This window comes from Podarcis melisellensis, assembly GCF_964234715.1.
Source record: "Podarcis melisellensis genome assembly, chromosome: 3".
Taxonomy (NCBI): Eukaryota; Metazoa; Chordata; class Lepidosauria; order Squamata; family Lacertidae; genus Podarcis; species Podarcis melisellensis.
In genome coordinates this window covers 35,753,974-35,826,062 of record NC_138530.1, presented here as the reverse complement: position 1 = coordinate 35,826,062, position 72,089 = coordinate 35,753,974, and the positions used below count along the sequence as shown (strand labels likewise).

The following is a 72,089-nucleotide window of genomic DNA, read 5'->3' as shown; positions in this document are numbered from 1 at the left end:
CAATTGCGCGTGATCATCACACTGATGTGAGGGTGGAAGATGAAGATGTGAACAGGGAAGGAGGGAAGGCCAAATAAGTTCGTACAGTCCCACCACCGGGGTGGCAGCAAGTTTGAACATCACTGCTTAGGTTTTGGAGAGAACAGTGCTGCACATTTCAAAATGCATGCTTCTTTATTGATGGAGCTTTATCAACTAGCCAAGATTGCACATGCCTGGAAAGCAGCAATTCATTGCAACTCGGAGCGCCTGCAGGAGCTCTGTTGATGTATTTATTATATTTAGATCAATTTGAGACTGACTTTGAAGGCAAAGGGGCTCTTGAACTGGGGGCTCAGAGTCTGTCAGTGAGACCCAAGTGCTTTACTGTTTCCACCAGGCAGCTTGATGTCCTTATTTGGCACTCCCTGAGGCTCGTTGCTCTGCTTATATTGGAAAAAGCCATAATGTAGTGATCTAAGCACAAAATGAGGGCTCAAGAAAACATTTCATTTACAGTCTTTTCTCCTAAACAGAAAATGGCACTATCAGAGCTAGATTCGGCACCCACACCCATTTGTTGTTAGCATAGCCCTTTGTGGTCTGGAGCCCACAAACAGGCACCTGGGTCTGCAAGCCCCAGCCATTGTAATTACCCTAGAGAGGGAGCCATCTTATTTCCATATGTACAAACCTTTGTTGGGTAGAATTGATTTATAGAAGTAGCAGCCAAGAATGTAAGTCTCATGACAGGCCATGTAGTGCACTCAAAGAAAATATTATGAAAATGAGGTACACCAACTAAACTTGCCAAAATGTATAAAACAAAAGATAAGAAATGTTGGAAATGTAAAGAAAAAGCGTGAAATTTCTATCATATGTGGTGGACCTGTAGTAAGGTAAAGGCTTTCTGGGAAATGATATATAATGAGTTAAAGAAAATGTACAAGAATACATTTGTTTAAAAACCAGAAACATTTTTGCTAAGTGTAGTAGGTGATGAAATTCCAAAGAAAGACCAAAAATTGTTTATGTATGCAACTACGGCAGCAAGGACTTTGTTAGCCCCAAAATGGAAATACCAGGAATTACCAACGATTGAAGAGTGGCAGTTGAAGGTGATGGAATATGCAGAGTTGGCAAAGTTCTTGGAACTTTGAAGTGTCAGGCATAGCTCTAATGGCTTTAGCCCAAACGTAGCAGAGTTTTCCTGCACAGCGAAGAAGCTAGTTGCGGTGGAAATGACTAGTCAGCTGGACTCAGAATAACTATTTACAGGATTTATTAAAAGGAAAAATAAAACCAGCAGAGTTTCTGCATACAAAACAAAGCAAAATAAATCCTTTCTTTCTCTCTCTCTCTCTTAACCATACACAGCACTTCTAACACACCCACTCAACACAAACTGTGCTAGCATTCCTAGATAACAGAGTTGAGTGCTGGTCGTTAACCAATCAGAGTAAGTAGTTTCTAGGTCAAGCAGACCTTGGCTTTCTGCCAAGAGTAAATTGACATGGCCTTGAGTTAATTGTGTGAAGCCAGAATCTGTAAGTTTCCATGAGAATCAATTAACAGAAACTGAACACCCCCTCACAGATTCTGCTGGACAATTAACATCAAATAACACCTATGTAGGAGATTATTTTTCCAGCAAACCTAAACCCTTGCACATTTGCTTGTTCTTTATCTTTGCCAATGGTTTAGTTAATACATCTGCTACATTTTCTTCACTTGATACATAAGTACAGGTGATTATATTGTCTTGTACACAGCAACGCACATTTTGGTATTTTACAGAGATATGTTTAGAACGTGATTTGAAACCCTCTGTTTTACTTAAAGTTATACAAGCTTGATTATCAATGTAAACTTGTACTGGTTCTCCACAATTTACATTTAAATCTGCTAACAAATGCTTGAAATAAATCACCTCATTGCACAATTCACTCAATGCGGCGTACTCTGATTCCGTTGATGACACACTTACAACGTCTTGCTTGCGTGACCGCCAGCTGATTAAAGCTCCACCGACCATTATGACTAATCCTGTGACGGATTTTCTATCCGGCAAATTTCCCCAATCACTATCACAGTAGCAACTCAACGTTTCATCCTCCGAATAATTTAATTGTAACATATAGCCAATTGTCTGTTTGAGGTATCTCAGAACTTGTTTTACCCCTTTCCAGGCATTTAGTGTGGGTTTTGAGACCAATCTACTTAATATGCCTACTGCATAGCTAATATCAGGTCTGGACCACTGTGCTAGATACAATAAACTTCCAATTACAGAATGATATACATCAGGATGTTCAAATTCAGGACTCTCATCTATATGAAGTGTTTTTATGAAACCTGGATCCATAGGCACCACTGCCCCTTTGCAATCCTGCATCCTGTATGTAGTCAGTAGTTGTTTAACTTTGTTCTGCTGACTAATTAGGCAGCTGCCATCTTGGGCCCAGCACACTTCCAACCCTAGATATGTTCTAACCGGACCTAAGTATCATCATAATCTTTTCCAGGCCTCTGAGAGTATCCTTGAGCCACTAAACGAGCTTTGTATTTGTACTTTCCTGTCACCAGAGGTTTAAGTTTGTACACCCACCTGCAGCCTACAATCTTTGCCCCCTCAGGCGCTGCTACTGGTGTAAAGACCTTGTGCTCATTCAGAGAGGACATCTCTTCCTCCATTGCCTGTTTCCAGAGCTCTGCCTCCTCTTTTGGTAACTTTAACACCTCCTGAAACCTCTTGGGCTCTGCAATTACACTAAACACATTTGCAGTATCTGGAGAAAAACGCACCAGAGGCACTCCTTTGTTTTGTCTTTTAGATCTTCTGGGAGAAAATTTTTCTTCTGAACCACTTTCCTCCTCAGAACTACGACCTCTCTTTTGTTGCTTAGCAACTGGTCTCTGGCTAATTCCACTTTCTTGAGAGCTCTTATCTTGAACTTTCCTCCCCCTCAGACTCTGATTCTCTATGTTTACCTTCAGAGTCATGAAGCTCCTGGGAAGGTTCAAACCAAACCTCAGTATTGGCATGTAGTCTCTCCCAGCCACTATGTTCACAAAAACTGGCATTCCTGGAGATCACAATGCCATTTGTCCCTTCAGCAAAGCGGAAACCTTTTCCCAGCTCCTGATAACCCACAAACACTAACTGTTTGGTCTTAGGATCTCCCTTCTCATTTGTTTTGGAATTAATACCCAGGCTTTTGATCCAAACACATGCAAATGGTCAATTTTGGGTTTTTTCTGAAACAATTTAGAGTATGGAGTTGTACCTATTGTTTGATGAAAGAGCCTATTTTGGAGATAACACGCAGTGAGCATGCTCTCCCCCCAATAAGACATGGGCAAATCAGCATCATCAAGCATGGCAAACATCATATTTTGTAAAGATCTGTTTTTTCGCTCTGCAACGCCATTCTCCTCTGGGGAAAAAGCGTTCGTTTTTCTATGCCCAATGCCACGCTTTTGTAGCCAATCTCTAAAAGCATTTGACATAAATTCGCCACCTCTGTCCGTCTGAATCCTTCTGAGTTTAATGGACAGAAATCTTTCCACAGATGCCACCCAGCCTTTAAACTTAGTGAACACGTCACCCTTATTCTTCATGGGGAAAACCCAAGAGTAACGTGTGGCGTCATCCACAATTGTTAATGAAAAACGCAATCCACCCCTGCTTACAGCAAATGGACCAATTACGTCCATGTGAACCAGCTGTAGCGGTGACTCACTAACTCTGTCACTTATGGCGTAAGAGACTCTGTGGGTTTTAACCTTTTTACAAACATTACAATCAAGGTACTTGTTACAACTCTTTAAATCACCCCCATCAGCCAATTCAGACATTTTTAGTACACTTTTCCAGCAAGCATGCCCCATTTTCCTATGCAATAAGTGCACACAGTTGTCATGTATAGCTTTGTTATTCACTGCAGGCTGAGATTTACTGACTACTGCTGCAACTTGAGATCCTGCTTTAAGCCAAAACAAGCCTCCCTCTGACTTAGCAGTGCCTAAAATCTCACCAGCCTTCTTAATAATGCAACTGTCTCCTTCAAAATACACTTTAAACCCAGCTTTTAGCAAACAATCTACAGACATCAGATTGCTCCTTAATGAAGGCACATAAAGTACATTTTGCAGGCATTCACGAAGACAAGGAACAAAAACTGCACCCCCCGAAATCACTTCGGAAGTACTTCCGTCTGCCAGGGCCACCTGGCTGCGCTGTGCTGAGTTCTTGGAAACAAACAATTCATCTGAATTTATGATGTGCCGAGACGCTCCCGAATCGACCACCCAGACAGCTTGTTTCTCATCAGCAATCTTGACCTCGGGGGTCACCAGCTGAGCCGACTGTTTTCGTTTGAAGAATTTCTTTTTCCGCTGCTGCTGCTGCTGATCTCGTCTCTGCTCCTGCACCGGCCACTGAGACTTGACCAACTCCAGACATTGTCGTTTTAGATGCGCTGAAGACCCACATCGGAAACAACGCCTAACAGCAAACGCTGACTCCTCACCGGTACACTGCTTTTGCTTCACCTCTGGCACGGCATGAGAACTCCTTCCAAACCGCCCGCCTGTAGAAGCCTCTGCAGCAACCGACCTTTCTTGCCTCTTCTGCCATTCTTCAATCAAACGCCCAGTAACGTAACTGACTGATAAATCACGCTCTTGGATGCCTTCTAGAGACAAAACTAAATTATCCCAGCTTTCCGGGAGAGAGCTCAAAATAATAGCCACCTTCTCCTGCTGGTCTAATGCACAGTCTCTTTCCTGTAGCGCAGTAAACTTTGACTGTAAACTGTGTAGGTGTTCCTGCATTGTAACCCCAGGCTGTAACATTGCCTTGTACAATGCCTTGCGAATGAACAGCTTGGAAACCGCTGTCTCACGCACATGGAGTTCTTTAAGTGCTTGCCACACACCCCTAGCTGTCTTGATTCCCCTCACATACGGCAACTGGGAATCTTCCAGCCCCAAGACAATTGTGGCCCTTGCTCTTTGGTCTTTATCGAGGTCTTCATCATCAGGCTTCGCAGGAAACTTACTCACCACTTGCCAGAGACGATCCCGCTGCAGCACTGCCTGCATGCGTTCCGACCACAGCAAGTAATTGGAGTCATTCAGACGCTCAAAAGCCATCTGAACTGGTTGTGAGGCCATCTTGAGAGCGATGTCCCTGGAACCCGGAACCAGCTACTCACGACCACCGAGAGAGAAAACAGGAACCACAGCAACCCAGCACTAGCACGCTGCAGCTGTTGTCCTTGTGTCCACTGCGTCACCAGTTCACAGCAGTCAGGAACCAGCCAGTGTCCATCTGCTGCACCAACAGGAACAACAACTACTGGAACTACTGGAACCAACACCGTTGATGCTGACACCACCACAACTCAGGCTGGCAGCACAATACCCATAACCTCTTGGAACTTTGAAGTGTCAGGCATAGCTCTAATGGCTTTAGCCCAAACATAGCAGAGTTTTCCTGCACAGCGAAGAAGCTAGTTGCGGTGGAAATGACTAGTCAGCTGGACTCAGAATAACTATTTACAGGATTTATTAAAAGGAAAAATAAAACCAGCAGAGTTTCTGCATACAAAACAAAGCAAAATAAATCCTTTCTTTCTCTCTCTCTCTCTCTTAACCATACACAGCACTTCTAACACACCCACTCAACACAAACTGTGCTAGCATTCCTAGATAACAGAGTTGAGTGCTGGTCGTTAACCAATCAGAGTAAGTAGTTTCTAGGTCAAGCAGACCTTGGCTTTCTGCCAAGAGTAAATTGACATGGCCTTGAGTTAATTGTGTGAAGCCAGAATCTGTAAGTTTCCATGAGAATCAATTAACAGAAACTGAACAAAGGTTGACCGGGAAAATCCGAAGCCAGCGTGATCAAGCTTTCCAAAAAGACTGGGGTAAATTTATACAATATTTGAAAGACAATGGCAGACAATTAACAACACTAGCAGGAATGACTTAAGAAAACTTGTAAAGTTTTTTGATTGATACCTTTTTATATATTTATTTAAAATGGTGACAATGGAGGTACAGTAAATGAAATGTAAAGAGGAAGAAGTACAAATGCCATGACATAGAACAGAACTATGGTAATCATAAGGCGGGAGGGAGGGAAGCAATTACCAATGTGTGAAAATAAGGTTGTGCTTTAATTATATAAAATGGAAACTGAATAAAAATATTATATATAAAAAATTCTGATGACAGGCCAAGCCACATGTGGAGGAGAGGATTTCAACAAAATGTCAGGGGCATTTACTGGTAATTTTATAAACCTTTATTGCCATCTCTTAAGGATGGTTGACATGGTACACTGAACATAGGTACAAACTGCCTCTATACTTTTGCAGGTATCTGCATAAAAGTGCATGGACTTGTTGATTTCTACAGGTCAACTATTGGGTACATGGTTGCCAAAGGCATACCTAGGGGGAAAGAATCACCACCATTCTAAGGCATTTATGCTGCTGTTGCAGTGAGATCAAATGCAGAAGCTTCCCATCCTTCTTGCACCACAGCACAAAGGTGATTTTTCCAAGGGGTGTGTGTGTTAATACAGCTCCTTGCCAAGGGTGCAAGTGATCCTAGGTGCACTTCTGATAGGTGCACAGAATGTACACTCAATGAACATTGCATGTAAAAAGCTGTATTAGTGTACAGCCCAACTATTTGTGTACACAAGTACACATATTATATACTTGTTGAGTATAGCATGGAGACATTCCACATGACCCTGATCTGTATTCTGTCACCTTTGGAGATGCACTTGGCTGGGACGCAGGAGTGGGTCTTCTCAGTGGTGGCACCCAGATTTGGAAGGGAGTTCCACACCACAAAGGGATTCAAATGACCTTCTCTCTTTCAAACTTTAGGATAGGAAAGTGGCAAAGATTTTTTATTTCACTGTGCCTTGAACCTATTTTAACCTCCTTCTGGGGCAAGAGATTCATTGCACAATCAGAATGACTTCCATTCAAGCAGTGAAACTTGCCCTCCCTCTCTTCCTTCTGCATGCCTCCTCCAACCGGCTCTAGAGAGGTTTGTGGAAAATCCCATAATAGATCTTTTTTGGGGTGCAGGGGGTACAGAAGTGGAAGCAAGGGAGAGGAAAGTCCATTGCAAAGAAGTTCTGCTCACACAATGACTTTGATGGATACGACACAATGCATTTTTAGAACAGATCCATTTGCTTGATACCTCTCTTTTGCTACTTCTTTTGTGATTTAATACTTGCTTTTATTTTATTATTTTTATTGTACTTTTGCATTTTTAAGGTGGAAGTTGCTTTGTGGTTCTTTTTGAGTGCTGAAAGGCAGGGCAGAATAAAATGAATTTTAAAAGGAAGAAAATAAATATATAATTTTCCATTCTGAAGTTTATAATTTTCAGCCCTACTATGTAAGGAAAATTATCAAATTCCTCAGACTGTATCTAGACAAAGTTGAAAACAGGTACCATTAAATATATAGAGAGAGAGGGAGAGAGAAAGCTAGTAATATTTTAAGTCCAATTGATTTCAGCAGGATCCAATAACAGTAAAAACGTAGGCTGGGTCCAACCACCTGAACATTAACATTTTGTGAAGTGTTTCCATATGAATGAGAAAGGGATTTTCATTCATAGCTTTTTTATTTTAATGCTACTGTTTACATTGATTTAGAATGAAACAAATGTTAATTGATCCAAATTTATCATGCAATTCCATTTTCCAAATAGCTCCATTAATATTGCCCCATAACCTCTGGACAGTTGTGAGAAAAGAGAACTTTGAGCATATATGCAGAGTAAATTAGGGCTTAGCCAATTTTTGTCATCTGGCTGCAAAAATGAATACTAATAAGTCTTTCTTACCCGGTGCCATTAGTGAAACGTATTTGGCTGAGGTCACCAACATGAATTGGAAGTGCATCTTCCCCTCCCCTAGCCCCCAGGCTTCCTCATGTACATGAAAGAAACAGCTGCAAGCTGGTGAGGTTGGCAGAATGTTTTAACCATTGTGTACTAAGAGATGAAACTCCTGCTAACCTTGTAGTTTTGCATATGGGAAAGGATGGGACTTGTCTGGGATCATTTTTTGGGGGGGAGAAAAATAACAAACTGCAAATATTTCTGGATTGTTTCAATTAGTGAAGAGCCAGTTGACTACTGAAGCTGTGAAATTAGCTGGGCATGGAACTTTTAACAAAAAGCGCATTGTGGCCAGCCTGAAAAAGCAGGTATTATTCAGAGGTGGAACAGAGACCAGGCAAGAATCTCTGAACCCTAATGAAAGAAAAGCTCAACATTTACACTGTTGACTCCCCAAACCGGGACACATATCTTCTCATTCATGCTTCTGTGTGAGTCATGTGACCCGTGTAAGGTCACAGAGCCCAAAAGACATGCTTTTGGGGGGCTGTGCTCTCACAGTGCCCACAAACGTGGGTTTGGGGGTTTTGAGACCCCAAATAAGTGCTTTTTTCAGGACAAGATCTCTGCGGGAAACATGTAAGATCACAGTACCCTAAATGGTCGCTGTGCTCTCATGGGAAAATGCTTTTTATAGGGTATGTAGGGGGCACTGAGGAAGAGTTTGTGGAACCAAGGAGCCGTTGGCCATAAAAAGCTTGGGAACCACTGGAGTAAACCATACCAGAAGGAAAACTGGATGGTTTCCTTGCAGGCCCCTTAAGATACAGTCAACATACCACAAGTCTGTTTCTAATCTCAATTTGATGTTCTGGCTTGGGACTGGGGTATCTGAGGAAATGCCTGTTGCTACATTAGGCTGCTCCTATGCTGAGGTTGCCTACAAATGTTCTTTCCCCAGTTGCTCCATTGAGGCAGAGGCAGCTGGTAACTGGAGAAAATCCACTGTTGGATATGGCCTTCCCTTTGTGAAATTCAGGAGGCTTACCCGCCACCTTTCCTGCTATACCCCAGGCATCTTAAATCATTGATTTGGTATGATGGTTTTTGCTTTTTAAAAGATAAATTAAATTCCACTAGTGCTGGTACATCTCCATGTTATGACAAGCCAATAATCATCAGGCTGCACTTCTTCCTTCCAAGTACTTTTTTAAAAATTACCTAGTTAAGATAGTTGATTAAACAATTCAGTCTGTGGATATGGACCTTTCCAATCATCCACAGATTGTAGAACTGACTCTGGACTTTTTAAGACCAAAATATGTAACCATTGTTCTTTTTTTAAAAAAATTGTTTCTTGTTTCAACAGAATTTATGACACTCATTTCTTTCTGGAAGTCTGTAAGAAAAATATTGACTTAATATATTAAGGGGATTGTTGTTAAATATTTGTTTGCTGGTAATTGTGCTCAAATTGGGCAACAATTGAGTGTTTTGTAATTAGAACAACTTAATGAGTTGGCTTTTATGATCAATGTTTAATTTGCACGCAGTTGTTTTTCTGAAGTGTAAATTAAGTACCTCTTTCTGGGACCCTCTGCTTAAACCCATTAGCATCTTTTTATTACTTGGGCTTGGAAACAGTTTCCCTTTATTAAATGTGTTCTGCCAGCCACTTACTTTTCTGATTTGCAAAATCTCTTCCACTTTTCTTGTACCAAGTAAAAACGGTTGTGCTAACTTCATGAGAGGAATGCCAACCTGAACAGGGGTATGCTGCTTCTCAGTTTTGGTAGACCAACTCTTGGTTGGGATGCTTGGAATAAATTAGGATTTATACAAAGCCCCATCAGCATACAAGGAAGCCATATGTCACACTTTAGAAAGGGCTGTCCTCTATGTCATACTAATACTAACAACAACAGCTTTATATGTCACCTTATATCCAATAGACTCAATGTGGCTTGCACAGCAAATAATTTAATAATTAAATAATACAACAATAATAGCAGCTAAATGTGATCTTGTTAAATGTTGCCCACTTTACATTTCCCACCACAAAATTATCACAAGCAATCACCATAAAACAAAAAGCATCCAAAAACTATCCACTATCAACATTCAAACGCTTGGGTATACAAAAAATACTTTATTTTCTTTTTTAAAAAAATATTTATTATTTTCCATTTTACAATAATACATCCAAATTAACGAAACAAAAAAGAACATCAAATTGACTCTCCCCCATCTGTGGTTCCTTCCACTTGATGTCTATTTCTTCATACCCACAAAAAATCATTAATTATGTGTTTTCTCTAAAGATTTCTTTATATATTATTTACTGCTCATTTTACATTAACCCTGCTAACATTTTAAGTTGTTTACAATAACTTTTTAATAATCCTGCCCCCCGTCTTTATTAAACATTTTCTCCTCCTGGTTTCTTATTCTTCCCATTTGGCCATCTCTGCATACTCCATCAGTTTTAACTGTCAGTCCTCCTTGGTTGGAACTGCTTCTTTCCATTTCTGAACGTAAATCATTCTGGCAGCCATCACTGAAAACATGAATAGGTTTTTTTCCCTGGTCTTTGGGCATGTATTGACCTATTAATCCTAAAAGAAAAGCTTTTGGTTTTGTGGTAAAAGATACCTTCAACATTCCCCCCCCCCAGTTCATTATAAATCATTTCCCAGAAAGCTTTATAATGCTTTAAAACACTTCCTTTCCCTCAAAGAATTCTGGGCACTGTTGTTTGTTAAAAGTTGCCGGTAACTCTGTGATGGGAAAACTACAATACCCAGAATTCTTTGAGGGGAAACTGTGTTTTGAATGTGCTTTGAAGGTATAGTGTGTACACAGCCTTGGTCTGGTGCAGAAAGAAATTGGAATCACAGACACATCTCTGGGGAAAGTGTTCTAAAGATGAAGAACCACAGCAAAAAAGACCCTCCTTTCTATTTGAAGGGTTGTCCATAGTCCAAGTCTTGTTTAAAGGCAAAGAACCATAAGAACAGAGAACAGCCACAGTCGTGGTTTTTTGTTTTCCTTTGATTGATTTGTACAATCTATTGATTTTTTTTTTGCAGTTGTATTCTCATAAATTCACAAAATGTTTAAAAAAGAAGATGAAGTTGCCCACCAACAGTTAGCAGCTGGACAGCAGATTAAGCTGGCATATAGGTCACCGGGTCATATTCTCCTCACCCCATGGGGAATAAAAAGTAATTTATATTCAGATTGTTGTGCTTGTTTCCGAATCTGCATCACTACATATAAATCAGCAAAACCGTTTCCCTCTTTTTTTGATTATGTGGAAGTGTCCACTCTCATCTTGGCACAGTCTTGTCAATTAAATAGTTGTATTTTGTTATACAGCTTTAAAAACAATTAAAATAATTTACAAAAAATAATAATAATGGAGGGGGAGCAATGTTTATTTTGTCTTCCTTTAACAGGCACCTGAATTGCAGGTGAAGCTTTTCATAGCTTAGAGAGAAGTGTTATTATCAGCAAACATTTGCAGATCAAGCTGAACCACTTTTTGTGGGGCAGCACAATATAACAAGTTAGTGTACTTAGCAAGGAGGGTCTTGAAAAAGCAATCTCTTACACCTAGGCTGCAATTTGAACCAAGTGCCATAGTTACTAAGCTAAGAAATACCAAATCCATTAATAGGATAAGTACATGTTTCTGTGTTGTTATTATACCTGTTAATATAAGGAAATGTAACACTAGGCCTATTATTCAGATTGGCTTTATTAACAAATTGAACACCACCATAAATCTTTTTAAGATTAGTTCATAAAATGTTGGTTACCATGATGCAAAATAGGGCCAACTGATATAAGTGCAGCTGGTGGGTGTAGAGGAATAAGGGCAATAATTTGCCCTGAAATCTGTGGGTGAGATCCGCTATAGAAATAGAATATCCCACTGATGACTCTCATCCCTTCGTCCTCTGTCTGTAAAAAATCACAAGGCAGTTGAACCTTTAGATCTTCATGAGTTCTTAGCCAATCCCATTAACTTCCAAAAACCAGTTAAGAACAACTTTCTAAAGAACAGTTAAAAACTCCTACAATCACTACTCTCAAACCACCAGTTTCTGGGTTTCCAGGGACATAACCCTCAGCTATCAAACACCTGGGTAAACAGGTCAAACTAAAAAGGGTTGGGAGAAGCTCCAAACATACCTCTCCAAACCTGATGAATGACCATTATAATGCAGATTCTATTCCAAGCTAAGTTTAATGATAAATAACCTTAATAAAGGAGAGCAGGGAGGGCCTTGAAGCCAGGTATGAATTTAGGGGAGTGTGCCTCTCAGGGCGGTGCCCAGTGCAGGTGAACTGGGCACCGCCCTGAGAGGGTGCTTCCAACAGTGATGGAAGATGAGAGGCTGGGGGGGAGTTTGGTGGTGCTTCAGGATGCCACTGAAATTAAAAAACCCAAAGTCTGCCACTGCTGAAGCTGCCCATTGACAGTGAGCATCTGGACAGAAGACTGAACAGGCACTTGGGATACTTGGTCACTTCCCCCGCTATTGTGAAATGCACTGGCATCCCCCACTTACGTGCAATCGATTTCCGTTTGACCGCATATACATGTGGCACCAGGAAAATAAATAGATAGATAATTTCAAACCAGGAAATGGTGGGAAAGAACTGAAGAGTCCTCGTGGCTTATGAGGAGACCCTCCTCTCCCCTCCCAGAGCCTGAAGAGGACTTCAGTGAGGGCAGAGGAAGTCCCAAAGATAGTGGAGGCACAGCAGGGCATTGTTTAGGCTGCTCCGCCTCCCCGCCTAACAGCTGATGTGTGGGGTAGCACAGCAGGAATCGCTTTCTTGTGCAGCCTCCAGCCTCCAGCCAGCCCCAGAGCATCAACTCTAGTTGATGAGAGAGGTGGGGGGGGGACAACAGGTGTTTAGGGACTTTTAAGCAGGTGCTCCCCAATTATGCGATTTTCACTTGTGTGCATAGTGGCCCCATGTAAGTGAGAACACACACCTGTGCTCTATTTCTGTTATAGTCATTATTTCTAATTCTATGAACGTATACGTGTGCATTTTGTGCAAATTTGTGTTCTCGTCTCTCCTCTTTTGTGTGTGTGTGTGTGTGTGTGTGTGTGTGTGTGGTGTGTGAAGCAGCCATGCTACTCAATCTGTTGGGAACAAACCCAGAAGAGGAAGATCATGACACCCAAATGTAAAAGAAAAGAAGGAAGGCCAGTAGAATTATTCTCTCTCTCCTCCACACAACCGGAGTTGTAGGCTGTTAGCAGCCTCACTGGGGAACATTGTGGCCCATACATTATTAAATGTAATTACATTGTTACTTATAGATTCAATTAAACGACTTGTGTGGGGGGGAATTCTATAGCAATTCAGAGCACAGCACGTGCAACAATTACATTAACCTTTAATAATCATCCTTTCCCCACCACTCTGTGGTAACAACCGTATTAATTAGTTATGAAATGATTAAATGTGGAGTGCCTGAACATTGTCATCAATCTCGCCACATGGGTACCTTTGAAGGGGTGCCTGGCACTGTGCCACACCCTGAAAAAGCCATCCGGGAAGGTTCCCTCCCCTCCCCTCCCAGCAGCTGTGCTGCAGGACCTCTGAAGCTAGGAGGATAAATGAACTTAGGCGCTTGGAAGCCGAATGGGCAAAACCAAGCACAGCTAGCTCTTTACTGCCTTTTAGGACTCTAGAGTCCTGCAAATTCTTGTGACCAACAGTATGCTGCTTACTTGACTTGCTGAGATCAAACTTCCTTTTTCCTAACTGGTACGATATAATATCTCAATCATTCTTATTTTACATTGTTTTATAGAGTTCTTTGTATATATTGTTTGCTTAACTCTATCTATCTATCTATCTATCTATCTATCTATCTATCTATCTATCATCTATCTATCTATCATCTATCTATCTATCTATCATCTATGCATGCTGATCTGAGTGGCTTCAACCAAAAGAGTGCCAGACTAATGCTCTAGCTAACTAAAATAAGGAAACAATTCTTCTTGGCCTAGTGCTGACCAATCATTTCGCAGGGATTCTGGGGTTGTAGTGGACAGCTAGATGAAAAAAAATCAATCCAGTGGGCAGCTGCTGTGCTGGGGTGGTGAAAAAAGGTGAATTCAGTTTTGGGGATCATCAGGAAACAGATTGAAAATAAGTCTGCCAGTATTACAATAAAGGTAAAGGTACCCCTGCCCGTACGGGCCAGTCTTGACAGACTCTGGGGTTGTGCGCCCATCTCACTTAAGAGGCCAGGGGCCAGCGCTGTCCGGAGACACTTCCGGGTCACGTGGCCAGCGTGACATCGCTGCTCTGGCGAGCCAGAGCCGCACACGGAAACGCCGTTTACCTTCCCGCTGGTAAGCGGTCCCTATTTAACTACTTGCACCCGGAGGTGCTTTCGAACTGCTAGGTTGGCAGGCGCTAGGACCGAGCAGCGGGAGCGCACCCCGCCGCAGGGATTCGAACCGCCAACCTTTCGATCGGCAAGTCCTAGGCGCTGAGGCTTTAACCCACAGCGCCACCTGCGTCCCTAGTATTACAATACCTTTATATAAACTTATGGTGAGATCACACTAGGTATCCTGTGAAGGTCTCTGCATCTCAAAAGCTGGAAAAGGTGCGGGAAAGGACAATCACTAGGCTGGAGCAATTCCTCCATGAAGAACAGTTACAACAATGGGGGTTTTTAACTTGAAGAAAAAATTAGAAAGGTGGGCATGATGAAATGGTGTATACTGTGGCTGTCTTAATAATACTTAGCATTTGCATGTCACTTTCAAATGTTGCAAACATGTCACATACAATATCTAATTGTAATCCTTACCACAAACTTGCAAGCTGTAATCAGTACTATTATACTATCCCATACTGCAGATGCGGGGGGCTAAAGCTGAGGCCAAATGACTTTAAACAAAAAAATTTATATTGAAATTTTCTCTGACAAATAAGAAATACATAACAAACAAAACAGACATAACAAAACTCGACTGTGAACTAAAGGGAAAAAAGAGAAAAATATAGAAGCGGAAATCTGGAAGACTGAAAGAGGTAACTTATACATTTTTAATCTAAAGGCTGAAAGTGTTTAGGTATAATGCCCACAGCTTTTCCCCCTGCTAGAATTCACTGGAACTCAGTTCCAGCAAGTCTCAAGTGTGTGCCATTGCCATGATAACAGAACAAGGGAGGCATTTATGGTGAGTTCTGGCACCTCTTTCTCTAGCAATACCTGTCCATAATGGATGATGGAGATCTGGGGGGAGGACGGTTACCTGCCGTTTCAAAACAAATTCAACAAATGGAAGCCAAGCAACTCAGAATGGTGTGAATTCTTGAAAGAGGCAAGATTTAAAATTCCTGATTTGTAACTCTGACTCTTAGTTGTTACATGACACCAGCTTTCTTTTTGTTAACCAAAATGGAAGAACAGACTGTTTTATTTTCAGGGAAGTGACTCACAATTCATTTATTTGCTTTCTTTAAAAAACAAACAAACCCCAAAACCCCTGCAGCCTTGTTTTCTTGAGGATTAACAAAGAGAAGCAAAGAGCAATGCTAGCTGCAATGAACTTCCAGCAGCCAGGCTCTAAGCTGAACCAATGGCTTCATGTGTCTTTAATGCAGAACTTAATCAAAGCACCAAATATCTGCTTGTGGAACAGAGTCATATCACTATTTATTCCCAGAGGTAAACTGTACACAAAGCAAGAGCTCCATCCACACCAACATAAATCGCCCTCTTCAAACTCCTGTATTGCCATCCCATAAAGCTGCAATTGTTGTTGCAGAACTGCGGGAATGCAGCCAAGCGAGAGGCATTACTTTATACGCTAGCTTGATGTTGTTAACAGGGATATTGTAAATGCACAATGTCATATGTTTTCTTTCCCTTTTTTGTATATTTTATGTATTTTAATCTTTGCTTATAATGGACTTTTCAGCCTGGGTTATACATAACGAGCTTGCTCAGTGGAGGAGAGGATAAAACTACAGTGACAGCTCCGTGTTGAGGCAAAAAACAAAAGCAGCCTACATTGTCTTTCCATCTAACTGACTGAGGCATGATGCTGCATCCAAATGAGGGAAAAGGGCAACATGACAGAGAATTGTTTAGCTGTGCCATAGTTTCTTCGGCACATCAGTGCCAACTCAAACTGTGCACCTCATTTCCATCCTAGCAACACGATCCTTCGTTACATATGTTATCAGGTTGTTCTGATCACTGTGTCAGATGACATGTCAGTATTGTGGGAGGGAAAATATGTAAATCCCCATGACCCACATGTGTGGGGTAAATAACAAAGGAATTGGCTGGGTGCCTGGATTCAAAATGCGGAGCTAAACACACTCTCTAGCGGGAGAAAGCCCCCAGTTACAGAGTTTAAACACACAAAAGTCAAGCAGCAATATAGCATTAGGAATATAGCTTGTTAAACCCTTGTATCCCAATTAGTTTGCTTGCAAACAGTGCTCCTCTCTCTTTTACATCTTTTGCGATGAGCAGACCACACACTGTTAAGTAAGTTTAAAATGCCTTACTTACAAAATGCTCCAAAGGTCAGATTAGTGCATTTATCCAAGCAGCAGCAAGGAGAACATAGGCAGAATACTCTTGGGTATAAAATAAAGAAAGATAGCTTCAAAGACGTGCTCTAAGCTTGCAGCTTGTTTAGACACCTCTTCCTCAGAGAGGAGAGGGAATTAGGGTACAGGAAGAAGAAAGTTTCACTTTCTTCCTCATCAGAGAAGAAAGGACATGACCTATGTTGAGTCTAGGGACACAGCTCTATTGTCCTAACCCATGCATGTACTACCTAGCTGTATTTGAATGCAATCTCCCACAAGTATCTAGGTGCTGGCTCTTCAATATGCAACCCACAAACTGCATTTGAGTTGCTTCTTGGGGAAAGGCCATAGCTCTGTGGTAGAGCATCTGCTTTGCACACAGAAAGTCATATATTAAATCCCTGGCATCTCTAGATGGGACTGGGAATGAACTCTGTTTAAAATCTTGGAGACCTGCTGCCAGTCAGTGTAGATAATGCTCAGTTTGATTGACCACTGGAATAAAGCAGCTTCCTACATAGATACTGACTGGCCCCATGATGCCTTGTGTGTGTCAAACAAGTACATTCTGTTGCAGTAAATTCTGCAGCAGGGTTGATACACATATAAATGCAAAGAGTAGTGACCCCAACTGACATTTGCAATGACAGATTGTTTGGATTCCAATAAAGCAGATGCATGTGTGTGCTGCCTTATTTATAATTATTTGAGCATAACAGCAGGAAACATTAGCAACAAATGAAACAGAACATTCAGCCTCAAATGGTCTGACTCAGTTTAAAGCAGGGGTGGGGATCAGCCTCATGGACCAAATTTGACTGGAAGGAGGATCTAGCCACCTGTTGATCACATGATATCATATGACTGATAGGTGGGTTGTCCCACCCACTTGTCAACATGTCTTTCGGCATTTCCAAGCACTTGCTTTGAGAAGGCTGCATTTTATCGTGTGCCTCCTTTAGCGGTGGTAGCAGTCATGGGGGTGGCGGCGAGGTAACAAATGGGAGACTTCCTCCTCTTCTTCCTGCCCCCCACAATTCCCTTCCATCGCCAACATTGGGGATGGAAAGGAGAAACACAGGGAGGCTTTGAAAGCCCTTTACTATCCTGCCCATTTCTCCTGTGCAGCCCCTCTGTTTGAGAGTCACAAAGGGCTTTCAAAGCCTCACCACACAGTTCCCATCTGCATGTTGCAGTGGCCAGCATGTTGGACTAGGAGGACCAGGGAGACGGGTTCAGATGCTCACTGGGCTTCCTTGAGTCAGTCCTACCTCACCCTACCCTATCCTATCACACAGAATTGTTGTAAGAACAAAATAGGGGAATTGGGGGAATCCTGTGCATCACCCAGAGTTTCTTGACTTACAAAACTATATCTGATAATACAGGGGGGATTTTTATTGGAACCATTAGGGAGATTACCCTTCAGTCACTCCCTTCAGTGTTGGTTTGGGGATTAAACTCATCTGTAAGTGGTCTAAAATAATTTTACCCATTGTCATTCTCCCTGCAGCTATGCCATGGTGAGGAAGGAATGAGGAAGGGGGAACAAAGAGCCACAGTAGATGCTGCAGATTTCCAAGCGAGGGAGCAGAGCTCTGATCCCAAAATGCCCGCGTGACAACTAATTAACCTTTTCTGCATTTGACAGGAGGCTTCAACAGAAATGGAAAATGTGGGGCTTGATGTTATTCCCTCAACTTGTATAAATAATTCATAACCTCTAGCCCTGCAGTCAGTTGAACATCTCTGCTAATCACCCAGGCTTATGTGGACATTGCGTAGGGGGGGAAAAGCCCACCCCCAAACCCCACATTTAACAAAAAATTAAATGGAACAGATTTTCCAATGGAAAGAATATCTACAGGCAGCAGGTAGCCATGCTGAGTAATTAATATGACCTTTGCCTCTTGTTGAATCTATCAGTGGGGTTGTAAGTGTCCCACGTGGCCTACGGGATGGGAGGGTCTCCATCACAGGAGCTCATTGTTATTCTCCTGTATTCTATCAGTAGAGCACAAAATCCCTCTGCAGGACAGGTCAGGCTGAAAGGTTCCCGAATTTAAAGGCTTATGAGATGTAGCAAGGAGGGGGGGAAAGCTTATAATAATTCACTCCATAGGAGTTTGGTATTGGGACTTATTGCCATGCTGATCCCTGAGAATGAGAGATCATTAATGTCTTTTATGGGAGCAACTTCTTTGGATGGAGGCGTGGGCCACCTTTTGATTTACCCATCTCTCTGTTTAATGTTACCCATCAGGGCAGATGCAGTGCTTAACTGTTTTGAACTCCAGCCACTCAGCAGATAGGAGTCCCCACTGAAAATCATTTTTCTGCCCAATTACTGTCATCCAACACATTGCCACTCTGCTTCATTCATGTCATGCGCCTATAAGACAGTGTGGTAATTGAGAACTTCCAGTGCTAAAAGAAACTGATAGTGGGTTGCTCTAAAAAAAAGGAGATTAACTTACCTGCACAGCCATTAGCTATGCGGTCCTGGCTGCAGATGTACCTTCTGTGAATCATGTTCAATGGGTCCATGTTGCTGATGTAATTAGCAACTTTATTAGCTAGTAATTGCTAGGTCATTGGTCACTAAAGCATTTTCCTAAGTTTTATTGGCATTATCTACTTCCATGAGGACGCGGGTGGCGATGGGGACACGGGTGGTGCTGTGGGTTAAACCACACAGCCTAGGACTTGCCGATCAGAAGGTTGGCGGTTCGAATCCCCGTGACAGGGTGAGCTCCCGTTGCTCGGTCCCTGCTCCTGCCAACCTAGCAGTTCAAAAGCATGTCAAAGTGCAAGTAGATAAAAAGGTACCGCTCTGGCGGGAAGGTAAACGGTGTTTCTGTGTGCTGCTCTGGTTCACCAGAAGCGGCTTAGTCATGCTGGCCACATGACCCGGAAGCTGTACGCCGGCTCCCTCGGCCAATAAAGCGAGATGAGCGCTGCAACGACTGGTCCTAATGGTCAGGGTTCCCTTTACCTTACTTCTATGGTCACCCTTTTTTGCTCAACATGGTCTTGAAACCAGCTTATGTTTAAGGCCAGCCCTATCATTATGTTGAGTAAAGCAGCTGCTTTAGGTAGAAGATGCTGGGGCATGACACTGCAAAGGATGCTGGGTGTCATGAACTGGTTGGATGAAGGGGAGTGGTGGGAGGCACCATCTGGGGAACCCCCAAAGGAAACCCCAGAGGAAGAAGACTCAGAGCCAGGGGATTGGTGGTGGGACACTGAGGAGAGGTCAGAGGGAGAAAGCTGGGAGGAGGGGCTGAATGCTGAAGGGCAACAGGGTTTAATGAGCAGGAAGAGCTTGTGACAGGCAGCAGTTCAGACTCCAAGGCTGAAGGCTGCAGGGAGTCTCCTTCACCTGCTGCAATGAGCTTCCCACATCCCTGGTCTCCAAGAATTTGCAGAGTAATTAGAAAAGCAGAGCAGAGGTCAGAAGGTGAAGGTGCAGTCTGAGACTGTCTGGGAAACATCAGAGAGAGCAGGGGTCTTAGGGAGGTGTGGAAGGCAGAGACCTTCAGTCCTGGCAACTGCTCCATATAGGGGCAAGACCTACTGGGAAGGGTTGCTGAGACCACTAGGCTGAGTTGTACGTTTGTTTCCTTGAACAAAGAGTTAACGTCTCTGACAATGGAGATCTGATTGCTTTATTGCTGACCTGCATCTGGCTCCAGCTTTGACACTGGGGAGTTCACATGGGAAAAGTATGATAGCCTTAGCCGAGGCCATTTAGGCCAGGTATTCCTTAGTCTTTGGCTGGAAATGTGGAGGCGTATGGGTATGGAAACATGTGAAGCAAGGAGACATTGCATACCTGGGGAAGAAATGAAAAGAAACATGCCAGAAGCACGTTCCCCCACAAAAAGGAGAAAAATAATTTACAGTGACATTTAAAATGATATTGTTACTGCTGCCCTTCAATCTTTCTTAACACTTTGTAATATTAACTCATAAGATTTAAATGCAGGCTCTGAAAATTGACAGTATCAAGGGAAAATTGCAGAAATCCAATGAAAAAGGAGACAAGCGAGGGAGAGGGAGAGAGAAAAGAGAAAGGAAGACCCAGCTGAGCTGAGTATTTTACTGTATTATCAAGGCACTCAATTGCTCACATTAACCCAATCTATTGGATTTATTTTATTTTATTTTTTACATATTACTGAGTTTAGAGCAATATGTGATAAATATCCCAATTTCTCATGGTGGCAAAAAAGGAGAGATAAGTGCAGGAATGTAAGCAAATTTGATTAGAAGCAGAAATGGGAGTAGAAATTGCCACAATTTGCATGTTTGTCTGAGGTCAGGAATGGAAATCATGCAAGTGAATACGATCAGTTTTATCTATCAGTGGTTTGCTTGTTTTTAAGTCTACGAACTTGAGACAATTACAATATTTTCTGCATGGTCTTTAACGTTTCCCTTCCAGTGAGGTATATTGGAATTAATAGCACAATTAATTACATAATTAATTATGTTAGTTTCAGCCAGAGCAGAAAGGGAGACGAATAACGTAAGTTTTAGTGGAATCCAAACTGTAGCGGAACCTAAACAGCACTGATTGTGAGAAACAGAGGTTGGGAGGGAAATTGTTGCTTCCTTACATCCCTAGAAAGGTATTAGAATTGGTGGTTGATTACTGAAAAGTTATCAAAGCAATCGTATACCCTAGTTCCATAAATGCACCGTGATTCAAGGTTGTCACAGTGTCCTATCCCATTTTTGCCAGTCAGAAAAGAAGGGCAAAGCAGTCTGCTCTGAGATCCACAAAATGGAGCAAAAACAATGGCTACATGCACAACATTCATGCCAAGACTGCCGGTATTCAATAATCATGTGCCGGTGAGATGTTGCTGCAGAGATGTCATTAGAGATTTTATTTATTTTTTAAAAATATTCCTTGTCTAAGGAAAGCCCATCCAAAGCAGCTTACATCAAGAAAACCTACATTAAAAAAAAACAACAACAACAACAACCGTCACTACTACAAATCACCAACAGAAGCGTACCTAGCAATTGGTTAGGCCGGCCCCCACTGCAGATCTGCTGAGAGGCAGTTCCAAAGCCGTGAGGCCACCTGCTTCACAGACTTGGGTGTGTGGGGGCATACCAAGAGGGAGATGACATGGCAGTGATATAGACATGTTACAGAGAGAATGTAATTCCTCCATGTCAGCCTGTTATGAGAAGAGCCAATCTGCCCATGTGACAGGAAGATATCCCTACTATGTCAGATAACCCCACCCACACTCCAGGCACAATGATGCCAACAGCACCCTACACTAGCACCTGAGTTCCCCAGGCATCCCTGCATACAGGAGTTCTAATCCCCTCAACACAGAAAGGGAAGGGAGGAAAAGCAGTATAACACATGGCCTACAGAGCTCACTTCAAGGTAGCCCCATAGAGAGGACCAGTTCTGCTGCTCTAGGCAAGGGCTCAAGAATCCACGATGAGGGAGACAAAACCATTCGCTAGGCGGGAAATGGATGAACCAGGACAGGCAATAAGGGAGCTCACAGCTGTGTTTCCAAAGGAGCCATGTCCATTAGCTTGCTGCAGAAGGCGTGGGTTTGGGGAGCAGGTGGAGTACACTCACATCCCACCAGGGGAATGGGAGCAACAAAGGCTTACTCGTCTTTTGAACACCTGGCGAGTGACAGTTCTGTCAGAAGCAAGATCCAAGGGCTCGAAGTTGCACTGCCAGCTCCACAGACAAGATCCCTATCCTCTCTGCCATAGCAGAATTGCTGACGCTCCACAGTAGAACATCTGCTTTGCATGCAGAAAGGTCCCAGGTTCAATGCCTGGCGTCTCCAGGTGGGTCTGGGAGGGAACTCTGTCTGAAACCCTGGACAGCCATTGGCAGTCTGTGTAGGCAATATGGAGTTTGATGGACCCAATTATCTAACTCAGTATAAAGCTTCCTATTTTTCCTAATTCAAGTCAAGTAACCTTTATTGACATCACATAGGAACATTCAGAATACATTCAGAATAAATAGGCCAGTGTGATCTTGTCGCCACTTCAACAGCACAATCATTTGCCAAAGGAAAGAAGGGGCAAGCAGTTCGTTTCATCTCTGTGGATGTCCAGCAAGGGGGTTTCTGTGGGTTTCCAGCAAGGGCAGGATCCTGTATTGCTTCAAGCCCAACCACATATGCCAGGACAATACAGGTTGCAAAAGGGAAGGGGCCCTAGCACAGTGGAACAACACACTATTTACATCTTGGTGATCCCAGGTTGAAACAAAGGGCCTGATCTCCTACTGGGAAGGACTGGGAGGGGTTCCCACACCATGAGAGGGAGCCTGGTGCCTGAGCCAATAACATGCCAACAGCCATGCAAAAGAAAGGAAATGAAATGAAAGGAAGGCTGTGTATTTTGCAACCTCTATCTTATTTATCCAGGTAGCGCAGGCTGAAATATAAAGAGGATCAACAGATCAGCCGGAGTTCAAAGCTTTCCCTGAGGGGCAGTCAACAGGACTAGAATCTTAGACAACCCTCATGGTATAAGTGGTTTTAAAGGGCAGGGCCCTGCTTGCTGGCTGAGGGTCTTACAGTCTATTATTTATTTATACTGATAATTAATTCCCTTGCTGTGCAAACATTTATCAACGACTCCATTACCCCAGTCCTCTCTCTGCATACTTGGTGGGGTTAGGCACACTGACAGCTTCGTAACCACAGTCTAATTAAGGTAATTGTTGGCCCACATTTCTTATTCTGTTTCATGTATAATTATACTCCATGGGAAATCTGATGGGATTAGAAACAGACTTTTAATCTATTCCATGCAAATCAAAAACAACTCCCAAGAAAACAGTTTAATAGCAATATTTAACAGTGCACCAGTTACTTTACTCTGGAGACTTAGCAGGAGGAGTGCTACCCACAGACCCTTTCAGCCAAAGAGAGATGAGAAAAAAGGCTCCCTCAGAAGCAACCCCCTTGTCTTTTTATTTCCCTAAGTTAATTAACTCCATTTGTGAGGAACCTTTTCTCTTTGGGGTTTCTTGAGCGAAGTCTCCTGATGCTGCTGACAGCTGTTGCTCAACTAACACCTTGGATGCTTCTGTAGATTCAGCCTTTGCTCAGCTTATTTGCTTGCACCTTTTGTAAATACTGGCCAGAATCCATCTCATGTTTGCATCTAACCAGCCAATCAACACAAGCAGACAAACACCTACCTGCCCACACCAGTGGTGTGCGTGAATTTTTTCATAGGGGAACAGTTAGGACTGTATGTAGAGTTGGAGACCCCTAGGATCATCTGCCTGCAAGGCAGGGATCTCCACACACACATTCCTGGCAGATGCTTAAAATCTTTCAATGAAGGAGAGTCCACAGACTCCCAAGGAGGTCCATTCTCTGGCTGGTCAATTTGCCATTTCCTAGCAACTTGCAAAAAGAAGAAAAGTTTGGCTTTGCTTTGTTGTTGTTTTTTGGAAAAGACAACTGCAGGCAGAAGGGTGGACCCCCCCAAAATATTAACACCCCCCTTTCTTCATCATCTCCCTTTCTATGATCGTGTTGTTGGTTGTTGCCTGTTGCTGCTGATCCTTCAGGTTCTGGCAGATTGGGGCCGGGGGTTTATTTTATGAAAGCACCACGCTTTCAACACACGCACGCACGTCAAGCAGCCGCTTCCTGCTCATGCTCTGCAGGGTCGTGTAGTTTTGCAGCCATTAAAGTGGTTATCAGAGAGAGAGAGAGAGAGAGAAGAGAGAAAGCACACACATACATGGAGCCTGGAGACCCTGGCTAAGCAGCTACATGGAAATGTCCTGCCAGGAACATTAAGGGCACTAGGCTAGTCTCACTAGCCATGGACCGCATGCCACTGACACACACACAGACTGACAAGGTCTGATTCTGTGGAGAGCTATCAAGCACCCCACTTTCAGTGTTGAGGAGTCCCAGTCATTTGATTCCATTTCCTTTGGAAAGAGATCACAGGAGCCTTGTGGCATTTTGAAATATTTACATTTATTTACAAATAGACATGCTGAGCATAAAGTAGGGAGCTGCAGTATTCACACTCCAACAGATCCTGCTCCCCAATAAGTTTCGGAGGGATACCCAGACCCTCCAGATATCCCAAGAAATAGTACCACTTTGGCCCTTTGCATTCTCAGTCCACAATGATACAGCTGGATGACGTTTCAGGAACAGGGAAAGATGGAAGAATAAGGACTTGTCCACTTCCAGAAGGAACCTTCAGCAATTTCCTTTCCTATGTAAAGGCCAGCTATTCAGACACATCACTGCTAGTCCTCCTAACAAAAGGCTGCAATTGTCCATCCAGTTTGTCCAAGCAATCTCTTTTTACAGCCAAAGTCACTGCGTGGGGAGAGAACATTCAAACCAATCCCCCATCTCAGTGCAATACAATAAGCCTACAACAAAATCATATAAGCAGCAGAAGGAAAGAAAGAAAAACCCAAGGAACATAGAGGCTGCCTTACTCCAACTGAGAACAAGGCTTAGTTTTGTCTACACTGAATGACAGCAGCTGTCCAGGATTTCAGACAAGGGTCCTTCCCAGCCCCACCTGGAGATGCAAGGGATTGAACAGGATATCTTCTGCATGCAAAGCAGATGCTCTTTCACTGAACTACAACCATAAGTGACCTCAAGGTGCTTTCTGATGGTGAACGGCCAAAACCTAGGAAAACAGAAAAGGTATTCTTTGCCCAGTGCTGAAAAGATATTAAAGAAGGTGCCATCATAAATTGATAATAATGCTGCCTCTGGACTTCTGGTCAGCTTTACCCCAGTGATTTCTGTTATTTCCTTAAACACCCTGGAAGGTTCACAGGCTATGAAGGACTTGCTCACAAATTGATTGACAGTTGCACGAATTATTACAGCTAGGAAGTGGAAGGAGCAAGCAGAATATAAAATGGAAGAATGGTATAAAGAAGTGTGGGATATAGCTATGAATGATAAATTAAAATGTGCCATTAAGGTAAGACGGGGAATATGCAGGAGAAATGCTTTTGAGGACATAGGGAGGGTGTTTGTGGAATGTGTACTGTTAAAATGGAAAGTGGTCAAACCATCGCAAGATCTGTTGAAATTTTGGGAGGTTGGATAGTTACAGTGGAATGGTCTTGGTGGTGGGGTGCACATCTTTTTATGATTATTAATTTGTCAAAATAAAATAAAATAAAAATTGAGAGAAGAAGGAGGAGGAGGAGGTGCCAGGGGAGCCTCCTTGGGCAGATAGCTGCAGAAATTTGATGTCCCTTTTGCTCAGTGGCCAGCTCCTAACATCTGAGGGAGGGGGTCACCCAGAGGAGGGCTTCCAATGATGATCTCTTTGTCAGAACAGTGAATCGAATCCCAGTCTCTTAGTTTCCTTGCTAGCCGCCTATGCACCTTTCATTGTGTGCTATTTTTAGTAAGTCAATACTGGCCTTGTTTTCATACTGCCCACCTGATTCCAGTTACAACTGTTCATTAGAAGAACCACCATAGTTAAATCTCAAATATTGATCTTGGACTTAGTGAACAGATGTTGAGCACATGAGGCTTCCCAGTAACATCTTTGAGAACAACACAGTGTATTGTTGTAAATGCTGTTAGAGCAACATTGTCTCCAATACAATGGGAAGGTCTCTGTTTATATACTCAGCATCCCAGCAAAAATATGAATGCCTAGAGAGCTTTTTAAAAAGTGTACAAATGGCTTTATAATCCTTAAAACATTCATCATCACAACAACCCTGTGAAGTATAAGAGGGTTTTACAGGCAGGGAGGCACAGGTGAAAGATAGGAAGGCATTTGCTTGAGACCACCCAAGGAGCACGGGCCTAACTGCAGCTTAAAGGGGAACAGGTCAGGCTTTGTGGGGAGATGCTGAGGGTCCCACACAGCAGAACAAGCAAGAAGGCTTCCAAACACAACAGGGCTAGTTTCCTACGTTTTGAAGCAAATTAAGTAATGCACATTGCCACTTAAAGAGCATGGACCCAGTAAGACCATTTAGTCAGTGGGGGGGGGGTGTGCAGTAGCGCTGTGGTCTAAACCATCGAGCCTCTTGGATTTGCCAATTGTGAGGTCGGGGGTTTGAATCCACGCGATGGAGTAGGCTCCCATTGCTTTGTCCCAGCTCCTGCCAACCTAGCAGTTCAAAAGCATACCAATGTGAGTAGATAAATAGGTACCGCAGTGGTGGGAAGTTAAACAGCATTTCCGTCAAGGTGTCCTATTGCACCAGAAGTGGTTTAGTTGTGCTGGCTACATGACCCAGAAAAGCTGTCTGCAGACATACACTGGCTCCCTTGGCCTGAAAGTGGAGTTGAGCACTGTACCCCATAGTTGAATTTGACTGGACTTAACCATCCAATGGCCCTTTCCCTTATCTATTTAGTTAGTGAAATACATCACCATCTAAACAGGGAGACCCTCTAAGACAAATTGAAGTGCGTGAAATAGCACACATTACTATCTAAAGTGGGATTAAGACCATGCAGTCCAGAGTCTAAAATTACCTAACTGCATCGCTGTTTGAACTGAGACTGAAACAACTCACTCATTTACTCATCTGATGTGACTCATTGCTATCCAGAGCGCCACACTATCTGAGAGCAGCAATATGCTTCTTTGTTGCCTTTTGATTTAGAGTGGGTGGGTGGGTCGGATAAGAATGAAAGTTTCATATATTCTTAAATATGAGCTCCATGGGTAGGGAATAAGGTGGACACTGGGCCCACAAACCATTTCCTGCAGAATATCAGGGGAATCACCAGGCTTCTCCGGAGCTATTTCACACAATATTTGCTGTGCCACTGACTTGAGAGTCATTTTGTCCTGTTCTATGATTTCAGTCAGGCTGCCTGCCAGACTTATTATTAATTTGTATTGGCTGTTAAAGATGCAAGTTTAATATGCATTAAATGTTATGTCTGTATGTGTTGTGTTTGAAAATAGTTTGTGAAGTTTGCATTAGGCAGGAGGTTTGTCTCCAGCAAATGAGACAAGAAAAAGGTTGGAGGTTTCCATTTGAGGGTTTAGGCTAACTTATGACTCATCCCACATCACTCTCATAGCAGGGAAATGAAACCTGAGAACTCAGTGTCTTAGTCAGTCCTTGAACTTCAGGGATGATGAACAAGCATAGGATCTTTCTCTGGCACCAAAGAGAGGAAGTTTTATTGAACTGTATTCAGGAGTAGAAAGAAGACTGGACAGCATTGCTAGTTTAAGTGCAATGTGTATTTTTTTTGCCAACATTTACTTTGTAACTATTTTAAGACTGTTTCCCTTAAAGCTAATTGAAGCTCAGTCTTGTAGTGGAAAGCAAATGGGATGGCAGAATGTGGTTGGTTAGAGAATGAAACAGCTACAATGATGCATATTTCCTATATAGGGTGTGTACTGATGGAAACTGCTCACAGACTCTTTTGGACTTTGTATGACAATGCATTATGGAATAAAGTCTGATTGGAAGGTCGATGGTTCAAATCCCCATGATGGATGAGCTCCCGTTGCTCTGTCCCAGCTCCTGCCAACCTAGCAGTTCAAAAGCATGCCAGTGCAAGTAGTTAAATAGGTATCGCTGCAGCGGGAAGGTAAACGGTGTTTCATTGCACTCTGGTTACACTGTTCTGTTGTCCCAGAAGTGGTTCAGTCAGCTTCCCACATGACCCGGAAAGCTGTCTGTGGACAAACGCCCGCTCCCTTGGCCTGAAGTGAGATGAGCACCACAACCCCATTGTTGCCTTTGACTGGAGTTAATCATCCAAGGGTCCTTTATCCTTTACCTTTACCTTACTCCACCACTACCAGATGCGTTTGGGCTTTTTCTATAAATCCCTTTAGTCACAAATCTTGCCTCTTAAGCAAGCATCAAGCTAGGGCTTCATGCACCCACTTTCCTTGGAGACAGCTTTCATATCTGGTTAAATAAAAACAGATAAACAGAAACAGTTCTTATCACATTGTGATGGGACGATGAGCTGCTTGTGCGTAAAATGCAAGTCCCTCAGAGTTTGATCAGGTTTTCAAACCTCTGCCTGTGACGGAGCCCCTCCAGCATGGCTGCGTCAATCACTAGTAGAATCCGAAAGTGGCTGCTTTCGGAATCGTTTCCAACATAAAAGCTCTTTAACGGAAACACGTCGTCTGGCCTCTCGGCGTGACAGTTTCCGGCGAGGTGTGGGTGTCCCTATAGGAGGTCCTGAGACCTCCCCACTGTTTTCGCTGGAAGCGTCTCTGAGCCATCCCTCCGACTCACTTTCCCTTGGAGTTCTTACTCGCCCTCTACTGGTTCCCTCTTCCGCTGCTACTCCTCTCTCAACCTCAGTGAGCCTTTGCGCCCCCGGCGCTTTAGATGGCAGTTCCCTGACATCCACCTCCCCTCCAGGGCCCCCTTCACCCCCTCCCGTCTCCTCCCCTACTGGCGGTGAGGAGGTAAAACCCCTGAAAGAACCTCCTTCGTCTTCCGACGTCGCGAACACTTCCCTCCACTTGTTGCTGTTCCTACTCTCTCGGTAATCTTCGTCATCGGAGTCCACTCCCTCTTCCAACTCCGACTCCGCGAACCCTTCCATTTCCTCTTCCTCATCGGTGGTGCCGAAATACTCCCTCCTAAACCTTGCTATCGGCTGAGGTTTCCTCGGGAACCTTTGGTGGAACGTTTCTGTTAAAACCTCGTCATTGACTTCCTCTGCACTTACCCAGGTGTTTTCTGACTCCGGTTCCCCTTCCCACGCCACCAAATACTCCACCTGATTTCCCTTCCACCTGGAATCGAGGATTTCCGCTACATGGTTGCGGCGTTCCCTCTCTTCCAAGGCTGGTCCCCTGACGTACTCCCCTTCACGTCCCCCCCTGTATGGTGACAGTAACGACCTGTGGAACACTGGGTGCAATTTCATGTGGTTGGGTAATCGGAGTTTGAAAGCTACCGGGTTGACCTGCTGAATGACCTCAAAGGGTCCCAATCTTCTGGGCCTCAATTTCTTACAACCCCCTTTGAACGGCAACCCTTGGGTTGACAACCACACTTGATCCCCCACCCTTATGGTTTCACCTTCCCTTCTGTTCTTGTCTGCCTGCTTCTTATATTGTGCCTTAGCCCTTTCTAAGTTGAGCTGGAGCTGATGATGGATCGCTTCCATCTCTTCTACAAAATGTTCAGCCGCTGGGACGCTCCATCTCTCCCCTCCTTCCCCTGGAAATGCCCTGGGGTGACACCCGTAATTAGCCAAAAAGGGACTCATCCCTGTGGACACATTCTCCGCATTATTGTAGGCAAATTCTGCCAACGCCAACTTTTCGACCCAATCGTTCTCTCTGTCATTGACATAACACCTCAGATATTGTTGAAGAATGCCATTTGCTCTTTCCGCCTGCCCGTTGGTTTCAGGGTGCCGGGCAGTTGAAAAATTGACTTCCACGTGCAGCAAGCTCATGAGCTTCCTCCAGAACCTGGAAGTAAATTGTTTGCCGCGATCTGAGATCACCCTCAAGGGAGCCCCGTGCAACCTAAAGATGTGTTCTACAAACAACTTCGCTGTTTCTTCCGCTGTGACTGCATGTGAGTATGCTACAAAGTGGCACATCTTAGTTAACAGGTCTACTACTACCATGATGGCTGTTTTCCCCTTGGACTTTGGCAGATCCGTCATAAAATCTATTGATATCGCTTCCCAAGGCCGTTCTGGTGTGGGTAATGGTTCTAATAACCCTGCCGGCGCCCTTCTTTCCCCTTTGGCTCGCTGACATTGGTCACACCCTCTTACATACTCCTTTACATCTTCCCTCACCTTAGGCCACCAAAATTCCCTGGTAACCAACCACATGGTCTTGTGTTGTCCAAAATGTCCCGCCGTGGGGCTATCATGCAACTGCTTGAGTACTCTCCCCCTCAATTCACCTTCGGGTATATACAGTGCCCCTTTGTAATACAATGCCCCATTTCTTTCCTCAAAACCTCCGGGGCTCTCGCCCTCCCCCCTGAGACCTCTGAGCTTATCCTGGGCATATTCATCATTTTCCGTTTCCTCTACCAGTTCTCGTTGCCCCACCAGCGCCGCCCCACACACCCAGCGGTCCTCAGGGATGACATGTCTCTCTTCGATCACCCCCTCCCCTTCCCAATACTCTGGTTTGCGTGAGAGCGCGTCTGCCCTGACGTTTTCTGGGCCTGGCACATAACAAATTTCAAAGTTGAATTTGGAGAATTCCTGTGCCCATCTCACTTGTCGTTGGTTGAGCACTCGAGCTGTTCTCCAATACTCTAAATTCTTGTGGTCGGTGCACACTTGCACCTTGTGTTGTGCCCCAATTAATAAATGTCTCCACCTCCGGAATGCTTCGTGAATGGCAAGTAGTTCCCTGTCATACACCGTGTAATTCCTCTCGGATTTATTCAGCTTCCGCGAGAAGAAGGCACACGGTCTCCACTCCGACGCACTCCTCCCCGGTTGAAGAAGGACCGCCCCTACCGCCCGGTCGGATGCATCGGTTTCCACTCTCATGGGTTTTCGTAAATCCACATGCAGAAGTTGTTCTTCCGAGGCGAAAGCCCTTTTCAGTTCTTCAAAGGCTCGATCCGCCTCTACCGTCCAAACAAATTTCTTCTTGCTGCTGAGGCAGTCGGTGATGGGCGCCGTCAAGTGGGCAAAGTTCTTGATGAACTTCCGATAAAAGTTCCCAAACCCCAAGAATCTTTGCACGTCCTTCTTGGTCTTCGGTGTCTTCCATTCCAGTACCGCTTGGACCTTGCCTGGATCCATGGCCAATCCCTTGTCTGACAAGCGGTACCCCAGGAATTCCACCTCCTTGGTATGAAACTGGCACTTCTCCAGTTTCACCCACAGCTGGTTGGCTTGCAGCCTGCCCAACACTTCTCGAACGTCCCTCACATGCTGTTCCTCATCTTCCGAATACACCAACACGTCGTCTAAAAAGGCCACACAATTCTTGTAGAGCAAAGGTCCCAGAACGTGGTTTATAAAAGCTTGAAAACACGCGGAGCCCCCTTGTAGACCGAAGGGCATAACGAGGTATTCAAAGGCTCCCAAAGGGGTAAACATGGTGGTCTTCCATTCATCTCCCTTCCTTATGCGTATCAGATTGTACGCCCCCCGCAGGTCCAGCTTTGTAAAAATCTTTCCCTTCCTTACTCTGGTCAAAATGTCATCAATTCGGGGCATAGGGAAAGCCAGGGGCTCCGACACTGCATTGAGGGCCCTAAAGTCACACACCAGTCTCGGTTTGTCTGTGTTCTTTTTGTCCACAAAAAACACTGGGCTGCCCCCCACCGCTCGGGACTCTCTGATGAAACCTCGCTTCAGGTTTTTGTCAATGAACTCCCTCAGCTCCTGCATCTCCCTGTCTGACATGGCGTACAGCTTGCCTACTGGGAGTTGGGCCCCAGGGAGTAGGTTGATTTGACAGTCAAAGGGTCTATGCGGTGGCAGTTTGTCTGCTTCCCTTTCGCTGAATACGTTGCTCAGATCTGCGTATTGCGGGGGCACCTTCCCTTTGTCCATTACTTTCATCCCGGCTAGGGTGACTCTGTCTCCTCCCGAAACCTTCCCCTCCTTGCAGTGTTCTAGGCAATGCGCTGACCCAAAGGAGACCACCCTCTGATGCCAGCCCACTAGCGGATCGTGTAGCGCCAGCCAGCTCATCCCCAAAATGATGGGCGCTCCTCCCAGGATGGCCACATTAAACGCTATCTGTTCGGTGTGCCTTGCCACCCTCATTATCATCGGGACAGTCTGTTGGCTAACTTCTCCCCCCAACAGCTCTCTGCCGTCAATCGTAGTCACCTGCAAGGGGTTACTTAAAGGGATGGTCTGTATCTGGTGCTCAGCTGCAAACTCCTTACTCATGAAATTACAGGAGCTGCCTGAATCCAAAAGCGCCTTGATCTTTAGTGGGTGTCCGTTTGGCAGTTCTAGTAACACCTCTATCACTAAAGCGGGTCTGGGAGGTTCCGGCATGGGCACTTTCACTGCTCTTTGGCCTGGCTGCTGTGCCCCGACGGTGGCAGCCAGGCGTTGGCTTTTACTTGCTCCTTGCCTTCCTCTTCCTTTCCCCCAACAGCTCCTGCCATCCCTTACCATTCCTTTCTTTGTGGGCAGACTCTGGCAAAGTGCCCTGGCTGTTGGCAGAGATAACATCTCTTGGCGCTCTTTCCCTCCTTCTTCCGCCCTTCACTGGGATTTGAAACTGCGCGCGCCCGCGCTGTTCCAACTTCCATCGGCTCTGCCGGCGGGAAAGGTGGCTCTGGAATGTCTGGAATGCGGAACTCCCTCCAACGGTCTCCTTTCCCTTCCCGCTTTTCCAAAGCCCTCGCCTCCTGGCGCGCTCCTATGCACAGCGCAGATTTGGTTAACTGATCCATAGACTCCACCCTGGGCCCCCGGGAAAGCTCATCTTTGACGGTTGAAGAAAGCCCCTCTTCGAAAAGCATTTGGATGGGCTCCGCCGATAGGTCCCACCCCAATTTATGAATCAGCATAGTAAACTCAGTCCAGTACTCACGGACAGATCTGCTTCCTTGCTGGCAAGCCATTAACTGCCTTCGCACCACCCCCTGCTCAATATCGCTGGAAAACATCAGGTCCATGGCACGAAAAAACTTCCTCGTGTCCTTTAGGATCTCATTATTCGCTGCCATCAGGGGTCTAACCCAATCCTTCGCCCCGGATTCGAGATGGCCAATCACAAAAGCCACTCGCGATTCCTCGTCGGGGAAGTCATCAAACTGCAAGTTTAGAGCGTATTGCATCTCTGTTCTAAAGGCATGATAGTTCCTGGGATCCCCCCCGAATTTCTGCACCAATCCTGGTACCTTTCTGGCGAGCGGGGTGGTTTTCTCCTTTCCCTTTTCTGCATCCTGAGCCCTCCTCTCCTCAAGCCTCGCCGTTTGCAGCGCCAACTGGATCTCCAACGCCCTGTACCTTTCTTCCAGGCTTGGACCCCCTCCAGCTGCTCCTGCTCCTCCGGTTCCGGCTGGGTTGCTCATGATGCTTCTCCCTGCACAAGCTGGCTTTCGGTGACTTTCGGATTGCTGGATGGGACGATGAGCTGCTTGTGCGTAAAATGCAAGTCCCTCAGAGTTTGATCAGGTTTTCAAACCTCTGCCTGTGACGGAGCCCCTCCAGCATGGCTGCGTCAATCACTAGTAGAATCCGAAAGTGGCTGCTTTCGGAATCGTTTCCAACATAAAAGCTCTTTAACGGAAACACGTCGTCTGGCCTCTCGGCGTGACAGTTTCCGGCGAGGTGTGGGTGTCCCTATAGGAGGTCCTGAGACCTCCCCACTGTTTTCGCTGGAAGCGTCTCTGAGCCATCCCTCCGACTCACTTTCCCTTGGAGTTCTTACTCGCCCTCTACTGGTTCCCTCTTCCGCTGCTACTCCTCTCTCAACCTCAGTGAGCCTTTGCGCCCCCGGCGCTTTAGATGGCAGTTCCCTGACACACATTATTTCACCTCTTATTCTCTTTTCAGTCTGCTCCTCTCATGCAACCTCAGTTCTTGTCCTGACTACAACATCATGACAGTTTTCTGTTGCCTCTGCTCTTCCATTTGACTGCACTACTCCCCCTTTTCAAACATGAGTTCTGCATCTTTGTCTCTAAAGAAGACAATTCAGAGACTAGGCTCCAATACTATCTTTCAGATCCCAGCACCTAGCTATCATGCTGCAAGTGTCACTCCAATACACACTCTCTGTGCTTGTCAGCTATGCTTAAGAGATAGCTAATTAGAAGAAATACCTTTCAGCTGCACCCCTGCACTATAGTTAGCCTCCAGCAATAGTGCTGTCTTACAACAAATCGTCGTATGCTAGAATATGTTGTTCTTTAGCAGTAACAGATTATAGTTCAGGAAAAGGTTGAGCTTCTCAGAAATCACTGCCTAATATTTAAAGGTAGCCTTCAATCTTTTGAGGTGCGTAGCACTATTTCTCTTCTTGAATGAGTTAATAGATGGTAAGTGCAGGGGTGCAGGGGTGATGGCTGCTCATGCCACTGCGAGCCCCCACAGGGTGACTTCTTGTCACCCCGCAGACATGGAACCTGGGGCATACCACCCCCATGCCTCCCCGTTGTGATGCCACTGGGTAAGTGGGGAAGAGCAAGAACAAATTACCATGAGAATTGTCTCTTATTCAGCTTAAAATAGATCACAACAATCATTTGCACTGACTCCATATGGATAATCAAAACGTCATGGATGGTGTTCAACTGAATTTTACTCACAGTAGATCTACTGAAATTAATCAACATGACCAAGTCAGGTCTGTTAATTTCAATGGTTCTACTCTGGGTAAAACTTAGTCGAATACCACCTCATCTCTTGTGCATTTGAACACAGGAATAACCAACATGGGGCCCTTTTGATGCTGTTGGACCACAACTCCTAGAACTCTGAACACTGACCATGCAGGGGTCATTGGAAGTTGCAGTGCAACAATGTCTGAAAGGCCCCACTTTGGCTACTCTTGGTTTAAGGTTTCTGGTTCCAGTGAAAGACGCATGAGATGTTCTGCATTGGTACTGGGAGCTGGACATGGAATTGTACATAGGGGACACACACACACACACACATTCTACATCACTGGCCAATATTAATATTAATATTAATAAAAAATAAAATATTTATATACTGCCCTTCGTCACAAGATCTCAGGGCGGTTCACAGGATAAAATCAGATTACCAGGTCAGTGTTAGAGATGGCTAGATCCTATCCCACTCTAGAAATTGTCATAGGAAAGAACCATTTTGCACCATACAGGGTTCCTTCTGGACTCCAGAGAGGAGCAATGTTGGTACAAGAAACAGCCATGTTTGTTACACAACCTGATACAAATTATTATTGCAGTAACATGAAATCTAGCTTGAAAATGGATCCCATGTTGCTCCAGTCATGTATACTTATTCTTCAACTATAGAGATAATGGAGGATGAGGCTACTGTTGCTTACTAGTAATCATGGCTATGTTCTATCTCGGCTGTCAGAGGCAGCATGCCTCTGTATACCAGTCACTGGGAATCACAAGTGGGGAGAGTGCTGATGCCCACAGGCCCTAGGTATCTAGCTGCCCATTGTAAGAGCAGGTTACAGGACTAGACAGGCCTTTGGTCTAATCCAGCAGGGCTCTTCTTATGTTCATACAGACCCAGTCCAATGCAAGATGCTATTTGACTGCAGCAATGTGAGTTGCGGGTTTGTGCCACAGAAAGTCTAGCAAGTGGGAAAGGCTGTGTTGCAGCATTTTGGCTGCTGGCACAACTTGTACTACAAAAAAAAACCCTTTAGTTAGCTCCCAGAAATTCACAGTCCTGCAACTATTATTCAGTGATACATCTCAGTCGGGAGAGCTTATGGCATATTTGCATAGTTCAAGGCGCAAATATTTTACAAAGGAGAATCACATAGTTTGCTGAAGAAGCCAACTTTGTTATGAGACATGACTGTTAAATGCAATCTTTCAACACTGTGCTTCAAAGCTTCATTTAAAGATAACCCCATGATGGCATATTAGCTTAGCACAAGCACTGATGGGATAACCATGAATAACTCTGCTGGCACTATTAACCTCAACAAGGAGGTTTTCAGAGGTGACATGTTTGAATTTGGAATGACTTTCCACTAGATGCATTCTGAAGCAAAGAGATTTTTTTTTTTTAATGGCTTGTTCAGAAAGCCATTTTTGAATAAATGCAAAGTCAAACAAGCCAGCATGTCCTAATAATAATAATAACAACAATGCTAATAATCTCACATATCTCCTAAACGCAGCGTGGAAGGGTTTCAAGGGGGAATGTGGCTCTTTATTGATAAGGCCTGCATAGCCAAGGCAACTGTAGTTGATAAAGATATGTCGCTGGCTAGTTTCCAACAACATTCTTGAGGGAGATGGAGTTCATTTGCTCTATAGATGCAACTCCCCCGACATTCAGATGGTAATTTGTGCCACATTTGTTAAGTGCTTTTGCACTGGTATAAAATCAATAGATCCAACACTACTACTGCTACTAATAATGATAATAATCAGAATGTACATTCTCATCATTTACAGGATTTACGTGTCTGCCTGAAGTGTGCTTGTGTGAGTCAATTTATTTATTATTTATTTTATTATTTATTGCATTCAGTTGAAGATCACAGGGCGGTTCACAGAATAAAAATACAAAATACTTGATTAGCAGTGCTCTGCATATCAGTAATATGTGAAGTGGCTGTATTACTGTTTTTTTCTTTGCCCTGACTTCCTCTTACGTTTGGATTTTACCATGGTTCTTTATGTTCACTTATTCAGTAATCCAGTTTGGGGGCCACTGAGGTAAGAAGGTAGAATATTATTATTATGATTAAGCAAACAACTCTAGCTGTGATTGACAGCAATCCATACACCCTTTCATCTTGAAGTTATTCTTTGCACTTGACAGTGCCACAGTTATAAGCTATGTATTTCAGGACCATGGAGAGCAGCAATCAGTTTTAGAAAGGGTGTTGATATGCTTGCCTTTGGAAATTCTACCTTTGGACATTTATGTTCTATTACTTAAGGAGACAAACACATCCTTGCCCTGGAGGAGACTGTCCTTTGAAAGGGGCAGAGTAAACTTTCTTTCCTGAAGCTCCAGGTGTTGTGTGTGTGTGTTTGTTTGGGAAGGGGTGTGTGACAAATCAGACATCATAGCAGACATGAATCATTGCGCACAAGATCTACTACAAGAGCAGCTGCAGATGCGTTTTTGGAAATGATTTTCACAGCTTCCCTGGCCACCCCCTGCTCATGTTTCCTCTCATGCATTATGCACCAAAGCTAGTCACCCCCGCATTTTGCTAGTAGGGTGGCTCGTGTTGCTTCTGCAGCTGCTTTGATGTCCTCCAAGAGCTCCAGTTTCATTTTCCTTTGGCTTGGCTAATAAATCAGCAATTCACAGCCTGATATGTGTGTTTATTTCCCAGCAAACAGAAGCTCATCCATTGCTAAATAAACGACAAATATAGAAAAAATGAGGAATATGCTTTCTTGGAAAAAGAAAAAAAGAAGGGAAAAAGAAAGGTATCCAATTAAAATTGCTGCCCCCACTTTGTTTTGTTTTTATGTGATATTGAAAGGAGTTTATTAAATTTGGCTGCCCTTCCAGAGAACAGCAGGTGAAAGAACTGACTGGATTTCAAAGCAGCTCTAATATCCAATGAAAGCAATGTGTTCACTAAGAGTTTGTGTTAATGCACATCACCTTTTGCATTGGTTCAACTGAAAGTGCTATAGTCTGAGCACGCATTGTCAGGCCTAGGTTTCTGGTTTTGAGAATCTCAAAGGGAGATTGCAAATGAGTTACTTTGTTCCCTACACATGATGGCCTGTGGTGTAAGTCTTCTTGGCCTATCATGCCGAAGCATCAGCTTGTTAAGCACTTGTGAGCTGGATGATTGGTTACTTCCTTTGATCACAATGGGCTGTTAATGCAGGCACATAAGCCCATAAAACAGCTACCCTGGTAGCATTCTGAGGCACCTAGAGTGTGAACAGGATCTGTCTCAATCTACCTCTCATTGCCAGTGGACTTGAGGGCCTTGAAAATTGGCCAGTGCAGTGCAGGGCCAATTTCACATTGGTGGTAAACAGGCAATGAAAATCATGGTGTGGCAAAATCTGATGCCTTGAGCTGGAATAGTGATAACAAACTGGGAACACCTTCCCACCTGTCTTCCTTAGAGTTAATCCAGTTAAATGAGATGTTGATTGCAAATTTCTGTTGGTGAATAAAGTTGTGGCCCTTTTACTGTGAATGCAGACTCATGTCTTCATTCCGGTGAGGGGGAAATATTTGTCCCCATGCAGTACAAATTTGGATGAAAACATAATGCTATGGCAGTGTGGAGAATCCGTTTCCCCCCTCTCTGGGTTCATATATGTAATTTAACAGCTTGCATGAGTTGGACACCCCTGGGGAGCCTATCTTCTTTGAAAAACACTTTCTCTTTCTAAGCCTCAGTACCTTGCTATCGAATATTTCATCAGACTTTCTGCTGCTAACTGCTGTCATACTTCAGATTCAACATTTAGTCAATACATTATACCAAAAAAGAGAGACAACAGTTAAAAGCAATGTGGACAATGGGACTGTAAAATAAGGGTCCTAAGATAGTCTTTTAATAGTGCAGCAACCATCACCATTAAGACTCAAAACCCTGTAGCAGAAAGGCTATCCATTGCTGCATTTTTAAGCAATTACTTTAGTTCCAAAAGGTTAAGCAATCCTTGTGTGAGGAGAAAATAGACTGACATAGAAACAGAGACCACGTTAACCCAGCAAACTGGGGGGCAGGGGAACGAGGCCTCAAATTTAATCATAGTAATTGCATATGGAGGCTTGGTCATATGTACTTGTGGTATTATTAACAGCTAAGGAAATATTTCTTCTTTTTTCCATTTTTTTTATTGGTTTTCCTAGTTTCTCTTCATGGGTAGGGTCTCTGTGCAGTTGGGACACTCACACAGCTAGGTATCCCAATTGCATGGAACTGGTAGACGTGAGGTAGTGGCTGTGTGTGTGTGTGTGTTGTTAAAAAGAGACCTTTAAAAAGCTGGTCACAGTACTGCCAGCGTATAACACCTTGCTTGCAGGATTTCAACTGGCTGCCAAGCTGTTAATAGGCCAAGTTTACGGTTTTCAGTAACAGTGTATAAGGCCCTATGCAGCTCAGGAACCAGCTTACTTGAGAGAGTGCCTTATCCCTGAAATACCCAATAGATCACAATAGTCTGCAGGAAAGGTTCTCCTGCAAGTTTCAACGATCTCAGAAGACTGCTCCACAGTAACCAGGAGAGCAGGGCTGTCGTTGTGGCTGCCCCTACTCTGTGGAACTGCATCCCTGTTGAGAAACTACATGTACAGTGGTAACCACGGGTTACATATGCTTCAGGTTACATATGCTTCAGGTTACAGACTCGGCTAACCTAGAAATAGTGCTTCAGGTTAAGAACTTTGCTTCAGGATGAGAACAAAAATCGTGCTCCTGCGGCGCAGCAGCAGCAGGAGGCCTCATTAGCTAAAGTGGTGCTTCAGGTTAAGAACAGTTTCAGGTTAAGTACAGACTTCCGGAACACATTAAGTACTTAACCCGAGGTACCACTGTACTCAACTATTTGTAGTTTCCAGAAACAACTGATGGCATTTTTATCTCGACAAGCTTTTGCATCTGGGTGAAAAGGTCTCTGCCTTAGGTGTCCATCTTGTATTGTTTATAAACCAATATTCAGCCGGTTTTCGTACTGTTTTAAAAACCATTTTAATTATTCTTATGAGATGTTTTTAAATTGTCACAAGACATATATGCAAGAGGCAATGAATTAAATAATGGCAATAATGGCAACAGCACGGCCCTGCTCTGGTCTGAACTCAGGTATGTCTTATATATGCATGGATTGGGCTTATGATGGGACAACTGCACCACGTGCAGTTAGAGTTGCTTACAAATTGAAACCAATGAATGAACATGGGCCAATGTTAAAACAAACATATTGAGTTTGGCACTTCATAGTGCTTTATTACTCCTTTTCAGTAAGGCCTGTAAACTTGGTCATTTTTTAATCTGTATAGATGCATGAATCCCCTGAGAAGTTTGCTTGCAAAATGCCACAGGAATGATCGAGAGCAGTGATATATTTTTATTTTCTTGAATTTTTCTTGTTGTTGCTCTCTTAGTGCTGGAATAATTTCTATCAGAGTTGGGGTGAAAACTGAAGTAAAGAAGATGAATGTGCAGTGTTTTCATCCTCTAATTGTAAGGCCAGACTTTTTCCTTATACTCCCCTCCCCCCACACTTCAGGATCATTTCAGTTTTTTACGTTTTCTGATGTGTATTTGAGTCCTTACAACAAAGAGAAACGGGATAACCCCTGTCTCCTTTTTACAGATGATAACATTACTTAGATTTTAATATTACTGAGCACTGTGACTGCAGAACTGGTAAATAATAAATGTGGCTCCACAACATACACTCTGTCAGATGTGGTCATACCAATGCAGCAACAAGTCAGTCAAATGCAAGATCTTACGGTAACAAAACCCAATTAAATATTTAACAAAAACCACAAAAGAGAAAGAGATGAGTAAATGAAGAATGTTGACTTGAAAGAGAAGAATGGAAAACAGAATGCTTTTAATGACTAATACTAAGCTGACAGATTCTGCTTTGATCTCCCTCCCCTTCCTTCTTTCCTGGGCTTCTTTCTTCTCCTTTTTTCCAGGGCTGACCTGATGATAGCCCTCTTCCATGCCACATGCTGAAGTTGACTGAACTGGACTTCAGCAATGTTGCTTAGGGCAGTGCTCTTCAAGCTTGGGTGCCCACATGTTTTTGGACTTCCACATCCCATCATGCTTAGCAAACTTAGCCGATTGTCAGAGAGATGAGAGTTGGGTAGACTCCAACACCTCACTACTTTCCACCATTTGCTGGGGTGGCGCTCTAGGGATTTTCAGAGGGACGTGCTAGGGCGAGGATGCTTTGCCCTGCCACGTCCCTGGCAGAGATCAGCAGCGGGCCTTCCAGGGAAGTACTCTGGGGATCATCAAAGGGACATGACAGGGCTGGTGATATACAAAAAAATGTGGCAGGGCCAAGCATCTTCAGCCTGACACAAGCTTTGGAGGATCACCACAGAATTTTGGGGTGCCCCAGCCCCCTTCTTCAAAATATTGCTCCTTGACCCCCTGTTGGCAACTCAAAATGTTTGCTCTGATGAAGCATCAGAAGAATGCAATGCTATATTCTTCTCAACTATCTTCATGGGAACGTGGATTATAAGGGATGCAAGCAGATCTTCATTCATATGACAATATGTCTGTTCCATTTCCACCCTCTGTAGCTTCTTAGCCACCTGCCCTCCCATCTTCTCCTAATCCCCCAACCCTCTGAAGCAGATTTTGAGAGTGCACCAAGAGTTGCAGGGAGAGGTGAATCCATTCCACAATTGGTGTCTATTCCTTAGTTGGGCAGATATCATTGTAGTCCATGCACTGGTAACCTCAATGCTGGATTGCTGTAATGTGCTCTATGTGGGGCTGCACTTGGGTCTGGTTTGGAAGCTCCAGCTGGTGCAGAATGCAGCTGCTCGATTGCTGATGGGGGCATCTGCCCAAGAACATATGATACCATTGTTGAAACATCTTCACTGGCTACCCATCTGCTACTGAGACAGGTTCAAGGTCCTTACATTAATTTAGAAAGCCCTGAACAACTTAGGTCCAGGGTACCTCAGAGATCACCTGAAACCTAATGTCCCAGCTTGATCACTGAGATCATTTGCAGGAATGTCATTGGTTTTCTCCCCCAACTTGGTGAGGCTCATTTGACAACAATAAATAGAGCCTTGAGTGCGATTGGCTCAATGTTGTGGATTATTATGCCAATAGCGGTTCAGCAGGCGCCGTCTGTTTAGACTTTTAAATGCTTCCTGAAAACCTTTCTATTCTGCCAGGCTTATGCAGGCAATTAATAATATATCTTTCCACAATGGCTAAGTGATGCCTGTTTTTATTTTTTTTTAATGTGTTATTACTGCATGGTTTTATGTATTCTTGCTGTAAACCACGTTGATATATTTTATGAAATAGCAGCCAATAAATATGTTTATAGATAAATAAGCAAACAAATGTATTTCAACCAATATCTTTCTTTCTTTTTCACATTATCTTTATTAAATTTTTAGTTACATACTGTACAGACACATACATTATATTTCACATTTGTTCTTGCTCTCCCGAGCTGACTTCCCTCCTTCCTCCTTCTGGCTTTTTTATGTCCTCTTTGACTTTTCGCATTGTCTTTGTCCATTTTCAATAAGATTGTTCTTCTTCATTTTTTCCATTAAATGTCCGTAAACAAATAAATCTTTCTATATATACAAGTTCTTGTTGTCTGTCTATATTCATTTACAAATATTGTTCAATAATAGTCCTAATATACATTTTTAATTCATTTTGATATTATTATCCAGTAAATTTCTTGTATTTTCCCGTTATGAGATATTATTTTAATTCTACTGGTTCCCTATTTCACATCATCTTCTCTATATATGACATACATTTTCCCCATTCTTTTTGATATGTTTCATCCCCCTGATGTCAATTTTTTACTGTTAATTTGGCTATTTCTGCATACTCCATAACCTTGTACTGCCATTCTTCTATTATGGGCAATTTTTGCTGTTTCCATACCTGAGCTAGCAATAACCTCGCCACCGTTGTTGTGTATAAAAACAGTTTCTGGTCATTCTTGTCAATGTCTTCTCCCATCATTCCCAACAGGAATGACTCTGGTTTTTTCAAAAACATATACCTAAAAATCTTCTTTAATTTGTTATATATATTTTCCCAATACGTTTTCACTATGTCACAAGTCCACCACATGTGGAAGAAACTGCCTTCTTTCACCCCACACTTCCAACAATTTTTATTTCCTGTTTTATACATCTTTGACAATTTAATTGGCGTGAGGTACCATCTATACATCATTTTTAACAGATTTTCTTTTAACAATGTACATGCTGTAAATTTTAGGCCGGTATTCCATAATTTTATCCACTTTTCATACTCAGTGTTATGGCCTACATCTATTGCCCACTTAATCATGACACTTTTGATTTCTTCATCTTTTGTGTGCCATTCTAATAAATACTCATAGACCTCAGACAGTGCTTTTTTGTTATTTTGTACTACTGCAGTTTCTAATATTGATTTTGTTTGTTCAACCCCTCTTGTTTTCTTATCCTTTGAGAAGATATCACCCATTTGATGGTACTCCATCCAACTTTGCAGTTTATCTTTCAATTCCTCATATGGTTTAATCTTAATTACATTGTTCTCTTCCAATAACATATCTCTATAGGTCAACCATTTTCCTTTCATATTTAGTTTTTTCAGTGAAAAAGCTTCTTGGGGTGACAGCCACCATGGCGTTTTTCTTTCGAACCACTCTTTATATCTTTTCCAGACTTCAAATAGTGGTCTTTTTATGATGTGATTTAAAAAGTCCCAATGTACTCTGACCTTGTCATACCAAAGGTATGCGTGCCACCCATATCTGTTTCCGAAACCTTCCAGATCTAATATATCTGTATTTTCCAAACTAAACCACTCTTTTAACCATATTATAGATGCAGCGTCATAATATATTTTGAGGTCCGGTAGTGAAAAGCCTCCTCTTTCTATTTTGTCCGTTAAAAGTTTGAATTTTATTCTAGGCTTTTCCCCTTGCCATACAAACCTGGAGATCACTTTTTGCCACTCATTGAATTGGCCTTGTCCTGTTATAATTGAAATGGTTTGAAATAAAAAGAGCATTTTTGGTAGGACATTCATCTTAATAGCTGCTATCCTTCCACAGAAGGATAGCTTCAGTCTGTCCCATATTTCCAATTTCATTTTTACTTCTTTCCATATTGTTTTATAATTATCCTTGAATAGGTTTGTATTTTTCGGGGAAAGCCAAACACCCAAATATTTTATTTTATTTTATTTACCTTTGTTATTTCTGTTTTGCTTTGTAGTTGGTCTAGTTGTTCCTCATTCATGTTCTTTACCATCATTTTTGTTTTACTTTTATTAATTTTAAATCCTGCCATCGCTCCGAATTCTTCTATTACTTTTAATGCTTCTACTATAGAAGTTTGAGGTTCTTGTAATGTCATGACTATGTCATCAGCGAAGGCCTTAACTTTGTATTCCTTTTCTCCACATTTCATTCCAGTAATTTCCCCTGTTTCTCTTATGGTATTTCAACCAATATCATCTAGAATGAACTACAAATAACCAAAATCACCCCAACTCTCACCACATTCCAGTGTTGTTGAGCTGAATCAATAGATAGACACATGCTAATGGCATAAGAAAGTTCCCTTTGGCACTTGCAGAAATTATCCTTCTTCAATGTGTAAGCGGGTCTTTGTAAATGGTGACAAAGCCGTGACAAAGCCATGTGGAGATAGAGGCACCTATGCTATGAAATAATCCTTCCTTTGATATAACCAGTCCCATTGATTCTGGAAATACAAAAGGACATTTCCCTTAAAGATTCCTATTGAGACTTATATTCTCTTGAAGTGTTTTCAGTGCTTAAAAAATCCTCACTCTTTGAAAGATCTCTTGATATTTTTTCCCCTAATCATATTCAAATAGTTCAATACATATAGCACCCTAATTGCTATATTAGGACCACCTTCTGTGCTGAGATAATTTCTTTGTGAAATGAGCATGTGTAATGGTGGTCAAAGGCTTTTGATCAGGTCATTACAATGAAGTATTATGTGTCTCCCATGAAAATGAATTTAAGCAAGCACTGATTTTAAGCAAATATGCCTCCGTACAAATAATAAGTCCCTGATGACATGCTTGAAAATAGGATTCAAGCAGCTGGACCTGCAACAAAATGTTGCAGTGGGGAGCAATCCTGTTCCGTTAGCCATGCCCCTTTCTTGAATGCTGCACTGAATTCTCCTGTCTCACTCTGTTTGCTCTTATTTCTGCATTCCACAGCAGCTGAGCTTGTTTCATTGGACATTAATGTGGTTATGCAGTGGACAAATGGGGGGCAGAGCCAGCAGAGCGCATGATAGCAAACATCTTCACTGGCTACCCATCTGCTACTGAGACAGGTTCAAGGTCCTTACATTAACTTACAAAGCCCTGAACAACTTAGGTCCAGGGTACCTCCGGGATTGCCTGAAACCTAATGTCCCAGCTTGATCACTGAGATTATTTGCAGGAATGTCATTGGCTTTTCCCCAACTTGGTGAGGCTCATTGGACAACAATAAATAGAGCCTTTAGTGCCATTGGCTCAATGTTGTGGATTACTCTGCTGATAGCGATTCAGCAGGCCCTTCTGTTTAGACTTTTAAATGCTTCCTGAAAACTTTTCTCATTCTGCCAGGCTTATGCAGGCAATTAATAATACAAGGCCAGCTCCTTTCACACGATGCTAAAAAAACCGCTCTCAAATAGGCTTGTGGGCAGGGCTTGAGTTTTCCCCACCCCCATCCAGCTGACACTCTCCCAGTAAGACGCTTATCAGGTCAGAATGAAGCCTATCCCAAAGAGAGAGGTGCTGTCAATATATGAGAACATCACAGCTGCAGACAGCCAGCTTGTTGACATCACAAGATGCGGCTAGCTGTGGGAAAGAAGATTCCCAGAAGTTCACAGGCTTCTCAGAGCTCTGTGAAGAGTGTAATATGAAACCTTCCGTTTGCGTATGTACAGGAAGTTTGTCAGACTTGCTAGAAGAACTGAATTGAACAGACATGTTTTTCTCTAGTGCTGTAGTCAGAAATAAAAGAATGTAAATAGACGTTTCTGACTGTCTACTTTCCCTGCTAGGGAAGAAGCAGGAGGAGGGGGTGTGCATTTACCCACGCTGGGAAAATGTCGCCTATCAAAATCTCCCTGGTCTGTCTGGGATGTCAGCCAGAGGAGGTTACCGGTAAGCAAGCTCCGAGAGCAGTGAGAGGGGCCAGCCTCTCTGGAGGGGGCATGTAACCCAACAGGTGCAAAGGTGTCCACCCTACCATTTAGTGGGCTGTGGTTGTTTTGTGTTGGGGCACTCAACTGAGTAATATCATCATCATCACTATCACCATTACCACCACCATCATCATCACTAGAGCTTTGCACTGCAATCAAGCTTTATTTGAAGCTTGCAAATTTGCCGCCAAGCACAGTGTTCAAGCCACATAAACAGCCACGTACCTAATTTGATTGAAAGGAAATGGAGGGTTGATTTTCCTTCCAGCTCCTTGTCAAAGCTACCAGGAACCACTTCAAGGAGAAACCACTTGGGGGTAGACTTCTAACATAGCAGTCCTGTAGAAGCTGGTAGTGGGTGAGATTGTTTGGAGGAGAAACTGGCAATTCCTAAGCCATGCCAATTGGGTGTGTGGGAACATGGCTCTGTGGTGGATGGTGTTTCTGGTAGTGATGGTGAGGATTAACTATTCCAGTTGCAGGACTGGCATAGCTTTTCAGTCAGTTTGAGGGGCTGCATTGAGGGGGAAAGGGATGCCTTTGGATCAAAGCTGCTTTCAGCCCTGCTGCTGCTGTATTGAAGAAGCTCTCAACTGTGGACCACAGAGAAGGAATTCCATGGCATCCCCTCAGCCACCTGGAAGAGGGTTGCTCCCTTAATCTTAAGGGGAAAGTACAGGAAACTACATTTCTAGAGTTTATTCCTCGTGAAGATTTGATCATAGCCAGCCACCCTGCAAATTTTCTGAATTCAAAAATACTTTGAGTCAATAAAATTATATTTGAATACTATAAAATCATATGATATACATTTCAGGTTCTTATGTTGCCGAATAAGAAAATACTACTTAAAAAAAAGTGTGGTGGGGAGGGGCCTATGTGTGCATTTCATTACAATGGATTTTATACCCTTTCTGTCTAACAGAGGCCTTTCAGTGAAGTGGCAGCTTGCCATTTAAGAGTAACATTGTCATTTCCCATCTAAGAGAAATTTTGCCCTTCATTCCTGTATCTTTGACACCCACCTTTATCAAGGTTTTGAGAATAGGCACATTATTTTAAATTGGTTGATTAATGGATTAAATCCCAAGTAAAAACTAAGCATCTTTAATTGGTTCTCGTTCAGACACGGCGATTATTACTTTACATGTTCCACAGCTAAAAATATGATCTGGGCTGCAGCCTTGACTCAAATTAAGCCCTCTGCTCTGAAAATTATTATAAAGATGAAGATATAATTGCATTTTAATCATTAGTGATGCAGTCGTACACACATATGCGCATGCTTATAGTACTAATCATGTCAGCATGTTGCACGGTTACGCAGGAAGGTATTTGGAACCATTTATCACAATCACATTAGCATTAGCCACAAGTCATTGCACTCCTGAAACTGGATCAGGCTTGGAGCATGATGAAGCAAAATGAACTCTATACCAGAATGCTGACTTGGTGGAGAGTATCTGCTCTTATCCTGGTCACTTCCTTTGCTCCCAGCAGCACAGACTGAGGACAGGTGGTCTGCCTGCTATCTCTTAAATGGGCAACCACAGAGTCTAGAAAACCACTCATTCAACCACTGTGGATGCTGCTTTAATTATACTGTATTACTGGGCCAGGTTCAGGGTTCTTGGGATAATACAGAATGCCCTAAAAAAACACACAACCTGGGTCCAGTAGTGCCTGAACCCTTATATCTCAGCTCAATTGCTGAAATCAATTGGAAGAAGACTGTCAGTTCTCCCCCATGTTACCAAGACATCCTTGCTTTTGATTTTTAGGCATCTCTTAAATCTTTTATTAAATGCAGATGGGCCTTTACAGATGTTTAAATTTAATTTTTGATTAGCCACTTACAGAGTATTTGTATTTTTTTAAAAAATTGTGTTTTATATTTTGATTTTTTGCATTATCCCCACATTTTGCGATATGGGAGCACAGATAAACAAACAAACATCATATAGCTGGATTGCATCATATATTCCTTATTGCAGCAGTTGCCTGTGTTTGTTTGGATTGATGGGGTAAAGACAGACAGACCAGATTGGTAGGAGCCAGAGTCCGTGATGGGTAGGGCTAACTCACAATAGTTCCCCCCCTCATCTTCTTTCCTCCTGGTATCCAAAGACATCACATGCCAACGCCTGGCTATTTTGCACCCTAGGTAAAGCTAATTACTCCCCCCAAAAAAGTTGCTAACTTCAGTTTTCAAAAACAGATGTCTTGTAGAAAAAAAATGAAAAGCACAAAACTTAAAACTTCTGAATTTATTTTAAATTGCAAGAATAAGTAACACAACAATATCTGTTTTTCCCCCCTCAAATACAAATGAAAATGTTTTAGCACACACATCATTTCCAATTATCTTTTGAATTGTGATGTTAACATTTAAGTCTCTCAAAAGTTTCACTTTCAGGCACATCAAAATCTCACTTTGCACTTTCTTTTGTATTTGAGAAAGATAATCAGAGATTATCACAAGACTGTGCTTTGTGGGGCAGTGCCCCATCCATCTTCTGTTATCATCATAATCATAACCAGCCTCCACTGCCACATTGGTAAATCAGAAATACCGTCTTCTACATCAGCATGTGTGCAGGGGTAATACGAGTGCTACCTAAATTTAATGTGTGAAAAGAGGACCACATAAAAAGCCATCATAGCAAACCCTCCAACACGTCACCATGGAAAACCATGGTCACCATGTCACCATGGAAAGGTTGATATGCTGGGTCTCAAACCTTTGATGAGACTTTGAAGATCTATGGCCAGTCAGAATAGGCAACGTAGGGTAGATTGGAGTGGAGAACCTCAGCACCAGTGGACAAATCTGGTCCTCATATTTTCTCTACTTAGCCATTGAGACACTCCCAGGTTCCACCCATTTCTGGCCCTGCTCAGCATTCTCCTTGAGTGCTTTTGTGTGGCTGGAATCTTTCATTGAAGTGTTCTGCTGGCCTGGGTGGAGGGCAGAGGTGGAGCAAGGTGGGTGCGGTGGGTGCAGGCTGCCCTGGGTGCAATCACCGAGGGGGGTGACATTTGGCGCGCTGCCGCCTACAACTCCTGCCTACCCCAAGCCGTCGGGGGAAGGGAGGTAGTTGACCTGGGTGGAGGTGCGTGTGTATCTAGAAACCCCTCGATTTTGTATGGGTAGAATGTAGCCTTCTGTCCAGAGGTCAGAGTCACATGCAAAGCTCTAACTATTTTTGCCTCTGGCATGCAACCTCTGGAATGCTCCACATTCCACTTTGAAAAAAGGTCCCCCTCTCCTTGTGGGGTAGATTAACCCATAGTTTGACAACATTTAAAGGGCCTGTGCATGCTCATGTATGTTCCCAGTCTTAAAACTGTGTGCCTGGGAAATTTGGGGGTGTGTGGTAGTGTCTATTTTGGGAGACATATGAAATCCCTTGAAATGTATGGCAATAAATGTCTGCTCAAGACAACATTTCCCTGTCTCTACTGACTGATTTTCGCTGAAAATGACTAACTAGCCCTATGCTTCCTGCTACATTTCAGTGGAACACAATCCACCTGAGAGAGCTATACAATGCACTTCATAACTATTTTTTACTGGCACTTTCATTAAAAGGATCAAAGGTGAATGAGCATGCAGAATTAGCTACCTTCTGATCCCTTGAGGTTCTGCCTCCACTGGGATTAGTCAGACAATAGATGTGTGGTATGTTTTACTTATGAATGTGTTGATGAAATTCAACCTTATAAATATCAAGCTGGAAATTCACTAGAGATGCCATGAAGAAATTCTAGGGATGTAGAACCCTGAAATATGTGTTTTGCTTTATAACTGGAGGTGGAAACGATACCCTGACAATTCTGTTTCTTTATTCTTCCATGGGTTTGCTCTGCCCTGAGTCTCTCCTGAATTCTGATTTAACTAGGAGAATCCCTAAATTAATTTAGAAATTGAAGCATGCAGAGTTTGCCACTGCTGCAGTTCATTGCAAATGTGACAGCTGGTGTGGTGCAGTGGGTATAGCTTTGGAGATGAATGTGGGAAATCAGGGTTCAAGTTGTTGCTCTGCCATGATGCTCACTGGGTTACATTATTAGGTTATTCTTTCTCTCTCCGTCTAATCTCACAGGCAGAGGTAGTTGGAATGATGGGTTAGTGACAGTGACAGGTTTATAGAGTCAGTGTGGGGCTGGTCCCCTGGGGGGGGCGGGGCTGCCCAGGAACATTAGCAAAGTAAAGGTTAAAAAAGAGAGTAAAGGACCCCTGGATGGTTATGTCCAGTCAAAGGCAACCATGGGGTTGTGGTGATCATCTTGTTTTCAGGCCGAGGGAGCCTGCGTTTGTCCACAGACAACTTTCTGGGTCGTGTGGCCAGCATGACTAAATCACTTCTGGTGCAACGGAACACCGTGACAGAAACCAGAGCGTGTGGAAATGCCATTTACCTTCCCACAGAAGCAGTACCTATTTATCTGCTTGCACTGGCATGTTTTCGAACTGCTAGGTTGGCAGGAGCTGGGACAGAGCAACGGGAGCTCACTCTGCCACTGGGATATGAACCACCAACCTTATGATCAGCAAGCCTAAGAGGCTCAGTGGTTTAGACCACAGGCCACCCACGTAGCTAAGTAGCTCTGACCTTGCTGCCACCCTGCTCCCTCCTGGTAGGCTGCAGCAAAGCCACTGTCAGGAGGGTGGTGGTGCAGCACAACCCCACCACACAAGCTGCTCCTCTTCACAGGGAGGACAAAATTCTCTGTGTATGTGTGTGTTTGAAGAACCCTGGAGGAAAGCTAGGATATAAATGTAAAAATAAATAAAACCAAGGTGCCCCCACTCATTGATATTTGAAGGGCTGTAAGATAGGGACGCGGGTGGTGCTGTGGGTTAAACCACAGAGCCTAGGACTTGCCGATCAGAAGGTCGGCGGTTCGAATCCCCGCAACGGGGTGAGCTCCTGTTGCTCGGTCCCTGCTCCTGTCAACCTATCAGTTCGAAAGCACGTCAAAGTGCAAGTAGATAAATAGGTACCGCTCTGGTGGGAAGGGAAGGTAAACGGTGTTTCCGTGCGCTGCTCTGGTTTGCCAGAAGCGGCTTAGTCATGCTGGCCACATGACCCCGAAGCTGTACGCTGGCCCCCTCGGCCAATAAAGCAAGATGAGCGCCGCAACCCCAGAGTCGGCCACGACTGGACCTAATGGTCAGGGATCCCTTTACCTTTACCTTTAATGCAGAAGATGGAACAGATTTGCTCTGTTGGTCCAGAGGCCAGGACTATAAGTAATGATAACAGGGAAGTGGGCTCTTTCACTGGTGGCAGCAGTGCTGTGGAATGCCCCCATCAGTATTGGCATTCCACCAGCTCTTGAAGACTGTCTAGACAAGCATTCCCCTGAAATGAACTTTCTGATCTAATTGTTTTTATTGCTCTTTTAACTGTTTTAATTATGCTTTTTATGAAACTTGGCTTTATTATGTATTTTAATTATAGATGTTTTGTTACTGACTGTATACTTGTGAATTGCTTAGAAGCCATTTTGGCATATGCATATATGTTCAGAAGCATACCTGCATGTGTATGTTTGTGTGTGTGTTGATAATATTATTATTATAATGAAGATGATGGATAGAAATGACAAGGAAACATTAAGCATTAGGAAACGCCTCCTAGTGGTAAGAGCTCTTTGAACAGAGTGCCTGGGAGGTGGAAGGCTCAACTTCACTGATGTTATTTAAACAGAGACTTGATAGCCATCTGTCAGGGATGGTCTTGCACTAAACAGGGGGTTGGATGAGATTACCTCCAAGATCTCTTCCAACTCTAAATCTCTATGATTTTATGACTCCATTTGCAAGCAGCTTCCTAAGCCCCCAAAGGCCACAGGCCTCTCACAATCTCTTTCTTGTGTTTCAGCCTTGAGTGTGCCTTTTGCATTATGCAACAGGGAAATATGTTGCCTTCTGTTTTGACAATTTGATTACACTCATGTTTAATGCTCAGATGCAATCTAGAGTCCTGTTGCAGCTCCGTTAAACTGCCATGATGCAAAGAAAAGAGGAGTGAATGGGCAGGCAATATCTGGAAAAGCCATGGAGCCCCGTTCTTCTCAGTGAATTAAGAGATAGGCTTCACTTAGGTGGTGATGACTCTTACAATCTTTCACCTTTGGGGAGGGGCAAGGATGCAGTTAACTATGCATTATACATCATCTGCTGTGCTCATAGACTCCAATCTATTTATTTGTAAAGTGGGTTATAGAGCTTGTAGACATACTAGGGGCCCAACAGAAAGGGGGAGAGAAGGAGGAGGAGGAGGAGGAGGAGAGGGCCTCCTTATGCTAGCAGAAACATTTTGTCTTCCCACTCCCTTCCCACAAGCCCCTAAAAAATCCTCAAGCTGTGGCTGACCAGACATGTGCTGTGATTCCCAGCAAGTGGTATTTAAAGCCACAATGCCTCTGAAAGTGGGGGCAGAACATAACCACCATTGCCAGGAGTCACAGAGGAGGCACAAGGGCTTTCCTGGTGCTCCTAACTGAAAATCATTATAGGTGGCTGGGTGGTGTCCATTCTTGATTTGAACTTCATTTTTTTTAATAGCTGGTTTCTTAGAATACCTGCTTACATAATGCCTCAGCAGGATGATCTCCAGGGTCCAAAGTGTCTGGCTGACCAGGAAGCTGTCCACAGAGCCCTGAGGAGCTCCAGAGGATGTTTCTCTGTCTCTCTCCCCATCAGAGGATTCTTTAAAAAAATTAAGTGAATTAGAACAATGGTGGTGGGGAAAGTCCATTGACCATGCCGATAGGATTTGGAGTCCAACAATAGCTCTAGGGTCACAGCTTCGTCCCCCATCCCCTGTGCTTAGGAGTTGCATTGGTATGAATGGTGTGATTAGCGATCACCGTGGCATTATTATTATTATTATTATTATTATTATTATTATTATTATTATTGAACAATTTATATACCGCTTAACTACGATTGCCTCTAAGTAGTATTCAAAAAACAATACAAAAAACAATGCAGAAAAGAAACGATGAAATCAGATTTTGATTAAAATGCCTGCTGATGGTTTTTTAAAAGTCTTTAGTAGGCATCTGAAGTTCATCAAGGAGGCAGCCTGTCTGACCTCAACTGGAAGGGAGTTCCATAAAACTGGGCCCACAATATTGGATGTCCAGCTTCTGAGAGATGTGAGCTGTGTATCTGAGGCATGGGGGACCATGAACAGTTACTCCCCCAGATATCTCAGTGATCAGGCAGAGATATAAGGGATCAGGCAGTCCTTGAGGTATCCTGGACCCAAGTTGTTCAGGGCCTTGTAAATTAGTACAATAACTCAAATTGGGAAAATCAAATAAACTAATCATGTCATTTGCTAGGTCTCAAAGCAGTTCTCTGTCAGGAATGGCTTCCAATTGCAAAATTGTCCATACCATTAGCTCATGGAGGAGGGAAGGAGTAGAATGGCTGGGTGTTAAGAGGCCTCAAGTATTTCTAGCAGCAAAATATAAAAAAAGCATGAGCAACAGAAAGTTCCATATTAAATGTCACTGCATACGTTGTTCTCCCCAGTTGGCTGTCAAGGAGAATAAAGCATGTGGAAGATTGCGCTCTGTGCGAAGGCTACACAGCTTGACTTGGCTAATAAAGGTTGATTGTATGGGATTAGGAGCAATACAAAACATATTTTAATGAATAATATTTCCAAATAACTCAAGACAGAACCATTACCGGGTTTATCTATTTGCATCAGCAATCTGCTGTGTTTGTAAAACCTGCTTACGCCTTTTGGATTTAAATTATTTTTATGCGAGGGACCCATCGAGTAGCTTTATACAGTGCAGTTTCAATTGTGTTTCCTAGAGTCTCAGTGCCATATAGGGCTGATTTATCATGGTTTCGTGGATCCTTCTTGTCAATATACCAATGCTTAAACTGGGGACTGGAGCATTTAAAGCATGTAGAGGAAATGCAGGCCACCTAAGGTACCAGCCAGTTTAGATTTACCTGATGCCCCTGCAGTTTCTCACTAACCCACACTGCTGTTACTCCTCCTTCTCCAATATCTATATTACTTATTCAGTGCCATCAATACATGTGGTGCCAAAGGACAGGATCCTCCCTCCGAGAACTTGCTATTGCAATGCAATTTATGCAACCATAGCATCTTTTTTATTTTGCCAAGTATTCAAGTAGCTGGGGCCCAGAAAGGATTATATGAATGGGGCCCAGCAGTTTGGGAAATGCTGATATGGATGCTGCAGAGCAGCTCTGTTCTTTGGAGGCAGTCCTGTCTCAGCGTCATCAGATACTTCAAGTTCTTTGGCAGATCCAGCGGCTGTTCATCTAGCTCCATCCATAAAGAGACATATGAGTCCAGATTGGATAGTGAGTCAGCCACGTTGACTCCACATCCATGTCCAAGCATACGGCAATGCGGGGATGGTGCAAGAAGACCTAGCCTACTCATAAGAGCTCCTGCTTGCTTGACCAGTCTCATGGCTTGGGATGACAACTGTGTGAATTTGGGAAGCATATTTCAAAAATATTGAGAATACCACCACCACCAATTATTTAAATACATCAGTAGTAGGAGACTGTCAGGAGTCCAGGTTCCCAGCTTGATAACACAGTAAGCGTAGGTAATTAAAAAGGAGGATTTATTGCAAAAACAAACAGATAGCTCCGGGCAGCTCTAGCGAAGCCACCGACATACCCTTCTGAAGACTCCTTCCAGTGCCTGCAGAATATATTGAGCAGTTGCCCCTTACGTTTCTTGTTTTGCTTCCTGTCTAGCAGCTCTCCCATTCGCCAATTACTTGGACTTATTGGATCAGCTCCAGCCTCTTCCTTTTCCGAAGGACTATCTCTGTGTCTGTTCACACCTGTTTGAGGTCCCTGCGAGCTTTGGCTGTGTTCTAGCCCGACTCAGTCATTCCCTTGGGGCAGAGATATAATCCTCTCTGTTCTGCAGCCGGCTGTAAAGTTACACTAGAAGCTAGCTCATTCCTGACAGAGACCAGTTAATGATGTGGTTGGACCTTCAGTTGACAGGAGAGTCAACAGTGTACAAAAGTAGGAATAGGAGATCCCAGAGAAGCTGGAAGTTCTATTTCCACTGCTGGAGTCAGAATGCCTCTGATACCAGCTGCTGAGAATTGCAGTTGAGGAGTACACTTGCACTTCTGTCATGCTTGCAGGGGACACAGGTGGTGCTGTGGTCTAAACCACTGAGCCTATTAGGCCTGCCGATCAGAAGGTTGGCAGTTCAAATCCCCCACAACGGGGTGAGCTCCCATTGCTCTGTCCCAGCTCCTGCCAACCTAGCAGTTCAAAAGTACACCAGTGCAAATAGATAAATAGGTACCACTGTGGTGGGAAGGTAAACGGTGTTTCCGTGCACTCTAGTTTCCATCACAGTGTTCCGTTGTGCCAGAAGCGGTTTAGTCATGCTGGCCACATGACCTGGAAAGCTGTCTGGGGACAACTGCTGGCCCCCTCAGCCTAAAAGTGGATGAGTGCCACAAACCCCTAGTCACCTTTGACTGCACTTAACCATCCAGGGGTCCTTTACCATGCTTGCAGGCTTCCCATAGCCATCACGTCAACCACTGTGAGAAAAGGGCGCTGGACAAGATGTGTTTCTGCAGAGCTCTTATGCATTTATCTTCATACACTGGTCAACTGTCCTAAATCCACACAGGGTGAGCTTGGCTTCCTCTTTGAGGTCTTCAGATGAAGTGAGAATTTCATGTGGAGAAGGTTTTGCAAACATTTCCTGAATAGAAGCTAGTTAACATTTGAGATTTCTTCAGGTGGTGCGTCATCACCAAACAAGAACAGGTTAAGAAGTCATTGTGCTTCATCTGAAAGTGAAGCAGCAACTTTTCAAGAGAAGAGAATGCAAAGAACCTTTGCCTAGCATTGAAGGGTGGGTTTATTTTATTTTATTTTTGCTTCCCTGGAACATGAAGGTTCTCAATCCGTCCAGAGCCTGGGGGTAATAATACAAGGCTTTTGCATGCAAATATATCAATTTATTTCTACAATAGAAAACCACTGAAGGCTGGAAGAGAAGCTACCGTGACGCAGATAATTATATTGTCTTTCCTATCAAAACCTTCTGCCCTTTTTCTGATTCAGGAGAGGAAGAATAAGAATGAGACTTTCAAATCTCAAAGCTGCACATGGTTAGAGGCATCAGCCTTCACACTTGCACTGACTCGTCTGTTCTTGGCTGATTCCTGCCTTCTCAACACCCACTTGGCTGCAATTTCCCTGCTTCTGTGGTTCCCCCTGTTTCATTGTAATGTGTCGACTTAAATCACATTTGCTGGCAGAGCTGGTGCTGGAGGAGGAGTTTTTCCCTTTGAGTTTTAGCAAGGCTTTCATTTCCACCACCTTCACTTTAAAAGCATGGAGATGGTTCAGAATCAGTTGATTTTGGAAGGGGTAGTAATGCATTGGCTTTAATGCTTTTTACACTGTATCTTGGGCACCTCTTCCTCAGCACATCCACTGTAGGGAAGGAAATATCAGTCATTGAACATTAGCAGAGTTCAGAGTTCGCCCCTCAGTATACTGGTTTCTCTCTACTGTTGGACAGGTGTTCATGGAGGAGGTGGTACTTTAGATAACCTGGTCACAGATTGTTATACAGGCTCTTCATCCACACATAGAGCATTTGCCTATTTGGCTCAGTTTTGACTGCACCAACCTTTAGCAACCTGGTGCCTTTCATATGTTTTTCCTTGTTAAAACTCAGTTGTATTAGGGGTGGATGGATGCAGACCTCTTAAGGAGATGGGCTATGTTTTTGTCACAGAGTTGTTGTGAGGATAAAATGGAGAGCCATGTATGTCACCTTGGAGGACAGGGTGGAATGTAATTCATAGAATTGTAGGGTTGGAAGGGACCGTGAGATTCATCTAGTCCAATCACCTGCAATGCAGGGATATTCAGCTAAGGATGAACCTGCAACCTTGACATTACCAGCACCACGCTCTAACTCACTGAGCTATCAACACTTATGCTTAGTGCTCTGTTAAAAACAAACATACAAAACAACAACAACACAAAACACTCATTGAGCTATCTGTGTCGAAGCAGGTACTAATTTAAGGCATTTTTACCCTGCTCTTCAGCTGAAACAAGCTCCAGCAATGGCTTGCAAAACTCGGTAGATGAATAAATCCCAGGGATTATTTGTTTAGTTTTTATACCTCTTCATCATGACAGTCACAGGGAAGTGTACAACAAATGAAACACTGCAAAATATAATCAAGTCATTAAAAGCAATCCACATAAGATAGCCACATAACTAATACATCGGTTGTGTCATACTTAGAACTGCCTTCATTTACCCCATGTCTTCACTCTAAATGCCTGAAGAAAGAGGGGGAGAATCCCTTCACCTGTATGGTGTGGATGTGAGCAAGGATCACAACCCAGGAAGCAGCATGAGTTGTACTGAGGGACTACCAGCACTGGGAAACTACTTAAACCTGCAGATAAGATCTTCTAGGTGAAGTTTGATTCTTTTCTACCCACGCTGCCCCACACTGCTGCTCCGCATAGTTGAGGATTCTTTTAAAAGAATGATCCTCTAAACATACTCACTTGTATTAAAACATACTCACTTGTTTTCATTCATAAATCTGTTCCATCCCTTTTCCAAATTCATCTGTGGCATTCCTCTCAAATGGAAAAAAGACAAGTGTTCATTTTCAAATACACATTCGTCACAAAATATGTATTTAAACATATATTGTGTACACGAATGGTTTGTAGATAAGTTTTCTTACAGAAAACAGAACAACTAACAACAGATACTCTTCCAGCAACACCCCACTCACCACCTACCCAAACATAAACCTATCCCTGTTTTAAAATGTAATTTTATCTCAAGGTACACATATCAAAATGTTTCTTTAATCCTAAAATGCATTTTGAAGAATTTTTTACACTTGTAGGAGCAAGAATTATTTTGCAGAATTTGATGAAAGACAAAACACCAAGGATAGTTCTATTCTAATATATGCATTGGTCCAGGAGGTATGAATTAGAGCTTTTAAAATGCAGACTGAATGAAATTATCCATTTCTGGCTTGGGGAAAAAAATGCTCCTCTATCAATGAATTCATAAACAGAAGCTAATTTTAACTTAGTAATGACCAACTTATGCTAATATTATGTAAATGCAGCAGGACACTCTCCTCTTAGGAAGAGGCAATCAGTCTCAAGTATCTCAAGGGTTGTGTGTCCCCGGTCTCAAAGACTTTTAAAGCATTAAGGAGTAACATTTATTCAGCTCCCTTTGGACTGTTTCTATCTGTCTCACTGTGCCTTTTGCTTATGGGTGAAAATATCATAGACTCCTAGGTTGGAAGGGACCTTGAGGGCCATTCCCTGCAATGTAGGAATCTAAACCTGCAGTCCCCCATCCAATTTGAAACCATACTGTGTTAGGATTCATTCCTCATGTTGCAGTCATGGGATTGATTTTATCTCATGACTGTGTATGTTTTCATTCCACATTGTGGGAAATGACGGAGACAGGATGTTTGTATTACTTTGTTTCCGTGATGTAGGACTTTTGTCCTTTGCTTTTTTTCTTTGGTGTCTGATGCTGAAGAGAAAAGAGCTGAGTTACAATGCTCTGAGTGTGCATATGTAAATAAACGTTGTATAGCCAAATGCTGTGCTACCGAGTCAGTACACTGACTGCCTATACTCTGCTGATCTTGAAGTGTGCCGATGCTGTGATGTTTAGGCTGGAGAAAGATTTTGAATCTCCCGAATGGCCAACCAGGAGGGAGAAAACATGCCAGTTGGGCATGTGTCTCTGCTGGACTCCTACTCGTGTGTAGGACCTCCTGACATACTGGACCCTGCTTAAGCTTTGTAAATGTGCTAGCGGTTCTATTGCTGCACTACTACATGAAGAGAAGGACAGTTTATGCTCTGCAACAAGGGCAATGGGCAAAACTCTGCATTTGTTTAGATTTCATGCCTTTTTCTTAGAAGCCTCTAGATGGAAAAGCAAGAAAGTGGCATCCAGCTCAGAACCTTTAGGCATAACTCATGAAATAAAATGTTAAATTTCTTGAAATGTTTAAAGGTCATAGGCACACATTATATCTATATATAATAGCTGGCTTCCATTTATTCCATATCACACTGAACCCTCCAGCACACCATGCTTCCTTTGAGCTTTAGGGTACCTTACACACATCAGAAGACCCAATAGATAGGGAGCAATGCCTTCAACCAAAGCACAGTCATTGCAGGCCCACAGACAGGGTGCCAGGGTCTTCATACATCTGGCTAACCTCTCTGGAAGGAAGCTAGTCATGGAAGCACAGGCTCTTAGATACAAGTTAGCCTTGCGTCCTTTGGCTATGCAGAATCTTCAGGCTAAATTTGGCCCATCAAAGTGTTGGGGATTTTGCTAATACCATAGATATGTTGATTCACCTAGGAGCACAGGAAGCTGCTTTTCTACTGAGTAACTTCATCGGTCCACAAATCTAAGTATTTTCTACAATGACCGCTCCCCGCATAAAACGGGGGGGGGGGGGCTTTGCGTGGACACGTGCAGCCCCTGGATCTGGAGCGGCTCCATCAACACAGGCTTGGCTTCGCCTTCCCTCAGATGGGATACCTGGAGGTCTCCGCCTGCCTCAGTCAGTTGTCCAATCCCGCCTGGGGGAAATGTTGCCAAGGAGACCAGGCCAGGTAGGGGAGGGACTACCTGCCCACACAATAGAGGGAGGATCTTACCTGGGAATCCTCACTTGGTCCTGAGCTTCTCCCACCCTACCCACCCTCAGTTAAGTCTTATTTTGCAGGTTAACTTTTCTTCACAGGTATGTGGGCGCTGCTACGTCAAGGTCGCTGTTAAAGCACCGGAAAGGAATTCCCCTGCATTGGCAGGTTTTGCCTTTCCCGTAACAAAATGACACAACTTTGGCAGTATCAGGCCTTGGGCGGAATCCTTTAGTCTATCTTCCTCTTTGCAGCAGCAATACCAGGGTTCCCCGTTAAAGGGTTTTCTGAAGGGAGGCTTTGACCGTACGCCGAGAGGTCGTCATTGCTCTCCCCTGCAGCGGTGGCATAATGGGGGCGGCTATCTCTGCTTGAACATATGTTCTCCAGAGCCGGCCCATCCCCCCCCACACACACTGGATAACCCTGATGTTCCCTAGGTCCCTGGCTGGGGACTAGGGAGGGATAATGCCCAATGCCAGAGCCAAGGTCTACCCACATCTGAAATATAATAAAGTTGTGGCCAATTTAATCCCATAGCACGTTGTCTTGAGTCGTTATTCCACATGACGGGGGGGGGGCGCCCAGGATCTGGGGGACTCCGCCTGTCCACGCAATGACTGGAGGAGGCTCACCAGGGTTTCAGGCAGGAGTCTTTTTCTAACTGTACCTGAAGATGCTGGGGATTGAACCTTTGACCTTCTGTCTTTAAGTCAAACGCTCTGCCATTTCTCCTCTTGCATGAGGATTTTCTAGTTTTACAAAAAAAAACAAAAAAAACCCCAAAAAAACCACACCACGCAAATAGGGCTTAAGTCTCTAATACGTCCCTTAATTACATCGGTGAAACAAGCACATTGTCAAAGAGAAGAAATCCCACGCAACTGTGTCCAAAATCCCTTGCTGGCTTTCTACCTATGGAACCAGCTTTTCCTTCTCTTGGTATTAGAAACCATCTAATTCAATTTGTTTAAAAGACACCACTTTAGTTACTTCTAGCATGTATTAATTTTGCCATTAAGCCTTAATCCTTCTTTAACTACATTTAGTGCAACATTTCATTAATCCATTAGCATGCTCCAAACCCAATTTCTCTTGCAACACACTGAGCCCGCTCTCCCTTGCATATCCCAAATTCCTGCGGTGTGGTTGCCTCCCTGTGTTTGTAAAGGAGCCAAGAGGCCAGCATGTTTGATTGCACACTTTACATTCAAACACAAACAAACTCCCCCTGAGTCCCTTCGAAGGTCCTCTCCATGCGGAGCACTCCTTCTGTTGAAGTCTGCCTTGGAGATGGAATTATTCCAAATTCATCTTTAAAAACAAAAAAACAAAAACAACATGCACACAAAAACAACAAAAAACGACAGCAGCTAGGTCATTTTAGCAGGGGGGAAAATTGGTTCTGCTCCGCTTAATTACTTGAAATCGAGAACCATGTGCTTCCTGCCACAATTAATTAGTCTGCTGGCTGTTTCCATAGCTTGAATTCTAATTATGTGGAGTGACATTCCTGCCATGAAACATTAGTATCCAAACTAAGAGATAGGCTCATATTGTCATGGGCCCTGACTGCTGGAACAGCTGGGGCAGATTGCAAAAATGGAGGCAGAGAAGCCCTCCTGCTCTGAATTTCTTAGAATGTATTGACACTGGTGTCTTAGTATTCACCGATGACTTTTTCATGTGCATTTCACTTAACAGCATCTTCAACAAGGCATGCATAATTGGCAATCCACCCTATGCAACACAGCCCACCAGCCCCTATGACAGCCTTCTAGAGGCCCAGTACTTGCCATGGACTATAAAACAGGAAAAATGTCAAGCACTTGCTATAATGCACCAGTAGTGGGCTTTATTCCCCTCCATGGCTTACATTTTGATCTACATATTATTCAGTCAAGGGATTGGTACTGACTTATTGTGCTGCAACCTTCCTGAGGCTGGTTAACCTGAAAGTTAGGGATGGGCTGATCAGATACTCCCATCCCAGTTTGGTTATGCTTGTACTCATTCATAAGTGTGTCCTGTCCTGTTGCAATCTCAGAGCTACAATTCCCAGAGTGTTTTAACAATCAATCCCTCTTCACAGGGAATTCTAGGAAATGTAGTTCTGTGAGGAGAATAGGCGTCTCCTAGGTAAAAGGTAAAGGACCACTGGATGGTTAAGTCCAGTCAAAGGTGACTATGGGGTTGTGGCATAGTACAGTGGTACCTCGGGTTAAGTACTTAATTCGTTCTGGAGGTCTGTTCTTAACCTGAAACTCTTCTTAACCTGAAGCACCACTTTAGCTAATGGGGCCTCCTGCTGCTGCCGCGCTGCCAGAGCACAATTTCCATTCTCATCCTGAAGCAAAGTTCTTAACCTGAAGCACTATTTCTGGGTTAGCGGAGTCTGTAACCTGAAGCAAATGTAACCTGAAGCATATGTAACCTGAGGTATCACTGTACCCTTAAAAATGACATCTCTCAGAATTCTTTGAGGAAAGCCATCACTGTTTCAAGCAGATTGAGCCCAAGATTCAGGACACAAATTCTCAATTGGACTTCTACCCCGGCACCTCTCAGTTTGTAAATCAAGCATGACTGGCTTATGAGGTATGTTTGCCACAGAGACTTCCAGTTGGAAATGTGGTTCAGTAATTTGGTTCTGTTAATTTTTAAATGTGCATCGTCTACGTTTTCCACTTACACAAAGCTCAAAGCCCCCATAGCATTTATGGTTGATTTATATTTATGCACAATAGAGGCAGAACCCATCACTGAGAGCTTAGGAGCAATAGTGTGTTTCTAATGTTTCTGCACTGTGGTGATCCTGGCAGCCTTCCTTCAAGGAGCCGAGCAACCCTTTGCCAAATGCATCAGGTCGAATATCTAATTCCCAGCTAAAACTAGGTAGCATGGAGCACTGGGTCAACAATGGAAACAGAACAGGATAGAAATCAAGTTCTCTCATTTTTAGACTGAAAGGTAACGACAGAGAGGATGCAGTGAGATTTTAGTATGTGTGCTCCTTACAAGCCAAGGGCTTTGCATTGTAGCGTGCCAGACATTGTTACATTTTCTGCAACTGTTTTATATAGATCATAGCAGGACCAGAAAAGGTTTTTCATGTCATCTACTCTGAGCCTGTATTACATTCCACCTTACCTAACCTGCTGCTGAATGTCGGCAGTAACTTGTCTCCCTTGGTGAGTATAATCTGCCATACCTTTGCTCTGACTACAAGAACCTCTCTCTAATATCTTGGCTAAACTTCCCCTTCCTTTGCTCTGGGCGATTTCTTCCTGACCTGCCATCTTCCAGGCAGTGCATTAATTCGTTCCTTCATTTGTACTGTTACCTTGAAGATATTGAAGTGTGATCATATTCCCCCTGGGCCCTTGCCTTGCTAGGCACCCTTAGTCTCTGCTCTTGTGAAGGTTTATTGGTTTTCTGTTATATTTTCACTCCTAATTTTAATTCCTTCATCTCATCTGTACAGAGAGTTATTAAGTAAAGAGGATTTAGTAAGCTGGTCTGCCTCCCAGGACTTGGCTAATACAAGCTCAGCTCCCTATTCTGCCATAGGCTCCCTCCGGGACTTCACCCAAGTCCTCCCATTTCTTTCATTGTCTCTGTTTCTTGCCTACAAAGTAGTGGAACCACCACTTGGAGCCCACTGGGGAATGCTGCACAAATGTTGAAAACCAGAAGGGCTTCTAACTGCAAGTATCTCTATAACCTAGGTGTGATTGCTTCAAGAATGCACTGGGATTAAATAGAATTGGGGTTTGTTTGTTTTTAACTTATCCATGTGTCTTAATACTGAAATTCCTATACCTACCTACTCGGGAATAAGTCCCAATGAAGCCAGTGACTCTTGCTTCTGAGTAGACACATTCAGGATTCGCTGTAAGATTCGCTGTGTAGGGATTTATTTATTTTATTTTATTTATTGCATTTTTTTCCCAACCCCACCTTGTTCTCAAATCAGCTCAAGGTGGCATACATGGTTATCATTCTGCACATTTAAACCCCACAGACAAAAGAGAAAATAAAGGAGGACCCAGGATCAATAAGGGAACCTTTTTTAAAAAAAATCCTGTTCATCCCCCAATATAGAGATGACTAACAGAATCCATTCAAACCATGCAGAGAAGGGAGGCTGATTGCCACACCAGATACAGAGAGGAAGAAGAGAGCGGATCTATCAAAGGCTTGCATACAGTCTCGTGTCTGTCTGTCTGCCTCCATGTTGTGAAATCAGTGAGTCATCATAATGTGGCCTCCAATCCAGTCTCAAACAGAGGCGTGGCAAATTTGTTCTTTGGTGGTGCATAATTCTTTTCTGTTTTCAATGGGGGGGGGTGTGTGTGACAATTTTAATGAGGCTTAATGTCAGAGGTTTTCCCGTAAAACTTGCTTCATTTCAGGGAAAGACCATAGAGTAGATCTGTGCTAGAGCACACACATTGTATTAGGGATGGCGTGACAGTTCACCATTGGCTAGCCTGCAGCTGACCAAGGAGTTTGGAGGATCCATCTCCAGACTGAATGTGACCTCACAAACTTCATCTCTTGAGTCTCAAACCCAAGGGCTTTAAATAAGAAGCCCCACACCCTCCACTCACCCCAGTATAAGTGCTTCCTTCCTTTCCTGCTAGGAGTGGTGGTAGAACCAATGAGAGGCAAAATGGAGTCTCCTTCAATTTCCTCTGACCCTCTCCGGGCCTCCATTTTATTGGTTTTGTCCCATCAGCGGTACTAAATTAAGATTCAGCTGCCAATTCAATTAGCTCTGTATACAGAAGGGCATCTTGTCCTTCGCTCTAGGTACCAACATGTATTGGGACAGCTCCACCAAGAAACTTTGGGTCTCAGGCAGCATGGAAGGTACTTGCAGGATGTCATCTTTGAGGAGAAAATCTACCACATTGATGCCAGTGCACCAACCTGTCAGTTACACAGCAGGAGATGAGGCAGAAGACCAAGACTTCATCCCTATTCTCTATTCCTTCCTTAGCAGCAGCTATCCTTCTTGGTAGCAACTGACTTGCCTGTTAAGAGACAGGATCTTAGATCTGTCTGCCTATTTTTGTTGCATATCTGACAGTGTCTAAGGCAATGGGTTTTTCAGAGAGCGCTATGCTGCTTTCTCATCTTTGGCTCAGATTTGTTGGGACAGCAATGGCAGAAAAATCGGGAGTTACTTGAGAACTCCCTGGCTGTCAGGGCTCCTTCTCCCATTGCATTACACTGTCTGATGTCTGCGGAGAAGTACAAATGTAATGACTGTACAACCTACAGCTGGTTCCTAGTCGGTCTCACCACTGCAGCAGAAGTGGCCTAAGAGGTCACAAGTCAGGCTGGGAGGCAGTCATGAGCATAACGTTTTCAGACAGGACGCTCACACACTATTGCAGAGAGTTCATGCACGAGTTACATCTGGGAATAAGCTTACATTTAAAAAATGGGTTGCCACATGTCCTCTTTTTCCAGGACACACCCTCTTTTCATGGGTATGTAAAATGAGAGTCATCATAGCGATCCATAGTTAAAAGCAGATGTCAGAAAATGTGTGCTCTTTTCTGCTCTTCAGAATAAGGTAAAGGTAAAGGACCCCTGGGCGGTTAAGTCCAGTCAAAGGTGATTATGGAGTTGCAGCACTCATCTCGCTTTCAGGCCGAGGGAGCCGGCGTTTGTCCACAGGCAGCTTTCCAGGTCATGTGGCCAGCAGGACTAAAGCGCTTCTGGCACAACGGGACACTGTGATGAGTGCCGGAGTGCATGGAAATGCTGTTTACCCTCCCGCCACAGCGGTACCTGTTTATCTACTTGCACTGGCGTGTTTTCATACTGCTGGGTTGGCAGGAACTGAGACGGAGCAACAACCCTAATTAGAAAAATATTTCCCCACAATTTCCCATTTTCTTTCCCTGCTAAGGAAAAAAAATGAGATGGGGGGAGGGGTACAAACAGCACAGTTTAGGGCAGTGGTTCTTGAGGTGGGTGGTATTGGCCCCTGGGGGGTGGTGAGACTGCCTTGGGGGCATTTAGATGCAAGAGTTTGGCGGGGGGCTGTAGGTGCAAATTAATAGCAGACTTTGAAATGCAGATATCACTGGATCAAGTTTGTTGAAATAATTAAACTAAATAGTTTTAGTTAAATCTTGAATAAATGTGCATGTAATGGCTACTCTTTTGAGTTTCATTTTGTTATTGTCTTCCTTAGTGTGTCATGCAAACCATTACTCTGAACAATCCTATTTATATGGTAGTGCACACTAAGGATGACTTTATGGGAGCAAGAGGCAGTGGTCCATTTTTTTTATTGGGGGGGGACCACTGATTTAGGGCACGTGACAGCTAAATTACTATTTTTTGCTTTCAAGCAGAGTAGTGCTGAGACAAAAAATGGCCAAAATTAAAAATTCCATGATTTTTTCTTTGGGGGAGCGCAACTTCAAAAACAGAGATATTTCAGGGCTGTTTGGTAGAGCAATATTTCTGCAGTGTTTTGTGGGGCGCCTTTATCATCCATCCCTAAGAGGGAAAGTTTCCATTTTCATTCCTGCCCTTCTTACCTCTGCCAGAAAAGCAAGAATGGTTGAATGGAAATCCCCAGTTCCTCCACACACTGCTAGACAAGTTAAGATGAAAAAGGATGTGCCTGACGGCCTGACATTGCACACAGCTCTATCCAAGACAGCAGCCCCCTTCTGTGTGATACCCAGTGCATACCTGAGTGAGTTTTCTCCAAGATGCAAAGCCAAAGGAACCCCAAAGCAGAAATATAGTGCATGCAGCAGGGAGGAAATTCTCCTGTGTGAACATGGAGGACTCCAGCTGACAGCTAGCTACAAACCACAGTTGGCATCACAGTATGTCACCCAATCCGTTGCTTTTCAGATAAGCTTTGACATTTAAGAGCCAGGCCTGCTGCCCACAGCTTATACTCTGCCCAAGGCACAATGAGAAAGAAACCCAGGGGTGACCTAAATCCATCAGAGCAAAACTCTGCAGGGCTAATTTATTTCAGCTTGGGCTTGAGTGCTCTACTGACACCCTGCAAAATAAAACATTGACCAACTTTCAAATAATGAGCAGTTTCCATTGCAAATGCCTCTCTCTCTATATATATATAGTATTTAAGGTATAATCTAAGCACATGATTTCTGGAAAGAAGTGGCCAATGACCATATTTGGGATTCCTTGGATTTAATGCGCCAGCAACGGGAAGGCTAATTCTGGAAGTTTTACATACCCACAGAGATAGTACTAGAAATGGGGGGTGGGGGTGGAGGGAGATACAGAATGTTACCCATTCAGAAGCCACACTATTTAAGCTAGGTGTCAACAACCTTTTGGGCCAGTGGACGCATTTGGAAATTTGTGAAAGTGCTGTAGGCACCAGCCACTAAATAGCTGCCTTGGGGGTATCACATTTTTTAAAAAGGCTGACATGGGATTGTGGCATGACACAAAATGGCTGCCACACCTGAAAGAGCTGAAAAAGAGACAGGACCACACAACATTCTGGGCACGCCCCTCATCAACTCTCCTGATCAAGGGAGTGGGAAGGCACCCAAATCAACCCCCACTGTGCTTGCTCACAGAGAAGTGCTTTGCACCTCTCCTTTGTTCGAAATAGACTGAAGGGTGTATGTCCATTTCTAGCACCCAATGAAATGTGGGGATATTTAAGGGGTGTGAAGGCTAATGCATAGGGAGCAGGACAAACCATGTGGAACACACAGCTTTGTCCCCTAACACCTCACCACCACGCCCTGCTGCTTGCCATCCGACACCTAAAGCAGTTGCCTGCCTCCTGTCTAATGGTAGAGCTGGCCCTGTCATAAACAGAAGAATTCAAAGAAGGAAAGAATAAGAAAAACCATTCCAAAATCCCACTTGCAGCAGCATTATCCAATATGGTAGCCATGACAGTAATGCAGAACATACATACCTTACAAAAAAGAAGTGTACAAAAGTAGGTGGTGTATAACTTTTTAAATAATAAACAAAGGCAGTGGGGGACACACATAGTATTCCATGGTCTGCAAAGCAGATGTAATGTTTATTTGATAACAGAGAACACATATGAAGTTTGACAGCCCTGGGAGATGCAAAATCCTCTGCCAGGTTTCTAGCAGTACTGACCAGATGTGATAGTTTGCTCTGTGACAGAAGTGGTATTTACTTTGGACTTTGTTCAGAGCAAGGCACAGTGAGATGGGCAGGAGTTCCTTGGCTTTGGCCATGTTTTCTGTTGATGTTGGCACAGCCATTTGTAGCTTCCTTGTGCCTTATGCTGCCTTCCATACATAAGTGCCTCATCCTGTTATGTAGCACAAAACTGGGCACATGCCTTGTGAGCCACACTGATTGAAAAGCAACAGAAAAACAACGCATCAGTTTGTGTTACTATGGTAAGTCAATATCCTGAATACCAGTTGCTGGAAACCATAGGAGGGAAGAATGCTCTATGGTTGGTATGGGGGAATTTCCCTTGGGGGTTGAAGTACAGAGGTTCACACCTAATTCCCAATTGGTCAGACTTTATACAATAATACATATATCTCAAAGTCCAAAGAGTCTGCAAGTGCATTTCCACGAGGACAAACGATATAGGCAAATATATGCCATCTTAGCTGTTCATCGTTTACCAAACCATCTTCTGCCACCCCAGCACTTCACTATCTCTCATTCAACCACAGTCCATGGAATGCAACTTACTCAAACCACCACTCACAGTATGCATCAGACCCTCCTTCTACTTTATATGGAGTTGTTTTTCTCTTTAATGGTCAGCTATTATTTCCTACCAGGCTTGTGGTCAGGTCACATTCTTGCGTCTGTGATACGGGGATCACTAATAAGGGGCCAAAGAGTAATTCTGCCTCATGGGCTATTTTGAGAACAGAATGCTAGATTTGATAGGCCATTAGCCTGATCCAGTGGGCTCTTCTTATGTTTTTATCCTAAATCCATTGAAATCGGTGGTTGTGGCTAACTTACAGAGTGATCCAAAACCCTGATCTGCCATGCTGGAGGACGTTTGAGGTGGCTCTCTGCTCAGCCTTGCCTGGCTCTGCCAGCCTCCACCAGCAGGGAAACCTCACTGGCCAGGAGCAGCCTAGTACAACCACCCAAATGCAGGTGGATGAAAGTTACCTCTGGTGGTGGCCAGTAGAAGCTCCCAAAATGAAGAGTTTTGGAGGTAGGAAGACAGAACAGAGTTTCTGTGAAGACCCTGTTGCTGTCACATGATGATAATGTCCGCTGTCTTTGCTTTTAAGAAAAATGCTGCTGGTACTCACCATGTTGTTGTTACAGTAAGCGCCAAACTTTTGAAAAAGAAAAAGGTGCTGGTACAGTGTTCGGTGGATCTACTCTGAATGTGACTTAGTTGCTTGCAACCCAATACAATGTCCAATGGAGCTACAAATGATTATGAGAACATCAAATGGGAACCACAGAACTCCTGCCCATCCTTCATGTGGCTTGCTCTATTAACCTCTCAGTTCATTTATAGTTTGCATTTCAGATGAAGTTCTATCACAACAGTGCTTGGAGAATCTATGTATGGAATGCTGTTAATCCCTAGGGTTATGACTGTATTCAATGTGCAGAAGTTCTTAGAGATGTGTGCAACACATAGGCGGGCACACACACACACAGACACACAGACACACACACACACACACACACACACTGCTTCTAGCAGGTTGATATGCACAATCAATCACCCTTTCCAATTTACAAACAAATAATGCCTCAACTCATACTTCAAGCAAGTCTGGGAAGAGTAGATAGGCTTTGAAGTGAATCCCAAAGACTCAAACATAATTATATCTTGTTGCTATGAGAGGGTGTTTCAGAAAACGAGAACAAAATGGCTTCTTACTTTGTATGTTCAGAAATTATCCTTACATTCTGAAGCATGGCATGGGCCAGAGGTGAGAAAATGTTATGAGAAGCCATTTCCTTTGGGGCCCACATTAAACATGCTGGTATTATTAATGGATAAAACCTCCAGGCTTTATTTTATTTTTTAAGATTTTGCTATTCAGACACACATTGGAGGCTTTTAAAAATAGTTTGGGTTTTCTTTTTTATGATTTGCATTTCAAATACTGAATATTTTAATGAGCTTGAAAGCCACTCAAGTGTCTCATTGTAAATGGACAATGGGAAAATGGAAACAAAAGAACAACCCTAATTAAAAGAACACTGTAGGAAATTCCACACAGAAGAAGAAGAAAGAATAATTTCCCACACAGTGGTTCCTGGATTGAAAAATTATATAGTGATATTTAAATATATCTGCATAGAATGTCACACACACACACACACATGCATTATACTTCTTGAATTTTTACTACTGGATCTTTATTCCCAGATTTTCAACTTTGACAAATGTGGATTTGCTAAATCTTTCAAACTGAGAAAAAATGACCATAAGTTTTGAATAGAAATGGCAAAAGCATTTATTTGATTGCCAATCATAAATAAATATTAACAATTGCATTTTGGGGCTCTTATTAATTTCATGCTATCTATATTTATATCGTATTTAGCATTTTGCATAGCTTTTACCTTTTTAAAAAACATTTTAAAACTTTTAATTTATTTTAGAATTTACACAGTGTTCTAAATTCAGAGAACAGCCAAGCAGTGTAGAGAAACAGGATATAAAACATAATTCAGATCATAAAATGGTACTAAAACTAAAAGAATGAAAAACTGCGGAAATAAAATAGATGAACTTGGGAAGGACTGAGGCAAAGCAAAGTTTTCAACAAATATAAAAATGTAGCAAAGATGGGATGGGCTTAACTTCTATGGGAATTCACATTTAATTAAGGGAACATGATACTTCAACTTTTAATTCCAGCGTATTAAAATGGTAGGATTAATAGGTGAACTTCACTGCTGTATAAAGTCCCACTTCTGTCTATAGGACAGCTGAGGGCCTATTCACATGATCCATTTGTTTAGCTGAAAATGTTTATTTAGAAATTTGCAATCCACCACTCCTTCCTTTTTGAGAAAGGTCAGGCACACAAAATGAATAAAAATGAGATCTGTGTAGCATTCAGCATGCAAACATGGATTGCTTAGGCACATTCCCAGAAACTTGGTGGCATGGGAAAGGAATGTAGAGTTTTGAGCTGGGCAGGTAATAAAGCACTTAAGCAACTGTAATCCTGGTGTGTAGCCCTTAAATTGGAGATCGGAGAAGGAGAAAGAGCAGCCTAGAGTTGCACATGTTCCAACAAATTTTCCTTATGTTGAGGCTTCCTTCCTGGCTTGAACTATTCTAATGCTATTCCAGGCTGCATCAACAGAAGTACAGTGTCTAGATCAAGGGAAGTAATAGTATTCTGCTTTGGTTAGGCCACACCTGGAATACTGTGCCCAATTCTGGGCACCACAATTTAAGAAGGATATTGATAAACTGGAGCATGTGCAGAGGAGGGCAACCAGGATGATAATGGGAAAACTATGCAATGAAGATCTCCGTCCCCAATGAAAAAATGCTAGTGCTTCGATTGTTGTTGTTGTTTAGTCGTTTAGTCGTGTCCGACTCTTTGTGACCTCATGGACCAGAACATGCCAGGCACTCCTGTCTTCCACTGCCTCCCGCGGTTTGATCAGACTCATGTTTGTAGCTTTGAGAACACTGTCCAACCATCTCGTCCTCTGTCGTCCCCTTCTCCTTGTGCCCTCCATCTTTCCCAATATCAGGGTCTTTTCCAGGGAGTCTTCTCTTCTCATGAGGTGGCCAAAGTATTGGAGCCTCAGCTTCAGGATCTGTCCTTCCAGTGAGCACTCAGGGCTGATTTCCTTCAGAATTGATGCGTTTGATCTTCTTGCAGTCCATGGGACTCTCCAGAGTCTCCTCCAGCACCATAATTCAAAAGCATCAATTCTTCGGCGATCTGCCTTCTTTATGGTCCAGCTCTTGATATGAAGCTCCATATGATATATTCAATCCATTGCAAATTTGGATACTATGCAAATCAGGACAGGATATGCATTATTTCCCAGACTGCTTTGATTTCACCCTGTTCTCTGCATTGACATCTCTGTTACCAATCACTTAGTGGAGAACAGCAGTGGGAACATTACTGCAGCATGAAGCTATAGTAGCCTCTTGCCAACACTGGAAAGCTTTCCTAGAGCTGGGAATTGCTTTCACTTTCCCTCCCTTTCCATACTAAAGGGAGAGACCTACTAAAAGAGAGACCTTTTAGTCCCAGCAATTAAGATGCTCATTAACCAGAGCCGAGGACTTGGTTTAAGAACTCCCCAAAGCATCATGATCCCAGTGGCCCTCAAACACA

At 43.4% G+C, this 72,089-nt stretch overlaps 1 long non-coding RNA gene across 1 annotated transcript; it reads right to left on the bottom strand.

Moving 5' to 3' along the window:
• Nucleotides 1–11,696: 11,696 nt before the first annotated feature.
• LOC309366204 lies at nucleotides 11,697–52,693 on the bottom strand. Its single transcript, XR_014166571.1, has 3 exons — nucleotides 52,610–52,693; nucleotides 14,444–14,506; nucleotides 11,697–11,829 (listed from the first exon to the last, which is right to left on the bottom strand). It is a non-coding gene; the product is annotated as an uncharacterized lncRNA (long non-coding RNA).
• Between the last annotated feature and the right edge of the window lie 19,396 nt (nucleotides 52,694–72,089).